This window comes from Quercus lobata, chromosome 11 (assembly GCF_001633185.2).
Source record: "Quercus lobata isolate SW786 chromosome 11, ValleyOak3.0 Primary Assembly, whole genome shotgun sequence".
NCBI classification, from domain to species: Eukaryota; Viridiplantae; Streptophyta; class Magnoliopsida; order Fagales; family Fagaceae; genus Quercus; species Quercus lobata.
In genome coordinates, this window is record NC_044914.1 from 6,425,109 (window position 1) to 6,477,777 (window position 52,669).

Genomic DNA, 52,669 nt, shown 5'->3' on the forward strand with positions numbered 1-52,669 from the left:
CATCAAATTTGAGAAATAAATAAAGGAACCACTAAATGTAACAAAAGAATTGTTAAATATGATATTGGTACTGCACAATGTGAGAATGATACCATCAAATGTGAGAAAAAAATAAGGGAACTACCGAATGTAACAAACGTACAATCACATGTGATGTTGGTACTGCACAATGTGAGGATGATACCATCAAATGTGAGAAAAAAAATAAAGGAACTACTGAATATGACAAAAGTATAATTATATGTGATGTTGGTACTACACAATGTGAGGATGGTACCATCGAATGTGAGAAAAAATAAGGGAATCACCGTATGTGACAAAAATACAGTTACATGTGATGTTAGTACTATACAATGTGAAGATGGTATCATCAAATGTGAGAAAAAATAAGGGAACCACCAAATGTGACAAAAGTACAGTCACATGTGATGTTGGTATTACACAATGTGAGAATGATACCATCAAATATAAGAAAAATATAAGAGAATCACCAAATGTGACAAAAGTACAGTCACATGTGATGTTGGTACTACATAATGTGAGGATGGTACCATCAAATGTGAGAAAAATATAAGGGAACCACCGAATGTGACAAAAGTACAGTCACATGTGATGTTGGTACTGCACAATGTGAGAATAATACCATCGAATGTGAGAAAAAAATAAGGGAACCACAGTATGTGACAAAAGTACAGTCACATGTTATATTGGTACTGCACAATGTGAGTATTGTACCATCAAATGTGAGAAAAAAAAATAAGGGACCCACCGTATGTGACAAAAGTACAGTCACATGTGATGTTAGTACTACACAATGTGAAGATGGTACTATCAAATGTGATGTTTTGATAGTTTGGTATAGCAGGTTGCCTACTAGTGGGTACCATATCCCCAAAAAAGAGGGGGTGCCGTAGAATTACCCTTGTTTTAATGTGTATTTTTTTTTTTTTTTTTTTTTTTTTTTGTTTCAACAGGAAGCATTCCACTAAACTAGTATTATCCTTATTTTAAAAATAATGTTTATTTTTCGATGAAATGTGTTACAAATTATTATGATCATAAAACCGTGTTAGCTTTGGCAAGCCAGTGTTTAGATTCAAATAGAATTTTGATTGAAGAAACCCAATGTTTATCTTCGAAACTGTCCAACAAGACTTGATGTAATTTGCTATTTCTTGCTGATATGGAATGGAAGTCTTTTCTGTTTCTCAAAAGAGAAAAGAAAAAAAAAAAAAAAAAAAAATTTAACCGTATTAGCTATTCTTTAAATCAGCCTAGTCATGAACTAAAAACCAAAAGAGAATTTTTGACATTCAAAAATACCTTCCCCACCCCAATAGCCCTACCTTTCCGCACTCCAACATTAAAATACAAAGCAGCATTCAAATTCAAGAGAAATTATATTAACCCACAACGCGACCACGATTTCAGAGGATATGCAACTGAATATTAGACAGAAAAAAAGGCACAAAAGTAGAAGAGAGAGGACAGATGAAGCATGCTCTTGAGTAGTCTTCACCGCACCAGATCAGAGTGAGTAGGCTACATCGTTGTTGCTATCGAACGGCACGGTGGGACCACAAACAGCGAGATTGGAGATGAGAGGGAGGGACGCCGCTGTTCAATTGAGAGAGACCATCTCCCTGTTTGAGCTGTCTCTCATCAAATTGTGTCCAGCTGAGAGGCGTTAGTAATTTATTTAAACTTTAGACTTTACAAAAGTATTAATTTGGCTTATGTATGAAGTTGAGGGAGAAGTGTCCATTTAGAATCCACTTATTTTGCTGAAATTGAAAATTTTGAAATTGAAAACTTTTTTTTTTAAATACTATAGATAAATGTGAAAATTAGTTGAAACAATAAAGTTAGACCTATGAATAGTACCAAAAGTATAATTGGACCTATAAATAATACTAAAAATAAACTAAATAGTAAAATTAGTTGGCAAAAATAAGTCATGCCAAATGCACACTAAATTAACTAAAATAAAAGTTCAAGTGTAATGCCTACTATACACCCTTACTATTCTAAAGTTCAAGGGACTGAGGGAGGTGGAACAACATTTTTCCCACAAATTTATAGAGGTAAACAAACTATTCTTTTTAAAGCAGATATGGCACCTGACATTGCTTTGAACTTCCCAAGAAATATTACGGATTAGGTTCTCTGCATAAACATCTTCGTCTTCTTTAAATCTCTTCTATATGTGATCCATAATCAAACTTCTCATTATACTAGGAGATTGTTTCTGGAAATCCACAATTCTATGATTGCCTTTTATTCTTCAGTTCTCCTTTTAGTTGGTAAAGGGTTTTCTTCTTCTTTCGCCGCCGTAAACTTTTAACTAATTCTGAAGTTCTTTGCCGCATGTACACCTGTCACACTTCTACTGGTAAGTTGATATCGCCAAATATTACACTATATAAGCATTAAAAAATGTATATTTTTATAAGTATGGTTAGAACTATGTGCTTAAATGATTAAATATAACATATTTCAATAGCTTAAACTTTTGAGATAATTAGTAATTTATCATGGTATATCTAACATCTCATTATTCCACAGACTAATGCACACAACCTGTTTGGTTAATATACACAGTGACAAAGTCTGAAATTTTTGCTTGGAGGTTGGATTATGTAAAAGACAAATCAGTTAAAACATACTCAAAACAGTGTGTGTATGAAAAATACTCAAGAACACACACAACCTAATTGGGGTGACAATGTGTGTACCCGTGCACGCGTCTATGAAAAGAAGTACAAATCTTAATTTTCTAATGATAGAATAAATCAGAACTTATAAATATACTATATACAAAGTGTTCATACATAAAAAGACAAAAATATTAAAGAGAACTTATCATCTTCCTAAATTTTACAAAGGGAACAAAAATTGTGTGATTTGCTATAGACATATAAATATATATATATATATATATATATAAGTTATTTAAAAAAGAATTTAGACTTAGTGATATTATTTTATAAAATAAAGTTCATCCTTATTATTATTATTTTTTAGATAGGTAGATAGTTGGGGGAGGTGGAGTCCACCCCATGGTTTTAAAAACTAGAATGATCAAAGAACTAGAAAAGGGATCGGTTCTTGATTTTTTCTAGTCCTTAACCAATTTTCACTAGCTTTTGTCAAACCGGTTTCTGGTTTGGTGCAAATGGTTGAACCAGTTGGTCCGATTTTTAAACAGTGGTTCAATCTCTTTAATATGTTTTTGCTTTGTCTCGTCGGCCCTTAAACCTTTTTCTTCTCAGCACATGAACTTGAATGTGATAATTTTGATTTTGTGGCTGGCTTATGAAATTTCTAATATTTTCATCTTCGTATGAATTTATAGATCTATAATCCACAATTTTATAATCTAGTATTTCATAATAATAATGAAGAAACCATAAATAAACCAACACTTTTTTCATTCTTTACCAAGAGCAAATTTTATTCCTACCTTGACGCTTACTTTTGATTTGAATGTTATCCCACCAACCATTTGGCTTTTCTCTATCCAATTTATTAGATACATGTTGCACTTTTTCTTCATCACAAATCTCCCAATAATTAAAGTACTCTTCCAAATCTAGAATCCAATCAATAAAATCCAAATTTTACATCTCTCCATAAAAAAAAAAATTGAACTTTCTCATATTTGGGAATGCGTCTACGAATAGATTAACTGGTGTTGCTGGAGAAGGTCTTCCTAGCAAGAAGAGTAGCGACTACTTGTTGTAATTCACGTAATTCTTGTTGGTTCTCTTCACAAAAGTGTTAAAACTCAGACCTAGTGAGGACTGCATGTTCAACTTTATTGTCATGGAATGGTAGCCATAGCATCTATAGTTATCAAACTAGAGTATGTCAAGGCTCTAATACCAACTAATGTGATGTGGAAGTCACAAGAGCACATCTACTTCAAGGAAATAACCTCAAATCCACAAGGGTTCCTCGAATCCAAGAAGGTTCCTTAAATCCACAAAATACCTGTACTTTTACTAAACTGAATTTGAATTACAAAAAAACCTTTACAAACTTTGAGAACAATTTAAAGGCTCTAACATATTCTAATTGATATAATTCATAAATAGGCCTTGTAGTTGAATTGACATCTTCCCATATACAAAGTGCTTGCGGGTTTAGGGGAGAAAGGGTTCGAGCTACGGGGTTAGCACCATGTTGTAATTATCTCTCTCAAAAAAAAAAAAAAAAAAGACTCTAATGTGAATTTAAAAGCATTAAATTCACCTAAATTCAAGGAAATAAAATCTTTAAACCTAAAATTTTGAAAATTACCCAAAAATTCCAAAATTAATAAAAATTATATTGTAAATTCTTTCCTATGTCACAACCACACATAGCACACACTCACTTTTATAAAAGGATCGCTGCCCCCGTCAACAACCCATATTACCCTGCCCCCTCCAACATTTTGCCAATCCTCCTGTGGCATATGACGCGCACCCTTTTTTAACTTAAGCATGATGGCAATTGGATTTCCTTTTTGAAACTCTTCTACAGTAGATTGAGTCAGATACTTATCTAATATTTCTCAAACTAGCAGTACTTGTTTATACCATCTATAAGTCCAAAATCCATTAATTCACAATTCATTACTCATTAGCAGAAAGTTGAAACTCTTCTGCTATAAGTGTTCACAAAACTCGGTGTAGATGACACTAGCTAGTTACAAAACCAAAGGATACATAAAAAAGGCCGTCATCCAGTGTGAGTCTAGCCAAAGTAGGATTTTGGAAGGCGAGATTTGGATATGGTCCTAACCTTCAGGATATTACCCGAACAATCTAAATTTTGCACATGGCTTGACAGCTTGAGACTTTTACATAGGAAAGCTAAAAATGTAGAGAATCATTGACTCTTTGATCATGGAGATTTAATTCCATCATTTCAACCACTTAAAAGCCATAATCACACAATCCTTTTTTTTCTAAAAAAAAGTCAATCACAATGGAGAGCATTGTAGAGATATTGTGGGGAAATGCAATTCAAAGACAATAATTTTGCAAGATGTAAAAGGTTACAAAAAGTATAGCATAAATTCTGTTTGCCTGAATTTTGTGGCATGCTTAGGCACTGATACAACTGCTTTGTAGCCTAGCAAAGTGAATTTTTTTGGCTTGCCAAGGCATGCACTTTAAGTCCGCTATCATCCCTCAAAAAAAAAAAAAAAAAAGTCCGCCATCCACATGTCTTCTAGAATATGTCTCATAATAATCAAATTGTGTGAATGTGATATAGAAAGGGGCTAGAACATCCAGCCTAAACCAACAAATCTACTACTACACTAGACAATCAATAAACTAGAATGGAGCATCTGACAAAAACCTCAATAGATCTAGAGAACTTAACGCTTCCAGATAATGAGAAAACAAAAAATAACGTTTGGGTAACCATAGGAAACCATATTTATGTCGTGCCACACTAAATGATAAGCAAGCAACCATAATAAAAATGGTAGTGATTTGTATCTTCAAATGAACAATGCTTCACACACAAAAGATTTTTGTAATTGAATAATTATAAGGTTTTTTTGAATGAACCAAGACACATCTAACTGAATAATTATTCTGAGGCACAAGAAAGTTGCAAAAAGAAAAAGTTGATAAGCTTTTTGTATCCAACCTTTACAGGAAAAATTCTCGATTTCATATTTAGATTCTCCATTTATGTTTGGATACGGAAGTTGTAATGTTAGGAATTATAGATATCCATTTCCAAGAACTAAAACCAAAATCAAAATCTCTCTGAGGTTCACATTATACATTTGCTAAATAATGTTTTATGGGCCAAATTTCACATGGGTTACAATTTGGGGAAAATTGAAGCAAATGGCTTCATTTTCAATTTGAATATGCCAAATAGGGAATTTCAGGTCAAATTTCACAACTTTCCCAATGTGCTCCAAAATTCATAGAGGAAAGAAAATCTCTCAAATTGGGCCCAACATAAATAATAGAGAAAAAATCTTTAAACCTAATTTGAATTTAAAAGCATTAAATTCACCTAAATTCAATGAAATAAAATCTTTAAACCTAAAATTTTGAAAATTACCCAAAAATTCCATAATTAATAAAAATTATATTGTAAATTCTTTCCTACGTCACAACCACACATAGCACACACTCACTTTTATAAAAGGATCGCTGCCCCCGTCAACAACCCATATTACCCTGCCCCCTCCAACATTTTGCATCTCCTAAACTCGTCAGTTATGCCAAGTCACCAAATGACTCCATTTGAATCCAAACCACGATCTCGATCCCAATCCTAAACCCAACTGACACTCAACCACCCAATCATTACTATTGAAATTCCTTCCTCCCCGTCTTGGCTTCCACTGTCGCCTCCTCCATCCTCTTATTCTTGATCATCCTTTACAGTAATATCACCTACAAGTGCACCACTCTTGACTCCTGACTCCCACATCGATCACTTGTCCTACTCTATCCTCTAACATGCCACTAATTCCTTCTCCCATTGCCTCGTCCTGGGCGACTTTGGCCCAGTTGTATTCAGTTGCAAATACCCTTACTACCATTGCCATCAAGGTCATCAACTCTTGTTCACTTCAATGCATGTGCTAGTTCCACAACAAGCTCTTCTTCTGCTTCAAGCTCCACTCCCCTCATCTCATCTTTGTAATTGTGTTTTTTGTCCCACTGCAAACGACATTTTGTGATGTTTTTGGTTGCCAAGAAAGTAAGGGAAAACTAGTAAGGAAAACAAAACAAAGTAATTTTATTTGAATTTCCTTATTTTAAGAGTAATTTTTAAGCTAATGTGCCTTCTTTTTGTTGGAAATGTGTTTTTTTATTTTATATATATATATATATATATATATATTATAGCTAATGATGAAGAATAACAATGAAACAGGCTTCAAAAGAGTTAGGACTAAAATAAAACAAAAAATTGTTTAAGGACCAAAATGAAGCCAGCCCTAAAAGTTGTGGACCAAAAAAGCATATTTAAGGCTCAATCACATTGGTAATAATAACAACTACAACAACAAATGGCAATAACAACAATAATAAACTAACAACAATATCACTGGTAAAAAAATAGAAAGTAATAATAATATCAGTATAATACTGTCACTAATAATAGGGTGATATAGATGTCCATAATTTAAATCTCTTATTCCCAATTGTCATAACTATTGAATTATAAAAGACTAAAAAAAAAAAAAAACAATTATCTAGATTAGCATATAACTTGTCGAATTAATGACCTCTCTCTTTCTCTCACTCACACACACAACTATGAGCCTTAAACAATTTTAAAAGGAAAAGAAGTGAAAGGAAAAGGATTGGGTACTCACTTGCAAGTTTCCTGTGAAATAAAGAAATAATAACAGACCAAAGATAGAAATTCCAAGTGCTAAGAAGTTTTCACAAAAAAAAGAAGTGAAAGGAAAGGATTGGGTACTCACCTACAAGTTTCCCATGAAATAAAGAAATAATAATAGACCAAAGATAGAAATTCCAAGGCAAATAAGTTTTCCCATATGTAGCTACTTGTTTGGGAGTTTGACCCAAAAGAACTGCAAAATGCCAACTATAATGTATGAGACACTAATCTTAAAAATTTGTAACTAAAATTCAAAAAATGAGAATTCACGAAATTTTAGGGGAAATGTATAAGTTAAAGAGAAATTGAAAGACCTATACTTGGGCCTTCAAAGTAAGAAAACAAGGTCAAGATCACATGTTTGCCTTTGGACGAATAGGAACTCCAACCCCATACACGAGCAGTGGTTAATTAAGGATAGGGATTGAAGCCCATTACATCCATGAGGGAAGGAAGCATGAACGTGATACAATTAGAGGAAATTAAGGAAAGAATGAAGAGCCAAAAGAAGACAATGGCTACAAACTTCCCTTATATTTTATTATCAGATGTGAATTTTGACAAGTCCATCATTAGATTGCATTTTCTTATTATGTCCTCAATGCTTGTAAAATTTCAAGAAAATTAAAAATCAATAACTATATCAACAATTAAATGTTTAAGAGGAAATTACAATTTATCCACCTGTGGTTTGTTTGAAAAACACTTTGCCTACCTGTGGTTTAAAAATTGGCACTTTACTCACCTGAGATTAGCTTCATTTGTCTTCCGTTACCCACCTCTGTTAAAAATAGGAGTAAATTTTTATTTTTGTTATCATTTTATGTCTCTCCTTTCAAAACATAAAAAACTAAAAAAATCAAAGGAAAAGAAGATCTAAAAGCTAGGTTTTGTAAAAATTAAAACCTAACTTTTACATCTTCTTTTCATGTATCAACTTTTAAATTTTCTATTTTAACATATTCCACTATTTTTATAGAACGCACACATAAACAAAGCTAGAAGAGTTACAAATTCAGTATCCCTTTTCTATTATTTGCTCAATGGAGTTGGATTACTAAAAAGCTAGGTTTTGTTTTGTTTTTTTGTTTTTTTGTTTGTCCGTGCTTTTTTGTGGTTTTGATATTCAAGTACAATAAAAAACTGACTACAAGAAAATTTATGGAAGAATCCTTGATAACTCTAATGTTGTGTCTTCCGTTCAAGGCAATTGTCAAAAGCAAACTAAAGAAATTTGGAATAGAATGTAGAAGAGCTCTCAACTTCAACATAACTCGAGCATTGTCAGAAAATATCTCTTAGATGCTTTCTGGACTGGAAAAATACAAAAAATATGATCTAGTTTCAGTTGTTAAAAGACAGAGTCCTTTCTTTTACAGGTATGATGAACTTTGTAATCCAATGCCATTGAGCAAAGAATAGAAAAGGGATACTGAATTTATAACTTCTAGCTTTGTTTATGTGTGTGTTCTATAAAAAGAGGGGAATGTGTTAAAATAGAAGACCTAAAAGTTGATACGTAAGAAGAAAATGTAAAAGTTAGGTTTTAATTTTTACAAAATCTAGCTTTTAGATCTTCTTTTCTCTTAGTTTTTTATGTTTTGAAAGGAGAGAGACATAAAAGGGTAACAAAAATACAAATTTATCCCTGTTTTTAACAGAGATGGGTAACGGGAGACAAACGGAGCTAACTTCAGGTGAGTAAAGTGTCAATTTTTAGACCACAGGTAGACAAAGTGTTTTTCGAGCAAACCACAAGTGAGCAAAGTGTAATTTCCCCAATGTTTAAATTTCAAGTTTTTATAATCTTAAATTATGCATAAAATTTTTTTATGAATTGAATAATAAATAACGTCTTATTAGAACGAAATATAACATATAAGTTAAGAACATTAATATTGGCTTTTGATATTGTAATGTAAATAGTGTTGATGAAGGTTGAAGTATCTATTCACTATACAAGACAAGCTTGACAATGCAAGAATGAAGAGGCGCAATTGAGAAGGTTGATAGCTTGACATGGTCCACAAACTTTAGCATTTTCTTTTTGTTATTTTATGGTGATGATATCATTAGTGAACTTTGGATTGTGTAAACTTAGAAATCAATGTATTATTTAAGTCTTATTTAAACTGTTTTTGTTATTGGTTCTCTCTTTTTTTTCTTTTTTTTTAGTTATTTGCTCTCTTATTTGTATTGAAAGGAACTGTTAGGTTCTAAAAATTTAGGATTAAATGTTTAGAATTTCAACTTGTATGTGTTGGCAAATCAAGAACAAAAACATGTCTATAATAGGTGTTAGACATTGCTCAAAGTTGTACAAGTCAAGACTCAAGAATGTATAAGCTGCAAGAAAAAGAATTTTTTTTCCAGTGAAGCTCGATTGATCGAATTGTGAAGCTCGATCAATTGAAAATAGCAAAAAAAGAATATTTGCAGAATTTTAAATAGGCCTAAGCCCACGAAAACGTTTAGGATTTCAGTCCAACACTCCTATGTATAAAAGGAAAACCCTAGCTACATTTTGAATACTCTTGGAAGACTTGTAAGTTACTCCTATGAAATCTGAGAGGTTCTGTACCTTATAACTCTACAAGCATCTACTGGAACAAGACTTACAACGAAGTGCTGGTGGAATCTAGTTGCTGCAAAGATCAACAAGCCGTGATTTGAAACCTTTGAATGGGATCTTAAAATCACAAGCGTGGATGCTTGTGTGGTGCAAATCCAAGAAAAAATGAGTCAATGAATTCAGAGCTTGCACATGATTGTGTCAGTAAGTTACCACTGAAGGTAGCAATAGATTTAGGGTTAAATCTTATTGTAAAAACTTTGATTCTCTATTAGTGGATTTGTTTTACCTTGAGGATAGTTAGGTCAAATCCTCAACAAGTTTTTACCTTGAAACTATTGGTTTCATTGGTTTTCCTAAGTCATCATATTGTTGTGTTCTTTCTTTTCCGTTCCTGTGCATGATATGATCTGTCCTTATTTAATCTAGATCTTATAATTAATCTAAGTAATCACTTGGGTAATTTATTATGTTAAACAATTTGCTTTAAGGGGTCTAAACAAATAAACAGGAACTAGGAAGACAAAAATAATATGATCATAATATTATTATTATTGCATGTTAAAAACTACTAGTAACTCATAATCTGATTAATCTGACCTGCTTCTAAACTGTTTAAGATCGATTTTTACCCGAACAGGACCTTATCACCTTACTCGACCCTTAAGGATACATTAGATTATAAAATACTTAATATATATCTTGAGTAGTGCTTAAAGTACTATTTTAAAGTACTACAAAGACATATATATCTATATTAGGAATATAATATAACCAAAGAAAAAAATACCCAAGCATCTCCCGGATAAAAGCAAACCATAATTCTATTAGTTGCAAACTTAAAAAATCCTGCAACTTCTAGGATGATCCAAATCTATGAAAATTCGTTAAGAACTCAATTCATGGTTCAAGTATTTCTTTCTATTGTGATCCTATTGTTCATTAGGAAATTCTATTCTACATGAAGATTTTACCATGTAAGAAATAAAGAGTAGAAATTAATGATATTTTTATTTAATGAGATCATTAATAAAACTAGGAGAAACTAATAACTAATGGAAAATATTATATGTATTACAAGTTTTATTACATATAATATAATTTACAAACTAATATGCTAATGAATGTAATTGGTAGGCTCTAACCACCTTATATATTTGAATTATCTTTTTATTATTGGCGACACATCAATTTGTATGCTTAATGTAGTAAACCTGTAGTACATATCGCATGTAGCACTACTCATAACTATTTTAGCTTCAATTGTGTGCAAACAACAAATTTAATAATAGATTAAAAAGCCATAAACTTTGTAACTTTAAACAATGTTACATCACTCAATATTTTTAATTGAATGCAAATTTTAACAAATCCACCAAACCACCTTTGGATTACATTATTTTCATATATTCTTCATGCTTACAAAAATTCAAGGTGATCAAAGATCCATAGTCATGTCATCAATCAATTATTTAAAATAAGTTTTTTTTTTTTTTGGTTTAAAATAATGCATAAAATATGAATTTATTAGTGGAATAGTAAATAACATCCGATTGACATGAAAATTAGCATGCATGTTAAGAACATATAGAACATATAATCCAAAAATGAGATACTCATAACTATTTTAGCTTCAATTGGGTGCAAACAACAATTTTAAGAATAGATTAAAAAAGCCATAAACTTTGTAACTTTAAACAATGTTACATCACTCAATATTTTTAGTTGAATGCAAATTTTAACAAATCCACCGAACCTCCTTTGGATTACATTATCTTCATATATTCTTCATGCTTACAAAAATTCAAGGTGATCAAAGATCCATAGTTATGCCATCAATCAATTATTTAAAATCAAGTTTTTTTTTTTTTTTTTTTTATCTAAAATAATGCATAAATATGAATTTATTAATGGAATAATAAATAACATCTAATTGACATGAAAATTGGCATGCATGTTAAGAACATATAGAACATATAATCTAATAATGAGATACTCATAACTATTTTAGCTTCAATTGTGTGCAAACAACAAATTTAAGAATAGATTAAAAAAACCATAAACTTTGTAACTTTAAACACTGTTACATCACTCAATATTTTTAATTGAATGCAAATTTTAACAAATCTACTAAACCACCTTTGGATTACATTATTTTCATATATTCTTCATGCTTACAAAAATTCAAGGTGATTAAAGATTCATAGTCATGTCATCAATCAATTATTTAAAATCAAGTCTTCTTTGTTTAAAATAATGAATAAAATATGAATTTATTAATGGAATTGTAAATAACATCCGAACGACATGAAAATTGGCATGTATATTAAGAATATATAGAACATATAATCCAATAATGAGATTTTTAGAATATGAATTCAATAATAAGTTATTGGGTAGTGTAATATTCTTTACATCATGTGTAACTTAAACGACATAGACATGGCAAGACTTATATATTTTGATATGGAATAGTAAAGGGTGTAATATATACAAGCCTTAGATTTCGCATGCCCCACAAGAAACAGTAAAATACTTTTTGCAGAAAATCCGTGGACTCTAAGATTCTGGATCGATAGGTTTCAAGAAATATTCCAAAATCAAAGGTACTTGAAGGTGTATCAATAGGGTAGAAATCATCTAAAAAAGAGAGCTTTCTAAAACTGCGGTCATAGTCAAAAGAAATTTCATCACTATGAATTTCACACGCTTTGTGCCAACAAGCCGTTAGTCATTGAGTAGAGAAAAGTACCAAAAGGCTCCCAATACCTAATCGATTAGATTATCATTATAAATTAGTAAATTTTGCAGATATTGTAACCAAAGGTTAATAACCATTACAACTATAACAATAAGAGAAAAAGACAATTGTATAGATATGAAACTACTACTTAAATCATTCTCAATAAGCGAATCGAGATGCTTTTCTAAACTTTACAAACGGATGGAAACATACTTTGCATACATTAGGCACGGAGGCATCCAAAGCATAGGAATAGGATGTTTGTATTTAAAGCCTTCACAATTATGGATCACACAAAACAAGCAAATTGAAGCTCATACAGACAATCTTGAAAAAAAAAATTAATTCAACAAAAGAGTATTGCCAAATGGTGCGACGCAAGGTTCCCATGAACATAGTAATGCAGGCTAAGTTCTAAAAAATGAGCATACGAGGTTGACATATAGTACTTATGGATGGCATACATAAGGCTCATGGATGACATGTTGACCAAGAAAAAGTCCATAAGGCAATGCAAAAGGGAGCTAATGGGACTTGTATGTTGCCTATAGAGAGGCAAAGATTCATAGGTGAGGGGAGAAGATTGTTGGGTATACATATATAAGTGAAATCTTACATTGAATAATAATGAAAATGGTAAGTGGTTAATATAACATAATTAGGCTCATACCCATTAGTTTAAACCTTTTGAGTTAAGTGTTGTCCCTATATATATGTTGTATTAACTACCCATTCAGAGGCTTTCCAAGGTATGATCTCCCCAACACAACTCTTACACGAGATAGCACCTTCTAAGTTTCAATGTATTAGCATTCTTGAGGTATTTGTACAAAAATTATTAATCTAGGTAACTCTAAAATTAATAAGATGAAACATTTGTAATTTTTATTTTTCTTTCTTTTTGGATATTTCTTCAATATATGATTTTAATTTAACAAGGTTGGTTGGTTTAGATTTTTTTGAGAAGAAGGTTGATTTGGAATTTAAATATTAAGAAAGACAACAATACATTGATAAAAGAATCAACATTTGCGAAGATTAAAAATAAAAGAACATGAAATTACTACGTAAGCAAACTTACATGACCAGCAAGGATGTATAGAAATAAATTCAATGAAGCTTTGATCCATAGGGAAGCCTTATTAGATTTCTCTGCGCTTATGAGTGTCTTCCAGGATCGGTAGATTTGGAAAACTCTTGGTCAATATTGCAAAAGAATTACAGAGTTCAAGATTGTTATATTTGAAGATTTTGTCCGTCTCATCTCTGAAAATATGCTTGACATTACCACCTGAATGGATTACAACAATTTTTGTTTTTAGAGTCAATGGATATAATCTAATTATGTGTAGGACAGTGATAATTTAAAGAAAATAGTAATTATGTGTGTATTAGAAATTTTTTCAAATTCACATTTTGATAATGGATAGAGTCAATGGATAGTAATTATGTTCGGTTTCCCTGTCACTGAGAAAGCTTTGACTCTGGTCAACTTCACTTAGGCTGTAGAATTTTTTGTCCCTTCTTTCTGAAGGAGTGTTTGTCCTCTTAAGGTAACAAGTTTAATTTTTGAGTTTGTGGTTTCTTTTTTCGTGGGATCTAGGGAAACACTTTTATATTATTTTTTCTTGCATGGAAGATCTAACAAAATCATGGAGCAACCTCTCCCTCAATGAGAGAGAGGGATCCAGATTCACCCTTTAGGATCAATTTCAGTCCTCTGAGTTCATTGTAGCAGCTAAGTTCCTAACAAAACGAGTTTTGAATGTGGAAGCCATAGCACAAACGTTTAGACAGCTATGGAGATCTACTGGTGGTTTCAGAATTTGAAGTCTTGATGATCATATTGTCTTGTTTATTTTTAGCAATATGGTTGATGTTAACCTTGTGCTCCAAAATGAACCATGGTGCTTCGATAAGCATCTTGTCGTTATGAAAAAAATATGAGAATGATGTTCCTCTTCGTGAGTTGCAGTTTTCTTAGGCTTCTTTTTGGGTCCAAGTTCATGATATTCGAATTTGATTATGTCGAAACAAGTGGTGGAGGACATTTGTGATACTATTGGAATAGTATGTCTTTCAATAGGTGGGGTAGATGAGGATGGTGGAAGTTTTTTTCGTGTGAAGGTGACGTTAGATGTTTCACTACCTCTATGCAGAGGTCGGGTGATTTCTTTGGAAAATGGAGAAAAGGTCTAGGTCAAGTTCAAGTATGAAAGACTTCCGAATCTTTGTTATTGGTGTGGTCGTCTTGACCATGACGATAATGATTGCGAGTTATGGATTAATAGCAAAGGTACCCTTACCAATGATCAAAGACAATATGATCAAAGCTTGAGAGCTTCACCATATAGATCCTATAACAAGCCTGTGATTTTCGTTCCTGGGTATCATGAACGTGGTGGTCTTTCCACCTCCAATAATGCTGTTAGGCATGGTGCAAGCCACAACTCGAAGGCGGAGGATTTTTTCGTTAATTGTCCGACAAGTCCAAATCCAGATTTGGAAACAAATGTTCTTGAAGGCGACATTAATGCAGAATTTACTCTCCCCCGATCAACTATTCCATTTGAATTTCCAGCTGGCCAGAATTCAATTTTGCCCAAGTCCACTCTAGCAAACATTAGTAAAGATCCCAACAAGGTTCCCAATTCTCGGGTCAATTCTATGGAGTTGATCCTTTCTTTGCTAAGCTGCAGGAAATTGACCTTGATTTGCGGAAATATGACAACAAAAATCCTAGAAACGAATCAGTGGGCTTTGATTCCTCCACGCATCAACTTTTAGCCGTTCCCCCAGATCACTTTATTGGCTTTCACGAGAATAGCAAGAATGGAGATAATTCCGAGAATTCCAAGTAAATAAGGCTGCATTTGTTTCGGGTGTAAATAAAATTGGGAAAATATTTTACACCCTTTTATGTGCGGATGTATATGTAAAATAAAGTCAAACTGAAAATAAAAAAGTTTGACTATAAAATATGCCCTTTGACCCATAAAATAGATTACACATCTATTTTACCTACAACAATTTTTGGACTCACACAAGCGAAGAGGGAGAGAGCTGCTCATGCCAAGCCCATGCCGAGAAGGAAGGGGTACCGCTGGTGAAGCCCAGAACTAGCCCCTGACCCACGGCCCCATCGTCGTGCTTGAAGCTCGTCGTCGCTGTTGCCTAAAGCTCGTCGTCGTTTGAAGCTCCAGATCGAAGCTCGTCTTCATCGCCACCGCCTCTAGATCGACCCCCCTTGATCGGATCTCTATTTCTTTCTCGATCTACTTTCTCTTTCCCACAATCTCTCACTCTTTCTTCCTCCCTCTCTCCAGTTTCACCAAGTTTGAGAGTTTAATGATTGGTTTTATTTTGATTTTTGTTTCTAAAGTTTATATATTAAAATTTTCTATTATAAAATTCGTTTGCAAGTTGAGAAAATTGCTGAAAAAATGTGAGAAAAATATCATTTTCAGAATGTTACCAAACACTTGAAAATATTTTTCAATACAATTTTCAGAATACAATCAAACACTTGAAAATATTTTCCTTTCCTATAAATATTTTTACCTGAAAATATTTTACACTTAGAAAATAATTTACATGTTACCAAACGCAGCCTAAGTGATCCAGATTTGAAGGGTGTGGCAAGCTTTTGTAATATTGAAATGGGCCACACGAAGCCAATTATTGGGCCAATACCTGAAGATAAGCCCACCCCCATATTGATTTTCTCAGCCAGCAAAGTCAAGCCTCCTCTCCAAGATATTACCAACGGTCCTGGGCCTAATATGAGTCTAAAGCCCAATCAGCTGAGTAAATGGTCCAAGGTAGATCGTATGGTCTAAGGATATATTAACGTAGAAGACTCTATGACCTTAATAAGGGAACGACCATCAGTGCAGTCCTTAGACACTCAAACTCAAAAAAAAAAAAAAAAAAAAAAAAAAAAGAACTGTGTGCTCCAATGGAGCTCTCTCCCAAATCATCTCATGAGTGGTGGTTGAAATCCAACCCCGCCGCTCATCATGAATTGTATCAGATGGAATTGTCGTGGGCTTGGAAACTACCAATGAGTTCGCGAGCTTTCCGATTTGGTGAAGGTAAAAGGTCCCTGTATGGTTTTTTTGATGGAAAAAAAATAGAAAAAATCCAAATTGGAATGATTACGGTGTCGCTTGAAGTTTGACACCTTGTTCATTGTGCTGTGAAGGAGTGGTTCATTCAGCTTGGTACATGTGCTCTGTTGATGATCCAATGGGTAAGGTTTTGGGAACGGTCAGTAATTGTCAAACTCAACTCCAATTGTGGGATAAAAATACTTTGGGTAATATCTGTATTTTGCTAGCTTGAAATAGAAAATAGCTTATTTAGGCCAAGGCTGTCTCAATGGCTGGACGAAGTCATGCATGCCTATGTTCAACAGCTAAATAAGGAGATTGAGAAGCTCATGGATTTGGAAAATTGCATGTGGAATCAGCGATCCAAGATAGTGGTTGAGAAATGGCGATCAAAATACAAAGTACTTCCATTGTAGAGCAACTGAGAGAAAAAAAAGAAATTTTATTTCGGGTCTTGAAAATGAACAGGGGGTTTGGATTGAGGATGAACACCAGGTTGGGATTTGCTGGTTAACTATTACTCTTCACTATTTTTCACGGCGTCTCCCATAGAATTTGATTCAGTGCTTGGTGGGATGGAAACAAGAGTTTCAGCAGAAATGAATGATGAGTTGCTTAGACCCTTTGAAGCAAGGGAAGTTCAGTTTTCCCTCAAGCAGATGGATGCAGAAACAACGCCAAGACAAGATGGTTTCCCTCCTCTGTTCTATAAACAATATTGCGATAAGGTTGGAATGGAGGTCTCAGAGGCAATGCTCACAGTTTAATTCTGGTACCATCCTTGCAAACCTTAACCATTCCTTTCTAACTCTCATCCCAAAAGTGCAGAGTCCAAGAAGAGTCACTAATTTTCGACCCATTAGCTTGAGTAATGTGCTGTTTAAATTGATAGATAAAGTTATAGCAAATCGCTTAAAACCTCTTCTGCCAAATCTGATATCTGAGACCCAGAGTGCTTTCATGTTAGAGAGACTCATCACTGACAATATTCTTATCACTCATGAAACTTTGTACTATTTGAAATCTAAAAGAACGAGAAAAGGCAAATCCTGTAACTGATGGTGGGACATCATATTACAATATGTTTGATGCAAACTACGACACTCTTGTGTGGGCAAAAGAATGGTTTTGGAAATTTACCAATCATAGTTGGAGAGATTGGCTGGCCAACTGATGGGGATCGAAATGCTAATATAGAGTATGCGTAGCGGTTCAACCAAGATTTTATGACCCATATATTGGGTGGGAAAGGAACCCCTATGAGACCTGGGGCAGTTGATATGTATTTATTTAGTTTGATTGACGAGGATGCTAAGAGCGTTCAACCAGGAAATTTTGAACGCCATTGGGGGATCTTTAATTATGATGGGTCAGCAAAATACCAGCTTAATCTTGGTATGACAAATTCAGGAGCCCTGGTTGCGGCACGGGGTGTAAAGTATCTGGACCAAAAGTGGTGTGTGATGAAGCCATCAGCTAAACTTGATGTCCCACAAGTGTCACCAAGTGTGAGCTATGCCTGTGGACTTGCTGATTGCACTACCCTTGGTTATAGGACATCTTGTGGAAATTTGGATGCTCGGGGTAATGTCTCTTATGCATTTAACAGTTACTATTAGAGAAATAATCAGCTTAATGGAGCCTGCAAGTTTCCCAATGTTTCAATGATCACCAAAAATGATCCATTAGTTGGAAGTTGCAAATTTCCGGTAATGATTGAGCCATATTATGGTGGCACAGAAAGGACAGTTGGGAGTCTGCAAAAGCCAATGATTTTGGCTTCTGGCCTCATTCTCTTTTTGCTAAAAATTCTGTGAATTTTGAGGCCGCTAGTTCCCAAGGTATCATTTTTCCTCAACTTTTCCTAATTGCTTTGTAGGATAGCGTAGTGGGACCTAAGAGCCATCGATATATGGCATAACTTCAGTTCAAATTTTGCAATCTAGAAGATAAGACATTCTATGTGTCAAATGTATTCATGTCTGAAATCAAACTGCATTTGGAATTCTTTATGCATGGTAAGTAATGTTTGTGAATGGGGGGTACTTATCAAGCAGGTTGAGGTGGTGCCGTTGGGGGTACTTATCAGATGCTTTTCTATATAACTATTCTCTCTCTCTCATAGTTGATTATTCATCCTACCACATCCTCATGAAATAAGCAATATCATCACATACATGAATCAAAGCCAATAGAACTCCTGGCTTGGTGGAAAAATGAGGAAGTAATTTTATCTATGAATATGCAAATACTGTTCCTTATTGGAGCCATACAAATACAATCTAGTTGTTCAAATTAATAACAACGTTGTTTATTAGTGCTTGAGATATTCTTGACATGTTTCATCGAAATCTATAGCAACTAAATTAGAAAACCATGTTTTTTTGTAAAATGGTAGTGTTGATGGCTACTACGAAATAGTTCCATCCCTTAACAAAATTCAGTATTGTTGATGTCACGATTTGATGGCCTTTAATGATTTACTGTTAGAAAGTGTCGTCATTGGGCTGGCCTGGCCCTTTTTTACTAGGCCTAGTGGGCCGGGTCAACTAATCTGTTGACCAATTAATAGGTCAGACTAGGTCAGACCAAATGGAAAACTTTAACCCATGGTTCTGCCTATTGGCAATGGCCATTTTATCTTTAGTGGGCTGAGTTATTAGGCTAAACCAAATGGACTACCCATAGATTTTGTTAATGGAATTTTTTTTTCAAAGGAAAGAATCTAATTACTTTTTTTTCTAGAATTGAAAATTTCAAAAGTTATTTAATTTATTTTAAGGCCAAAACCGAATAAATTTTTTTTATTAAGGTTTTAAATAGTTCTTTCTTTCTCTATCTTTTAATAAACAAAATGTCCAACTTTTAATTTTAAAAAAAATTCAAAGTTACCAGGCTAAATATTTTTGGTGTTTTAGGTTTTATAAAATTAAAATAAAACAAAAAATGTATAAAATAAATTAATTACAAAAAAAAAAAGGGAAAAAATATATAACACTTATTACAAAAAGGAAAAGAAAAGAAAAGAAAAGAAAAAAGTCAAAATCTGAGTTCTACCTAGAAACACGTACGCATTTGGGTTTCAACCAAATTTCCAGATTCATATTATTTCTAGAAAATAAAATAAAAACATACGTAAACAACATGTTATCATTTAAAATATCAAACATCATGCATTATATTAATAACAAAACATAAAAACAAATGAAAATGAGAACATAATACAATATACTAGGCATCATACTAATAACAAAACATATAAAAATAAAATAAAAAATAACATAAAACAATATATCACAATTCGCACATCATATAAATAACAAAGCATAAAAATGAAAAATGAAAAAAAATGACACAAAGCAGCAACAACAACAACAACAACAACAACAACAACAACAACAAAAATTGATGACGATGGGAATCTGTCACCAATGGGTCACACCGTACTCGCGACTCTGAGCGAACCTGCACAGCAAAAACGATCGAGAGAAAACCTTTAGAGAGCACCGGTGTGGGGCCGGCCTAAAACTCTCCGACGGTCAAGTCAGAATTCGTCCTTTTTTGACGTTAGAGAGGGGTCAATTTTTTATCTTACCTCGATTTGCGAGAATGTCGGCCCTTTTATAGTGGTGGAGAGAGGGCTCTTTACCTCTAGATCTTTCCAATGTGGGACTGTAGTGGTGGGGAGTAGGCTTCTCTTTTAGATTTCCAGATCTTTCCAATGTGGGACTCTGATACCAATTTTCCAAAACGTAGTGGGCCAGGATTTCCCCTTCTGGATCTTAGGGCTTTTATAGGCGATAGAGATTCCGGATCATGGGCCCCTACCGAGTCTGTCAGCGATGGGCTTTCACAGCGCGTGGGACCATCTTTACACAACTCCAACAGCCCTGATCCGTCAGGCCCATTAAGGTAGGCCCAACTGGCTATATTTTATCATCTTCAGTTGCCCCCTTCACCCCAATGATCCGTCTGTTTTTTTTTTTTTTTTTTTTTTTTTTTTTTTTTTTTGGGCCAAAGGATCAATGGGGTGACGATCCTATCGTAGGGGCATGACGGGTATTTATGTGACGGAAACATATCCGTGAGAAAAAGAAAGAATAGTTTGATCGACGGGTTCATGCAATATAAGATGACGGTCTCCTGTGGATCAACCCGTCAGAATAAAACCCATCAAGTTGACGGTTACGTGAAGAATACAATTTTGTTGATGTAACCTGACAGGTTGTCAACATTGATTGAGAATGCCACGTGCCAATCTCTGAGTGGCCGTTGTATAGGATCGAGGCGTCGCTTCGTCTTCCGTGCATCTCCTATATATATATAAGGCGCCTCACTCCCATTTTCACCATTTTAACAAGAAGTAGACTGTCAGAACGAAGCCGTCAACCTTGTCAGAGCACTCCGTCGTGGACGAGAATATACCGATTGTAACAACCGTCACCTCTAATCCGCCAAGTGTGGTAAGTATTCGTTTAAATACATAATCAAGTTACATTTCCGTCCATGCATTGTTCATAGGCTTACTATACCCGTCAATGATTTCAAACCCGTCAGTCTTAGGTTTTATCGTCAATTGTAGGAAATGTCTAGTGCGTCAAGTAACCAGTCGGTGGTTCGTGACGGGGCGGAATACGAGAATGTATACCCGTCCGGTCATAAAGACCAAGAGAGCCCCGACGAAGATAGGAGTCCGTCGTCCTCCTCTTCGTCCTCTATAGATGAGGATGTGGAGATAGTTGAAATAGAGGGTTCTGATGACGATGGGAATCAGGCACTGGAGTCCGTTGTAGGTGCTGATGGACTGAGGAAGTTCATCATGTTGCCGGAGTGGACATTCCATAAGTTCACATCCGTCATCAGGGAGAAACATTTCAGCACATTTAGAACAAACTTCCAAATACCGGACTACATTTCCATCCGTCTTCCTTATGTGTCAGAGAAGTGTTACTATGAAGGGGTAGACGGTGTTGGAATATATGAGCAGGCGTTGAAGGCAGGACTTCGGTTCCCGCTCTCAACACTTCATAGGGAACTTTTGCACTACCTAGGGTTGTCCGTCATACAGATATCTCCTAACGCCTGGAGAGTCTTCATAGCCATGGAGATTCTCTATGGTGCATGGTCGGACGGAGAGAGGAGACTGACGGTCCGTGAATTTCTTCACTGCTATCGTCCAGACGAGATTTCTGGGTCAAGGGGGATGTATAGTTTTGCTAGTCGGAGCCCCTTGTTGAAGGTGATCTTTGAGACCCCAGACTCAAATAGAGACTGGAAGAGTCGCTACTTCTTCCTGGAGGGTAACAGATGGATGAACCATCCAGGGGAGACGGAGTACCTACCCGTTGACACAACCTGGGCGGTGATAAATCAACTGCGTATGCACCCGTCCTAGCTTGCTTCTGTTTTTCATATCCGTCTATGTGTATATTCTGACCGTCTTTCTCTGTAGGTAGACGGCGCCCGCAAGTTAGCCTTGAGGAATTCAGTTTCCTTGAAGAGATTTGCAGGAAAACTAAGCCGGAGGAAAGGACTTGGGCCAAGTTAGTGAACCCAAGAACAATACATTGGTATTGTGACGGTCCAGAACCCACTCGCGAGGCCCTTGCATACGACGAAAGAATACACAAACGTAAGTCCGTCAACTCTTACTCTTGAATTTAGCATTTAACGAAGGATGATCTTAATCCGTCCTGTATTTGTAGAAATGGACGACGCTAAGAGAAGGGCAATGATAAAATCACTAGCCGTCGAGCAAAAGAAGACGGGTGAAGTTGTCATTCCTAAGGTGCCGGGGTCGTCGGCTAAGAGGAAGCAGCCGCCAAAGTCTGACCGTCCATACAAGCAACCGAAAGTTTCATTGGAGCCCGTGGTGGGCTTGATGGCTGAGGGCGTTAAGACCGTCACCCAAGCCAAACATGGAACCGGCAAGGGCCTAATGCGTGCCCCTCCCGTCAACGAGGAGAAACCTCCTTCCCTTCTCCGTGACGATTCGAAGTATGCCTTGGAGAAACTCAAGTCAATAATTTCGGCAGAGGACTACGAGGATCTGGGGAATCATTCGACGGAAGCAATGGGGGAGACGGGTTTATTCGCCGTTGGGCAGGTACCCTTTTTTTGTCAGTGTATGCCCGTCCACTTCTTTGTTTTCTATTTAACACTTTAACTTTGTCAATTTCAGTCCTTGGTCATGATGAAGGGCTTGATGGATCGCTGCCTCAACCGTGAAGCGGCTCTTGAACGTATACGGACAAAGGCTGGGCGGACGGAGGAGGAGCTTAGTCAACTGTACAAGTGGAAGTCCACAATGGAGCAGAGGTTTGAACTGTCTGAGCAGACCAGAAAAGAGTTCGAACAGAGGACGGAAGAAGCTGGGAAGGCCTTGAAGGGTAAAGACGAGGAGGTGAAAGAGTTAAAGAAGAAACTCCGTCAAGCCGGAGAGGATGCCGTCACCGAGTATCGCAACTCTTTGGATTTATTGAAGGAGCTGGGGGGTTCGTTCCTTCAAGGCTTTGACGATGCCCTCCGTCAGATAAAGAAGACCTACCCGGATCTTGACGTGTCCATGATAACCGTCAATGACCAAGATCAGACATCCGCTCTGCCCGTCGCTTCAGAAAACACGGAAGACCTGTTTGGTGAAGATGCTGTTCAGGGCGAAGGAGAGTCTGCTCCGTCGAAGGACGTTCCAGCTGAAGAGCCGAAAAAAGTAGATTAATTTGTAGTAAATGTTGAGGAGGATCCGTCCCCTTTTTTAATGTTTTCTGTATTTTGAAGACGGTTTGTTTTAATTTAGCTTTTGCACCGAACAATATTTTTCTTTCAATATATATGTTTACGCATATTTTTGTTGCTGGTAAAGTATTTGTATCCGCTAAGGGTTTTTCTCTCCGTCTATTTGTGTATTAATTTGGACAAGCCGGTCTGTTGATCCGTTCACTTTAAAGCATTTCGAACTTCTAATCGGACTCTTCCACCTTATTGATAGGAAATACTATACCGTCTATTTTAAGGACTTGTAGGATTATTGACCATTAGGGGTGATCCGTCCACTTTGTGGACTTGTGAATTTATACACCATTAGGTGTGATCCGTCCACTTTGTGGATTTGTAAATTTTCCCCGTTAGGGATGATCCGTCCACTTTGTGGACTTGTAAATTTATACACCGTTAGGTGTGATCCGTCCACTTTGTGGACTTGTAAATTTATACACCGTTAGGTGTGATCCGTCCACTTTGTGGACTTGTAAATTTGTACCCCTTAGGGATGATCCGTCCACTTTGTGGACTTGTAAATTTATACACCGTTAGGTGTGATCCGTCCACTTTGTGGACTGGTAAATTTATACACCGTTAGGTGTGATCCGTCCACTTTGTGGACTTCTAAATTTGTACCCCTTAGGGATGATCCGTCCACTTTGTGGACTTGTAAATTTTTACACCGTTTTGGGTGATCCGTCCACTTTGTGGCGGCTGTACCGTCCACTTCATGGACTTGTAGAGTTACTCACTGTTATGCTGATTCGTCCACTTTGTGGACTTTTAACTAGCATTCGTGAACTTTGAGGACAATTGTAATGACATCCAAGTAGAAGAAGATCATAATTGTATCTAATTATAGAGATGCGTAAAGGAAAAGTGCCTGCCCCCCTTGGGCTTAAAAAAGAAAGGCACGACAAGATTGTAGCAAGAGAAACACAGTTTACAGAAAAAACTTATAAAAAGTTCATAAAAGCTAAATGGAAAATTGGTTGCCGCTCGCCGTGTTACTATTACTGGTAGTATTTCCTCAAATGCTCAGCATTCCATGGATGCGGTAGCTTCTCCCCCTCCGTAGTCTCCAGGTGGTATGTTCCTTTTCTTTTCCATGCCGTGACTCTGTAAGGTCCTTCCCAGTTGGGGCCGAGTTTTCCCTGTGTAGGGTCTCTAGCTGCACCCAGGACCCTCCTGAGTACCAGGTCTCCTACTTGGAAGTCTCTGTGTCGGACCCGGGAGTTGTAATTTCTTGCCATGCGATCCTGGTATCTTGCGATCCTTTGCTCCGCCGTCGACCTTACCTCATCTATCAGGTCCAGCTGTAGCCTCATATATTCGTCGTTCCTGCATTCGTCATGGTTGTGAACCCTGTAACTTGTGAGGCCAACTTCTGCGGGGATGACCGCCTCACTCCCGTATGTCAGTCGGAATGGCGTCTCTCCTGTTGGAGTCCTCGCCGTTGTCCTGTATGCCCATAGTATGCTTGGTAATTCTTCGGGCCATATTCCCTTTGCCCCCTCGAGCCGAGTCTTGATAATCTTTAGCAGGGATCGGTTCGTGACTTCAACTTGGCCATTGGCCTGAGGATGGGCGGGTGATGAGTAGTGGTTTTTTATTCCTAGCTGTGCGCAGAAATCCCGGAAGTGGCCGTTGTCGAACTGCCTCCCGTTATCCGAGACAAGGACTCTGGGAATACCAAACCTGCATACAATGCACCGCCAAACAAAACTTCTAATGTTCTTTTCTGTAATGGTGGCCAAGGCTTCCGCTTCTACCCATTTCGTGAAGTAGTCAATACCCACCACCAAGAATTTCAGCTGCCTTACAGCCGTTGGGAAAGGTCCCATGATGTCCAGTCCCCACTGGGCGAACGGCCATGGAGCCGTCATAGGGGTCAGCTCCTCAGCTGGCTGGCCGATAAAATTGCTGAACCTCTGGCATTTGTCGCAGCTTTTAACGTAAGACTCGGCATCCTTCTGCATGGTTGGCCAGTAATACCCAGCCCGTACCAGTTTGTGCACCAACGACCGCGATCCAGAGTGGTTCCCGCATATTCCTTCATGTACTTCTCTCATTACGTAGTCGGCCTCTTCAATCCCGAGGCATCTTAGGTAAGGACGGGAGAAACCCCTCTTGTAAAGAATATCTTTTATTAAGACGAATCTCGCCGCTTGGACTTTTAATTTCCTCGCTGCCTGCTTCTCTTGGGGCAGTAACCCGTCCTTCAAGTATGAAGTTATCTGTGTAGTCCAGTTTCTTTCGGAGCGTATCTCCTGCATATTGTCGGGGTCTATTAGTGGGAAGACTTGAACAAAGGAAAGTACATTACCCGGTGTCGTCACATGTTCTGCTGAAGCGGCTTTGGCTAGGCGATCGGCGAGCTCATTCTCTCCTCTGGGGATTTGTACGACCGTTGCTTTTAGCCCGTTGATTCTCGCTTTCACTTGATCTAGATATCTCTTCAGCCTTTCCCCCTTACATTCATACTCTCCGTTTACTTGATTGGTCACGACCTGAGAGTCGCAATGAACGGCTACACTTTCCGCTCCGGCGGCTTTGGCCAGGTCGAGTCCTGCCGCCACTGCTTCGTACTCTGCTTCATTGTTGGTAATGGGAAAGTCGAGACGGACCATACATTCGATCTTGTCTCCTTCTGGTGATAGCAACACTATGCCGGCCCCTCCAATTGCCGATTGGAGGACCCGTCGGTGTAGATGCTCCATTTGGGGGGTTCTCCTGCCCCCTTGTCCTCGTCTCGCGTAAACTCTGCTATGAAGTCGGCTACAGCTTGTCCTTTGATGGCTACACGCGGACGGTACTTGATATCAAACTCACTCAATTCTATTGCCCACAACGTCAGTCGACCCGCGGCTTCGGGATTGCTCAGTGCCCTTCGCAAGGGCTTGTCGGTCATTACGTTCACGGTATGGGCTTGAAAGTAAGGTTTCAGCTTGCGAGCCGCCGTTATCAATGCGAAAGCGAGTTTTTCCATAGGTTGGTATCTTTCTTCGGCGCCGCGGAGCGCCCTGCTGGCGTAGTATACCGGTTTCTGTGTATTATCCTCTTCTCTAATTAAAGCAGCGCTGACGGCTACAGAGGAGACAGCCAAGTAGAGGAAAAGTTCTTCGCCAGGTTGCGAGGGACTCAATAGGGGTGGTGAGGATAGGTATGCCTTTAGTTCCTCGAACGCTCGCTGACATTCGTCCGTCCACTCGAATGATTTCTTTAGTGTGCGGAAAAAGGGCAGGCACTTGTCCGTGGCTCTCGACACGAATCTATTTAACGCCGCTATCTTGCCGTTAAGGCTTTGTATCTCCTTCACATTTCGCGGGGGTGCCATTTCTAGTATGGCTCGGATTTTGTCCGGGTTAGCCTCAATCCCTCTCTGGGATACCATGAAGCCTAGGAATTTGCCTGCCGTTACGCCGAATGCGCATTTTCCCGGATTGAGTTTCATGTTGTAGGATCGTAGCGTACCGAACGTCTCCTTAAGATCTTCGAGGTGGGCTTCCTCCTTCCGGCTCTTCACCAGCATGTCGTCGACATAGACTTGAACATTCCTCCCGATCTGCTGCGCGAACATCTTGTTCATCAGCCTTTGGTATGTTGCCCCCGCATTCTTCAGGCCGAATGGCATTACTTTGTAGCAGAATAGTCCTTGGCTGGTTACGAACGAAGTCTTTTCCTGATCGGCCTCGTGCATGCGGATCTGATTATAACCCGAGAAAGCGTCCATGAAGCTTAATAACTGGTGTTGAGCCGTCGAGTCTACTAGGACGTCGACTCTTGGAAGGGGATAGCTATCTTTAGGGCACGCTTTGTTAAGATCGGTGAAATCCACGCACATACGCCACTTGCCGCTCGCTTTCTTTACCATTACCACATTCGCCAGCCAATCGGGATAGTAGACTTCCCTGATGAAGCTTGCCTCTTGGAGTTTACGGACCTCCTCCGCTATGGCTTGGTCGCGTTCCGTCGCGAACACTCTCTTCTTTTGTCGGACGGGTGGAAATGAGGGTAGTACATTCAATTTGTGAACCATGACGGAGGGATCGATTCCCGGCATATCGTCATGACTCCAGGCGAACACATCTTTATTGCTCCTCAGAAAAGCTACGAGCTCTTGACGGATTTCTGGTTTGGCAAGCGTTCCGATCTTGGTAGTTCTGTCCGGATTGGAACTGTCAAGAGTTATTTCCTCCAGCTTCTCTGTTGGTTCCGCCACCGTTCGGTGCTCTTCTATGTTCAAGGCCTGGATTTGGTCTTGCATCTCCATCATAGCGACGTAGCATTCTCGTGCGGCAACTTGGCTTCCGCGTAGCTCTCCTATCCCATACTCCGTTGGGAACCTGACCATTAGGGCGTAAGTTGATGTTGACGCCTTCCACGAGTTGAGCGTAGGTCGTCCAAGAATAGCATTGTAGGCGGACGAGCAATCGACCACCAAGAATGTCACGTTCCTGGTGATTTGTTGGGGGTAATCTCCTACCGTCACCCGTAACGTTACCGAGCCCAGAGGGAACACCTTACTTCCTCCGAAACCAACGAGTGGGGCGTCTGTCGGTATTAGCAGGTCCCTGTCAATCATCATCTGCTGGAATGCCGGATAGTACAGTATGTCGGCCGAGCTGCCGTTGTCGATCAACACTCGGTGCACGTTGTAGTCTCCTGTCCGCACGCTGACGACGAGGGCATCGTCGTGTGGATGGTGTAGGCGCCGTGCATCCTCTTCCGTGAATCCAACAATAGGTTCTTCTCCGTTTGCTATCCTTGGCACTCTGCTCGTCAACTGGACATTCTGTACCGTCCGAAGGTATGTTTTGCGAGCCTTCTTTGACGATCCGGCCGCAGCAGTCCCTCCGACTATCATTCTTATGTCTCCAATTGGGGGTCTTGGTCGCTCGTTTTCTCGGCGGAGGTGTTGTTCTTTTGGGGGTTGATCCGTTCTCCCCTTGTTGACGAATTTCTGTAGCTTCCCTTGTCGGATAAGTGCTTCGATTTGCTGCTTCAAGTCGTAGCAATCGGCCGTGTCGTGGCCGTGGTCACGATGAAAGCGGCAATATTTGTCTCTAGACCTTTTGCTGGGGTCACTCTTCAGCTTTCCTGGGAACGTCAAGGACCCTTCGTCCTTAATCTGCATTAGGACTTGGTCAATCGGCGCGTTCAGAGGAGTGAAACTCGCGAACCTTCCGCCCACGGGTTTTGGACGTCTGTCCTCCCTCCGGTCTCCCATCCTTCCTTTCTTCCGTCCCTGGTCTTGTCGAGAATCCTCCTGTCGGTCTCTTTTCTTGGGCCTATCTTCTCTCGATAATAGTGCGTCTTCAGCGTTCATATATTTGGTGGCCCTGTAAAGGACCTCCGACATGGTCTTGGGGTCGTTTTTGTATAGGGAGAACAAAAACTTACCCCCCTTCAGCCCGTTTGTGAATGCTGCTACCAATATCTTGTCGTCGGCTTCGTCGATCGAAAGTGCTTCTTTGTTGAAGCGTGATATGTAGGCCCTTAACGTCTCCTCTTCCCGTTGCTTGATATTCATTAAACAAGCCGTGGATTTCTTATACCGATGTCCTCCGATGAAATGCGTAGTAAATTGAGCGCTCAGCTCCTTGAAGGTGTTGATGGAGTTGGGCGCTATCCGGCTGAACCAAATCCTCGCTGCGCCCTTCAGAGTTGTTGGAAAGGCCCTGCACATAATCGCGTCTGCCACTCCCTGAAGGTGCATCAGGGTCTTGAAGGTCTCTAGGTGGTCTAGAGGGTCCTTGACTCCGTCGTAACTATCCATACTTGGCATACGGAACTTATTTGGCAGGGGGAAGGAGTTGACGGCTGCCGTGAATGGCGAGTCAGTCCGGTTGACAAGGTCGTCAAGATCACTTGACACTCGCCCCTTGAGAGCGCTCATCATCACATCCATCTGCTCCTTCATCGCCTGCATCTCCGCGATGATGGAATGTGGACCAGTGTCCGTCGGGGAAGGGTTGCTTACGTCCCGTCTTACTGGTCTGCTCGGGGCGTTACTCCCCTGTGGTCCGTCCTGATTTCCCCTTTCGGCGCTGTTCCCCTCTTGATCCGCTCCCTGGTTATTGACCGCGGCATCATTTTGGTTCAGCTGCTCTTGTAGGTCGTGGTTTTGCTTGGTGAGGCGCTCCACGGCCGCTGCGAGCGTCCTGACCTGTTTCTCAAGTGCAGTCGTAGGGGCTTCTTCTTGAACGTCATGTGTGGTTGCCATCGAGCGCGTGAGTACCATGTAACTCTTTTGTCTAGGAAGCGATGAAGTGCCACACGTTCCTCGATTCCCACAGACGGCGCCAACTGATGACGATGGGAATCTGTCACCAATGGGTCACACCGTACTCGCGACTCTGAGCGAACCTGCACAGCAAAAACGATCGAGAGAAAACCTTTAGAGAGCACCGGTGTGGGGCCGGCCTAAAACTCTCCGACGGTCAAGTCAGAATTCGTCCTTTTTTGACGTTAGAGAGGGGTCAATTTTTTATCTTACCTCGATTTGCGAGAATGTCGGCCCTTTTATAGTGGTGGAGAGAGGGCTCTTTACCTCTAGATCTTTCCAATGTGGGACTGTAGTGGTGGGGAGTAGGCTTCTCTTTTAGATTTCCAGATCTTTCCAATGTGGGACTCTGGTACCAATTTTCCAAAACGTAGTGGGCCAGGATTTCCCCTTCTGGATCTTAGGGCTTTTATAGGCGATAGAGATTCCGGATCATGGGCCCCTACCGAGTCTGTCGGCGATGGGCTTTCACAGCGCGTGGGACCATCTTTACACAACTCCAACAGCCCTGATCCGTCAGGCCCATTAAGGTAGGCCCAACTGGCTATATTTTATCATCTTCAAAAATAATAATAAATCAAGGAGGAGAAATATGGGTCATGCAAAAGATCTATACCTCACCTGTAGCACTTTACATGACTGTAGATGATCGGTCTATTGGTTAAAATTGACTACCACGGCTATATGTGTGAATCAATATGTCGAACAAAGGATGTTTTTTAGGCATTTTGGTGGAGAAACCTGAGACTAATGAAATGGTACCTAAGGGTGAATAAAAAGAGTGAGTGTAATTGAGAAATTATGAGAAAAAAATTTAGCTTTCTAGCAACTAAATGTTATAAAACTCAATCAAGTCCTTACAAAAATTGTTTTCACATTCTTTGAAACTCAAAAGTATTTTATAGTGATTTTGGCAAAGTTTCACTATAGGTGAAAAAAGTGGGATTTTTTGAATGTGGAAAATGGTAGTATTTATAGAGTTTATTAGGCTATAGGGTTGGTGGGATATCCCGGTCAGCAAGTTGAACAGGCTGATTGACTAAAGATGCGTACACCACATCTTTGGTGTGTATGCCACAATTTTGGTTTGTATGCATCAAATAATCAATGCACGCATATTAACTAAGCTGTTTGCAAAATTGGCTAGAAATGGGATTTGGGGCAAACTTGGGTGTCTTGTTCTTTTGGGGTTATGGAGTTTCATACACAATATTAATAATTTTGATATTAATTTATTTTTTATCATTGAGATAGAGGATCTCGAGTATAGGACAAAACGAAATGGAATATAGCATGAGTTATAACTTACAAACTAAAATTATATAAAAGTGAAAGCATAAGATTTTACGCAAAATCCTTATCTATATATATATATATATATAAAACCGAAACTTTTGAAACTCCCACAATTTTCCACGTCAGCATATTTAAAAAATAAAAAACATAAAGAAAAAAAATAAAAAACTTTTCACGCAGCATAAAACTTTTAAAACCCGATAAACACAAAACCCAATCTCTGCCTTCTCCTTCCTCAGTCAAAACAGTCCCACCATACCTACAAACCAAAAAACTTTTCACGCAACATAAAACTTTTAAAACCCGATAAACACAAAACCCAATCTCTGCCTTCTCCTTCCTCAGTCAAAACAGTCCCACCACAACTGAGTGATAAAAAAATAAATAAAAAATTCAATGCACCACCACAATCTCTGCCTTCTCCTTTCCCGTTTCACCCACAACCACTACAACTCAGTAGGCAGCAGCACCTCCACCACCCACAACAACCGCAACACACAAACCACCATAATCAGACCATATCAAACCCACAACCCAAAAACAAAAAACGATTCTGAAGATCTGCGATTGCCCAAAGTTAAAGTCACTGCTGAACCTCTTTCCTATAACTTACAGAAATTCGAGATCTAGGGGAGTCCGATTCTAGATGAACGCTGCGAATCATCTGGCTGTTGGGGAGACGATATGGTAAGTTAGGTTTGATTTTTGATTTTGTTATTAATCTTGCTTTGCATTGCTTTAAATTTTTAGATCCCTCCTTTTCTCAGCCTCTTCGTTTATCAAGTTCCAAAATCAACCAAAGCCTCAACTTTGAACACACCCATTTGCAATTTTGGTAAATTTTTTTTTTTTTTTTTTAATTTATGTTTCCAGGCACAACCCACTTGAATACTAATTGTTTTCGTAGCCCCATCACGTTTTGTATTCCAATCACGCTTAAATTTAGAAATAGTATTGGCTATTCTAGGCTTTGTATTATTGAAATTTTTGTTGTTGTTATTATTATTGGCTATTGTTGTTGTGTCGTGTGAGAACTGAGTTTTCTTTTCTATGGTTATGTATATTATGGTTGCTTTGTTGAGTATTCACACACTGAATCTAGATTACAGGAACTATATTCTTATTTTAAAATTTTTGTAATTTAGGACTTTTGATTTATAGAAGTTATTATTATTTAAAAACTTTCATCAATTATTAATACTATTTGGGTTGTTGGTTTTAATTAAGGTTGAATGATGAGAAAAAGCAGAGCATGATTGAAGACATCTACAACACCAAGAAGCAGAAAAGGCGGAGAAATAATTGAAAGGGTTTTTTGGTATTGGTATTGGCGGAGGAATTTGGGTTAGGGGGTATGCTGGCAAACCTATGTGTTTTAGTTTTTTTATTTTTTTATTTAATGGTTTACTTGATCATTGTTAAAATCTGTTGTTGAAGCTTGAATGTTGTAGTGTAGTCATTTGACAAATGCAAATTAATTGTTGTTTAATTTTGTTGCTTTAAATTTAAAGGTGTTAAAATCTGTTGAATAAGTTATAATGATCATTGCAATAGAATACTTGCTTTCTAAATCTAAATCAAATGACTAGAAGATTGTGCTTTATTTTAGTTTGGGATTTTCATTTGAACATATATTATGTTGGTTGTGTGTTTTATGCAGTTTAGCTTCTTGAAAGTATGTTTTTGGAATTACAATTTCAACGGAATTATTAATTTTCTGTTCCAATTTTGTTTTAGGCCCTTCTGTTCTGTTATAGTTTTTAGTGATTTTTTTTTTTTTGGTAATGAATATGTGTTGTGCAGAGAGAGTTGGAGAGAGATTTATGGGAGACCCTTCACTACTGTCAAACCAGTCCCCTCTAATACTGATGAAGATATTACTGTATTAATTGTTAATCTGACACAATCGGATGAAGCATGGAGTCGAATATTATGTATATGAGATTGTTCTGGTATTGGACAGATTGTTTTTCTTCTCTTTTAGTTTTATACTCTTGCACAGATTGTTTGTTCTCTCTTCCGTTATTATTATTATTATTTTATCTGAATGCAACCAAATGACCAATCTTTGGAACTTTAGCATATTTTTTTATATATGTTTTATCTAATTATTAGGTGTCTATGTGTTGGGAGGAACTGGAGCATGACTATGAGAAGAAGAATGAAAAGCCACTTCAATCTGCATATTTTATAATTTTAATGAGAACCAAAACAGTCACAATGAATCAAAGAGTAGATATGCAAAACTTGAAATCTTTGACTTTCAATTCTTTTATTCATTTGTATATTATACTAACTTGAAATCTTATGATTTTGTGTTTATTTGTGTCTTACACATTACAATTAGGTGTTGGATTTTGAAAAATTTTCTTGAAGGCGACATTAATGCAGAATTTACTCTCCCCCGATCAACTATTCCATTTGAATTTCCAGCTGGCCAGAATTCAATTTTGCCAAAGTCTACTCTAGCAAACGTTAGTAAAGATCCCAACAAGGTGCCCAATTCTCGGGTCAATTCTCTGGAGTTGATCCTTTCTTTGCTAAGCTGCAGGAAATTGACCTTGATTTGCGGAAATATGACAACAAAAATCCTAGAAACGAATCAGTGGGCTTTGATTCCTCCACGCATCAACTTTTAGCCGTTCCCCCAGATCACTTTATTGGCTTTCACGAGAATAGCAAGAAGGGAGATAATTCCGAGAATTCCAAGTAAATAAGGCTGCATTTGTTTCGGGTGTAAATGAAATTGGGAAAATATTTTACACCCTTTTATGTGTGGATGCACATGTAAAATATAGTCAAACTGAAAATAAAAAAATTTGACGGTAAAATATGCCCTTTGACCCGTAAAATAGATTACACATCTATTTTACCTTCAAACAATTTCTGGACTCACACAAGGCAAGAGGGAGAGAGCTACTCATGCTGAGCCCATGCCGAGAAGGAAGGAGTACCGCTGGTGAAGCCCAGAACTAGCCCCTGACCCACGGCCCCGTCGTCATGCCTGAAGCTCGTCGTCGCTGCTGCCTAAAGCTCGTCGTCGTTCAAAGCTCTAGATCGAAGTTCGTCGTCATCGCTGCCGCCGCCTTGTAGCTTGTCTCCTCCACCTCTCAATCTTGTCGCCACCGCCTCTAGATTGACCCCCATCGATCAGATCTCTATTTCTTTCTCGATCTACTCTCTCTTTCCCTCAATCTCTCACTCTTTCTTCCTCCCTTTCTCCAGTTTCACCAAGTTTAAGAGTTTAATGATTGGTTTTATTTTGATTTTTGTTTCTAAAGTTTATATATTGAAATTTTCTATTATAAAATTTGTTTAGAAGTTGAGAAAATAGCTGAGAAAATGTGAGAAAAATGTAGAAAAATATTATTTTCAGAATGTTATCAAACACTTGAAAATATCTTTCAATACAATTTTCAAGATGCAGTCAAATACTTGAAAATATTTTCCTTTCCTAAAAATATTTTCACCTGTTACATGTTGCCAAACGCAACCTAAGTGATCCAGATTTGAAGGGTGTGGCAAGCTTTTGTAATATTGAAATGGGCCACACAAAGCCAATTATTGGGCCAATACCTGAAGATAAGCCCACCCCCATATTGATTTTCTCAGCCAGCAAAGTCAAGCCTCCTCTCCAAGATATTACCAACGGTCCTGGGCCTAATATGAGTCTAAAGCCCAATCAGCTGAGTAAATGGTCCAAGGTAGATCGTATGGTCTAAGGATATATTAACGTAGAAGACTCTATGACCTTAATAAGGGAACGAGGTTTTTTTAAAAAAATAACCATAAAACACATTCTATATTATAAGTTAGACAACGTTTGAAACATATTGCATATCTAACAATTCGAGTTCAGTAGACTCGATTTACCCAGAATGCTGAGGTGGAGAAAGTACAAAATCGAGTTTACTGAACTCGATTTCTATACATAGAAATCGAGTTTACTGAACTCGATTTCTATGTATAGAAACCGAGATTAACAAACTCGGTTTCTGTACATAGAAATCGAGTTTATTAAAATCGATTTCTATGTATATCCAACCCTCGTCTCTGCTCAAAAAATCCAGAGAACGAAGAAGAGAAGCAACGGAGAGTTCAAAATGAAGAAGAAAGAAGCAACGAATGAAACCCAGGCGCCGATTCTAACCGAACCCAGGCGCCTGAAGCTTCATCGTTTTTGCATCGTCGCGGTGGCGATTCTGTCCAAACCCAGGCGCTTGAAGCTTCAGGCGATGCAAAACGCAGAGATCGGACACGATCTCTGCGTTTTGCATCGCCTGAAGCTTCGGGCGCCTGGGTTTGGTCAGATCGGCGCTTGGGTTTGGTCAGAATCGCCGCCGCGACGATGCAAAAATGATCCGATCTCTGCGTTTTCCATCGCCTGAAGCTTCAGGCGCTTGGGTTTGGTCAGAATCGGCGCCTGGGTTTTCATTCGTTGCTTCTTTCTTCTTCATTTTGAACTCTCCGTTGCTTCTCTCTTCTTCGTTCTCTGGATTTTTTGAGCAGAAGATGAGTGTTCGATTTACATAGAAATCGATTTTAATAAACTCGATTTCTATGTACAGAAACCGAGTTTGTTAAACTCGGTTTCTATACATAGAAATCGAGTTCAGTGAACTCGATTTTTATGTATAGAAATCGAGTTCAGTAAACTCGATTTTGTACTTTCTCCACCTCAACTTTCTGGGTAAATCGAGTCTACTAAACTCGAATTGTTAGATATGCAATATGTTTCAAACGTTGTCTAACTTATAATATAGAATGTGTTTTATGGTTATTTTTTAAAAAAAACCAGGGAACGACCATCAGTGCAGTCCTTAGACACTCAAACTCAAAAAAAAAAAAAAAAAAAAAAAAAAGAACTGTGTGCTCCAATGGAGCTCTCTCCCAAATCATCTCATGAGTGGTGGTTGAAATCCAACCCCGCCGCTCATCATGAATTGTATTAGATGGAATTGTCGTGGGCTTGGAAACTACCAATGAGTTCGCGAGCTTTCCAATTTGGTGAAGGTAAAGGTCCCTGTTTGGTTTTTCTGATGGAAAAAAAAAAAATAGAAAAAATCCAAATTGGAATGATTACAGTGTCGCTTGAAGTTTGACAACTTGTTCATTGTGCTGTTAAGGAGTGGTTCATTCAACTTGGTACATGTGCTCTGTTGATGATCCAATGGGTAAGGTTTTGGGAACGGTCAGTAATTTTCAAACTCAACTCCAATTGTGGGATAAAAATACTTTGGTAATATCCGTATTTTGCTAGCTTGAAATAGAAAATAGCTTATTTAGGCCAAGGCTGTCTCAATGGCTGGACGAAGTCATGCCTATGTGCAACAGCTAAATGAGGAGATTGAGAAGCTCATGGATTTGGAAAATTGCATGTGGAATCAGTGATCCAAGATAGTGGTTGAGAAATGGCGATCAAAATACAAAGTACTTCCATTGTGTAGAGCAACTGAGAGAAATAAAAGAAATTTTATTTCGGGTCTTGAAAATGAACAGGGGGTTTGGATTGAGGATGAACACCAGGTTGGGATTTGCTGGTTAACTATTACTCTTCACTATTTTTCACGGCGTCTCCCATAGAATTTGATTCAGTGCTTGGTGGGATGGAAACAAGAGTTTCAGCAGAAATGAATGATGAGTTGCTTAGACCCTTTGAATCAAGGGAAGTTCAGTTTTCCCTCAAGCAGATGGATGCAGAAACAGCGCCAAGACAAGATGGTTTCCCTCCTCTGTGCTATAAACAATATTGCAATAAGGTTGGAATGGAGGTCTCAGAGGGCAATGCTCACAGTTCTTAATTATGGTACCATCCCTGCAAACCTTAACTAAACCTTTCTAACTCTCATCCCAAAAGTGCAGAGTCCAAGAAGAGTCATTGATTTTCGACCCATTAGCTTGAGTAATGTGTTGTTTAAATTGATAGCTAAAGTTCTAGCAAATCACTTAAAACCTCTTCTGCCAAATATGATATCTGAGACCCAGAGTGCTTTCATGTCAGAGAGACTCATCACTAACAATATTCTTATCACTCATGAAACTCTGTACTATTTGAAATCTAAAAGAACGAGAAAAGGCAACACCTATAACTGATGGTGGGACATCATATTACAATATGTTTGATGCAAACTACGACACTCTTGTGTGGGCACTACAAAAGAATGGTTTTGGAAATTTGCCAATCATAGTTGGAGAGATTGGCTGGCCAACTGATGGGGATCGGAATGCTAATATAGAGTATGCACAGCAGTTCAACCAAGATTTTATGACCCATATATTGGGTGGGAGAGGAACCCCTATGAGACCTGGGGCAGTTGATGTGTATTTATTTAGTTTGATTGACGAGGATGCTAAGAGCGTTCAACCAGGAAATTTTGAACGCCAGTGGGGGATCTTTAATTATGATGGGTCAACAAAATACCAGCTTAATCTTGGTACGACAAATTCAGGAGCCCTGGTTGCGGCACGGGGTGTGAAGTATCTGGACCAAAAGTGGTGTGTGATGAAGCCATCAGCTAAACTTGATGACCCACAAGTGTCACCAAGTGTGAGCTATGCCTGTGGACTTGCTGATTGCACTACCCTTGGTTATGGGACATCTTGTGCAAATTTGGATGCTCGGGGTAATGTCTCTTATGCATTTAACAGTTACTATTAGAGAAATAATCAGCTTGATGGATCCTGCAAGTTTCCCAATGTCTCAATGATCACCAAAAATGATCCATCAGTTGGAAGTTGCAAATTTCCAGTAATGATTGAGCCATATTATGGTGGCACAGAAAGGACAGTTGGGAGTCTGCAAAAGCCAGTGATTTTGGCTTCTGGCCTCATTCTCTTTTTGCCAAAAATTCTGTGAATTTTGACTTTTGAGGCTTCTAGTTCCCAAGGTATCATTTTTCCTCAACTTTTCCTAATTGCTTTGTAGGATAGCGTAGTGGGAGCTAAGAGCCATCGAAATATGGCATAACTTCAGTTCAAATTTTGCAATCTAGAAGACAAGACATTCTATGTGTCAAATGTATTCATGTCTGAAATCAAACTGCATTTGGAATTCTTTATGCATGGTAAGTAATGTTTGTGAATGGGGGGTACTTATCAAGCAGGTTGAGGTGGAGTGTTGGTGACGAGAAGGTATCTTTTGCAGCCGGCATATAAAACATTCTCCCTCTCATAGAATGTGAACCCCACAAATCAATTTTGCGTGACTCACATGTTGTGATCGAGAGGTTGCATATGCCAGATGCATATGATAATTATTAAGGGCTGATAACCTGGTTTCATGGATTGCTCAATGTGCCCCAGAAATATTGTATAGCACTCAAGTCGACAAGGGAGTACATTGATCACATGGCTTCTTTGTCTGGAAAATTCTTGTTGTCTCATCTTTTAGGCAATAGGGACAACTTTTGTAGGACAGAATCCATAATTTCAGGAAGGAAGAGAATAAAGTTTCTCGTCTTTTATTCCTATAGAGCCTCTTTCACATGTCTAGTTTGTTCCTATGCTTGGCTGGCTTCAAATGCTTTTCTATATAACTATTCTCTCTCTCTCTCTCTCATAGTTGATTATTCATCCTACCACATCCTCATGAAATAAGCAATATCATCACATACATGAATCAAAGCCAATAGAACTCCTGGCTTGGTGGAAAAATGAGGAAGCAATTTTATCTATGAATATGCAAATATTGTTCCTTATTGGAGCCATACAAATACAATCCAGTTGTTCAAATTAATAATAATGTTGTTTATTAGTGCTTGAGATATTCTCAACATGTTCCATCGAAATCTGTAGCAACTAAATTAGAAAACCATGTTTTTTTGTAAGATGGTAGTGCTGTTGGCTGCTACGAAATAGTTCCATCCCTCAACAAAATTTAGTATTATTGATGTCAGGATTTGATGACTTGAATGATTTACTGTTAAAAAGTGTCGTCATTGGGCTGGCCTGGCCCCTTTTTACTAGGCTTAGTGGGTCGGGTCAACTAATCCGCTAACCAATCAATAGGTCGAGCAAGGTCAGGCCGAAAAGGAAAAATTCAACTTATGGTTCTGCCTATGGGCAATGGCCATTTAACTTTAGTGGGCTGAGTTATTAGGCTAAACCAAATGGACTACCCATAGATTTTTAATGGGATTTTTTTTTTCTTTTTTTCAAAGGAAAGAATCTAATTATTTTTTTTAGAATCGAAAATTTTAAAACTTATTTAATTTATTTAAGGCCAAAACCGAATAAAATTTTTTATTAAGGTTTTAAATAGTTCTTTCTTTTTCTATCTTTTAATAAACAAAATGTCCAACGTTTAATTTGAAAAAAAAATTCGAAGTTACCAGGCTAAATATTTTTGGTGCTCTAGGTTTTATAAAACTAAAATAAAACAAAAAATGCATAAAATAAATTAATTACAAAAAGAAAATAAAAGGGAAAACTATATAACACCTATTACGTACAATAAAGAAAAAGAAAGAAAGAAAGAAAAAAGAAAGTCAGAATCTGAGTTCTACTATTACGTACAATAAAGAAAAAGAAAGAAAGAAAGTCAGAATTTGAGTTCTACCTAGAAACATGTACACATTTGGGTTTCAATGACCCAGGTGGGGGCCCAGGTCCCCCGGGTCCAAATTTTATTTTATATATCTATATATATATATATATATATAGTTATAATATATTTTATTTATGTAATTGGGTGCCATTTCAAAATCTTAGCGCTCTTTCTCCTCAATAAGCCTAACTAGTCTCACCCAATTAGCAAATATTTAACCTAAAAATTTAACAAAAACAATAAAAACATTCGCAATAGTGATTGTATTTTAGCCCAAAAAAAAAAAAAACTATTTTACTACCAAAGAACTAAGAAATTATGTGTTATTAGAGAAGTTAAAACCAAAAATTTATGTTTAATGAGTTGTTTATATTATTTTAAATGAAGTGAAAAAAAAAATAGAACATTTGATATTTAGTGTATTGTAAAGTGATGTGGTAAAAGTTAAAATTTTTAGTATCATCACTATGAATGCTCTAAATTTTTTTAAAAAAAAATCCTAGTCAGCCTAATATTTAAAAAAAAAACATTATTTTTTTTTTTTTGTTTTTGTCTTTGTTAGTAAATGATTGTATCTTAATGTATTTAAAAACAATGATTTTAAGTATTTATAATTTTTTAATACTCTATGGATGCCTACTTGGAGTTTTTTTTTTTCTTTTTACTCTAGCCCCTGCTAACTTAAAATCCTAGGTTTCAACCAAATTTTTAGATTCATATTATTTCTCTTAAATTAAAATTAAAACATAAATAAACAACATGTTATCATTTAAATTATCATACATTATGCATTATATTAATAACAAAACATAAAAACAAATGAAAAAAAGAACATAATACAATATACAAGGCATCACATTAGTCACAAAACATATAAAAAAATAAAAAACATAAAGCAATACATCCCACATCATATTAATAACAAAACATAAAATAAAAAAAAAAAAAAAAAAAAAAAAAAAAAAAAAAAAAAAGCAGCAGCAGCAGTAACAACAACAACAAAAATAATAATAAATCAAGGACAAGAAATATGGGTCATGCAAAAGATCTATACCTCACACATATAGCACTTTACATGACTGTAGAGATCGGTCCATTGGTTAAAATTGACTACTACAGCTATATGTGTGAATCAATATGTCGAACAAAGGTAAGTTTTTTAGGCATTTTGGTGGAGAAACCTAAGACTAATGAAATGGTACCGAAGGGATCATAAAAAGAGTGAGTGAAAAAAGTGAGTGTAACTGAGAAATTATGAGAAAAAAAAAATAGCTTTCTAGCAACTACATGTTATAAAACTCAATCAAGTCCTTACAAAAACTGTTTTCACATTCTTTGAAACTCAAAAGTATTTTATAGTGATTTTGGCAAAGTTTCGCTATAGGTGAAAAAAGTGGGATCTTTTGAATGTGGAAAATGGTAGTATTTATAGAGTTTATTAGGCTGTAGGGTTTGGTGGGATATCCTGGCCAGATAGTTGGCCAGGCTGATTGACTAAAGATGCGTACGCCACAACTTTGGTGTGTATCAGTGTATGCCACAACTTTGGTTTGTATGCATCAAATAATCAGTGTACGCATATTAGCTAAGCTGTTTGCAAAATTGGCTAGAAATGGGATTTGGGGCAAACTTGGGTGTTATGTTCTTTTGGGGTTATGGAGTTTCATACACGACATTAATAATTTTGATATTAATTTGATTTTTTATCATTGAGATAGAGGATCTCGAGTATAGGGCGAAACGAAATAGGATATAGCATGAGTTATAACTCACAAACTAGAATTAGGTAAAGGTGAAAGCATAAGATTTTATGCAAAATCCTTATTTGAATTGAAAAATGTTACCCTAAACAATTTATTGTTTCACACATTACTCTTTTTATAATTCTACCATTATCATTTTCAGAATCCAAACAAGTAGCAACCTTATGACTATAAAAACTAAATACTTCAAATACATCAAAACAAACTATTGCTTTGCAACAATAGTACTGTCAGGCTTTGCTGGATTCTGGAGTTTTCTTGATCAAACTACCACCAACGCTATCACTATCATACATCTTCGGGTGATTGCGGTGCCGGATTTGTTGTACAAGTGAAGCTGCCTAGAACTCTGAACTTAATTGGGACAAGTTAGAGCACTTGGATCTGTAAGTGCAAAATAATGCAAAATAGAAAAAATGTTGAGATATGCACATTTTGGCCAAAAAAACACCAACATCAGTGGGTATAAAATTGTGTATAAATGCACAAGTGTTACAATAACCGTGCATATATGCATGATTACTATAGTACATGTATATAATATTTTATTATTTTTTTGGTAGTGTTGGGTATGTAAGAGAGAGGAGTAGTGAGTGAGGAAATAATAAAAAATTGTAAAAGAATGAATATTTTATTAAATAAATATGTAGAATAAATAGACTAATGTGGGTGTTTTGTAAAAATTGGTGTGTAAAATAGAAAATGTAAGTTTTTAGTGTAAAATAAAATGAAACTTATTAACTTACTGATACGGTTAGATTGCCAAATTCGTTTCAAGTCATGGGCCATTAGAGCAAAGGCTTCCACTTTTGTGTATGTTTTCAGGGTTTTTGAAAAAACTTGGACTTTTGATAAGTTGGATATGTCACCGGAGGTAGATGTCAAAACCAATTCAAGAAGTTCTCCTCCAAAGTACTGATCTTTTAGATGCTCAGTATGTTGAGACTCAGATCCTTCACCATTATTGCTTGTATAAGTCCATACAGTGCCAGCTGTAATAAAGAATACCGCATCAATTGGGTCTCCCTCCCTAACAATGTAGCAGTACTTGTTATAGAACATTGGTTGAAGAGAGTCGCAGATTTTAAGCAACAGTGACTCATGCTTGGCCAACCCACTGTCTTTTATGATTTTCAGCTGATCAAGGAAAAAAAAAATTACTATAAGTTTGTGTATACCTCTTAATAGTTGGTAATTGAGTTTCACGTAATGCAAATTATCTTAACAATGTTACTATACTTATAATAAATTACGTACTAAAAGCATGTCAAGCTTAATGCTTATATTCAGTCATTTGACAATTCATCAAAAAAAAATATTGAGTCATTTAAACACAGTGTAAAAACCAACTTTCATTATATTAACTAAAATTTCTACAATATCTATATAATTCCCCAAATAATTATTATTATAAGTAAAGGAGCTAAGAAATATTTAATATTTTATTTTTAAAAGTATAATGGTGAGAAAAAAAAAATTTTTAGGTCAGCCTGTTTACTTCTAGTCGAATAACATTGTTTCATTATAGGTACTCTATGAATGCATTTAGTAGCTAATTTTCTAGGCATAAAGAATACGTTTTGAAAAAAAATTTTGGTTGTGTTTTTTAACTCTTCTTTGTATTAGATAAAACGCGCTTCCCAGACGCACATTTGTATTTCAGATTTTTTTTTTTTTTTTTTCTAGCCGTAACTTTTTGACTTTTCTTTTGTGAACAATGCTCTCGTGCACTGTTTATGGGTCCCACAAACTACACTTTTCAGTAACTTTTTCATTAAAAATTGGTCCCAAGGTATTATTCATACATTTAAAAATTATTTTGCTACAGTATTTTTCAGTTTCAGTTTTCAGTTTTCAATTTCATTTTCCCTAACCTCTACAATTAAGTCAGGACAGTAATTCTTATAAAAAAAAAAAAACAAAATCAGAACAGTAATCCTTAGAGCTGAGGATTCTCATTTCACCCACCCACGCCCAACTCACAAGCCATAGAAACCCACTGCTGTCTATGATGCAAGCCCATACACATTCACGACTTTTGTGGAAAATTGTTTGTGCATAAATCTCTATAAATTGTTAAGAAATTGTGTAAAATTGTACATAAATTACAAAAGCTATGAAAAAAATATGGATGTTAGCGGAATCAATTAGGCCTTTTTTTTTTCTTCTCATTTTTGTACAAATTATCCAATTAAAAATGAGTTTTTTGTTATAATGTTTTCGTAGATCTAATTATACTAGCTCTAGCGTTTAATTTTTTTTTCCTTGTGCTTGATCTATTATTTACTAAAATGATTAACATATCGTAGAAAATTTTAATAATAAATTAAAAAAATATATACTCAAAAAGCATAATCAAACGCATTTTAATGAGCATGATTATTTTCTCACTTATTTAAGCATTATTTAAAACTTTTTTTTTTTTTTGAGATCCATTATTTAAAACTTTATTTCTCCAAACAATGTATTTTGCAAATTTCGTTTGGTTAGAATTTGATATTACTAGAATTTCTATTTTCCAAAACTTACCAAACGTAGCCACGACCGTTCTTATGTACACAGTACACTAGTAAATTCTAAAATCTATATATTCAACATTTTTATTTAATTCTCAAATGATATTTTATTATTAGATTGAATCTGGTAGGATTTTACTATTAATTTTCAAAAATTAGTCTTTGTCACTATAAAATATATATTAAAGCTAGTAAATACTTATTTCTTAACTGTTATTCAAGATTATTACCTAACATACTAAATGCAAAAGGGAGCAAATATTTTTTTTATAAGCTATAAAATTACACAACGGTCATAAAAATGACAAATTTTTTTAATAAATTTTTTTTAAGTATAATTACATAAATATATTTCACCATAAAAGATTTTACCAATCAAACTAATTGAAATATACAAAACTTATAAATTTTAATTTTTATGTTAAATGATATTTCTTTATATTTTATTAACTATTCAATTAGAATATTTCCAAAGTGTGTACATTGTCACCATGCATGGGGCAAGCAGCTATTTAGCAAATTTATAAAAGTAGTGAAACTCACACTCTTGAGCAGATTTAAGCAGATATGGCAGTTGACAGCGCTTCGAAGTTCACGAGGAAGACCAGGGATAAGGGTCTCTACATGAACGTCATCGTCTGCATCATAGCTCTTAGCCATGTGGTCAATAATCTTGTCCCCTGTTGTTCTATCAAAGTCGTGTTTGTCCATCCACTTTTTAAGGCTTTTTTGTCGTTTTCTCCACTTTTGTTCTTTTGTTGTTCTCCACTCCAAGTATATCTGTCGTCCCACTTCTGCTAGTCAGTTCAACTCGCCAAATCTTACCATGTTTAGGCATTAAAACTAATACTCACTCCGTCCTACTTTATTTGTCATCTATTTTATTTTAGGATATCTTAAAATATTGTTCTATTTCTAAAAAATAAAAGTTATTAATTTACTAATGTTCCTATTATATCCTTATTTTATTAATAATTCTATCTTTTGATAAATTTATTTAAGGGTAGTTTTGGAAATTTATACATTTTTAAATGGTAGACAAGACAATAAATGATGTTTCCTTAAAAAGTTTGAATTTTCAAACAAGATAAACAAAGTGGGACGGAGGGAGTAATATTTTACAATTATACATCTCAATGTTCTACTTCCACACAACTTTTCTTTTTCCATCTTCTCAAAAAAAAAAAAAAACCCTTTTCTTTTTTCAAAAAATAAATAAATGAAAAAAGAGAGATGTAGATAGGAAATGGGGTAGAATTTATAGACTTAAACAATCTTGTGGAGGGGAAAACGAAGGGAACAAGATTCAGACAAAAAATAAAAAAAAGGGGTAAAGTACAAGAAAAACCTCATAAATTTATAATTAGGATATATTAAACTCCAGAATTTCAATTGAGATCTGAGACACTTTAATTAAACTCCTAACTTTTATAAATTTACATTTCACATGTGAGGGTGAAATTTGTTTGGAAGGATTTTTTGTGTATATTTATGAAAGTCATGGGTTTAATGAGTCTCATTTAAAAGTGTAAGGTTTAATGTGTCCTAATTATAAAACTATGGTGCCCTTTTTATACTTTCCCCAAAAAGAAAATACCAACAACTCAATCACCAACTTGTGCAATATGCGAAAAAGTTCCCAAAGGGTAACAACTAGTTGCTAGCTTGTGGAATATGCAAAAAAAAATACTAACCTATCTAGCTTCTAATTAATGCAGAGAACACAACTTTGTTGATGGAATGCCATTTGCTGGAAGAAGTTATGTTAGTAACCCCACACTTCTTGTAAGATCCTCTTATCCAAATAATCTTATCCTTACATCCCTTCAATTAGTAGTTAAGTTCCAAGTAAAATAGATAGGATTGAATCAGTTACACATGTTGGGATTATGATAGAGTTAGACCTATGTGTGTAGGGTTGTCCAACCCACTCGGTTACCCAAGCTAAGTGATAAACCCCACTGGATTCAAGCCAACCGTAACCCAACTTGACTACTCTAGTGGTCAGCAGAGGGTCTTTTCCTATAGAAATTAATGCTGCCAAGTCAGTTGCAGGTCTCCTTCCTCAAAAGCCAAAATACACAAACTATCCGAAATATATATGAGCTTTCTAGCAAGATTTGCAAGATTTGGCAAGATCTTACTGGATATGATGAGATTTCTGTCAAATTTGGAGAAATCTCACCAGATTTTCACTGATTTTTGCCGTTAACTAGCCTAATTTTCTCCGTTTTCTAGATCCATAACTCCAACCAAATTGACCACCACTTGCCGTTAACTAGCCTAATTTGGTCGGCGATGAGTTGAGATATGCTCCACCCAATCAGGTTGGGTCGAGTGTTGTTTAAGCCCAAACCTGATATGACCCAACCCATGGACAACCTTACATGTGTGGCCAATAGAAGGAGAGCTTGAGTTGTATAAAGAGTGCAAGGAACCATAATTTGATATATCTTGAAAAAAAAATGTAATTCCTTGCTTGGTGCACTTCCTTTCTTTCTTAATATTTCTTTATGGAGTGTGACTATCTTGAATTAAGGCAATTCACATACGATTCCCATATATTTCCATACGCTTTACACCTATTCCCAATAGAAATAACCAAGTTCCTAACAAGAAGTATAATAATAGCTTAATTTTGAATATTTATATCATTATTAGAAAGTATTATCATACTTATTTTTTGTTAATTCATGCATTTTATATTTGGTTTTAGAATAATATTGAATAATTGTTTTTGTGCTTAAAATGAATTTTAATGCATGAATATGTCTTGTAGACACCCTATTTCATTATGACCTATACCCAAATCCCCTAGTCCCAATGACGAGAAAATCAGTCGCTACCAATATGATTAGCATCATGTGTGGAGACAATGAGCATACAAACCCCAAAGTGGCTCAATATAGTTCAAGCCCAAGCCCAACTATGACTCAGAATCAAGCTCAAAAGCCTAAAAGGCCATTTTTAACCTAATTGGGCCAAGACTTACAAAAGGTGCATACATTAGGTATTTGATGTGTATGCACTCAATCTATGGCATACACACCATCTGGACAAAAGCCTTAAATCACTTAATTTCTATTTTGGTGAGATTCTAGGGCAACCAGCTTGATCAACTGACTGCCCAAATGTTTAACCTAATCCTAGATCTCAATTTTTCCTATATAAACCTCCATTTTCACCATCTAAATGGTCTAGATTTTCAATACCTAGAGAAACTTTGTTGAAATACCTCTAGAAGGGCAAAAAATGTGAGCATTAGATTGATTTTCAGCCATCTTTGGTTAGAAGATAATCTCTTACTCATTCATGTTCAAAACTTCTAGTTGGTTCAAAGCTTTTCTAGCACACCACTTAGTGTCATTAAGCTAAACCTAACCGAACCATTCGAATCATTCCTCCAAACATTCAACTGCGGTAGTTGATTTCAGCTGAAGGGCTGGTAATTAACATCACTGTAAGTGCCATGAGGAGGAGATATGGATCTTTGCTATGATCCACACTTTTCCTTTTGATTCTTGTTTCTTTTATGTTTTTTCATGTTGTTTTAATGTTTTAATATGTTGCTTTTGTACCATAACATGCTTTTCTTTGGTTGTTTGATCCATTTTCTTCATTTTTCTACAAATTTGTAAAAACAAACCCTAATTTGCCTTAGGATGCGTACACATGGTATAAGATGCATACGCATACCCTGTGTACACATGTTTTAGATGGCTAGGGTTCATGTTTTTGTTGTTTTTCTGGGAATCTATTTAAAGCCTAGATGTGCATGCCAATCTAGGCATAAACTAGATTTCTTTCATTTACTTTTAATGCCATATTTTACTATCTTTCCTCATTTTTTTTATTTGCTTTGACTGTATATATGCTGTCATGTTTGTTTCCTTTTGTATCACATGTGTAATAAATCCAAAATACCCAAAATATCTTATTTTCTTTCCTTTCTTGTATCAAACCCTAATGCAGTCTATCTCTTCTCTCTCATTCACTCTCTAATTTTGCTTTAATCCTCATAAGGCAAGTAAAATATTTAGAAATAATAAATGAAAACCTTACAACTCATAAAAGCTTAAATACTTTCTAAAAAAATCAAAATCAATAGTCAATTAATATTCAATTCCTTTTGGAATTAGTTGACTATTCAAAGATAAGGAAAGTATCTTGACAAGCTTTAATGTTATTAAGGTAATTGATTTGAACTTAAATAGTAACATAAAAGTTAAGTTAATTCCGTCTTAATTAATCAAATCTCATTCAAGCCTTAAAAGATGCAAGATCATTGATGACAAATCAAGACAAATCTAATTTTAATAAAGGGAAGATATCCACACATCAAAGAAGACTTCACATCAATTTTAATGATCCCCTTTTACATAAGACATAATCATCATTTGAGAGAAACTCGCAATCTTGGTTGGTATCCATTTGCATGCGTGCAAGCACATGCATAATTGGGTATACACATGCACATACTTGGATGTTGATGTTTTGACCTCTATCATGTCTGTATGCTAATGCTTTAAGCTTGATGCCATGAGTTGTATGATTCTATACATGTCTATGCTTCCATGATCGCATGTTTTATCTACTTTCCCTTGCTTGTCACACATGATACATAGGCTTATACCTAGGCTTTAGATGCAAGTGCACATCCATTTGGGCCTCTAAGATAGCTTACTTTCCACCAAGCTGAACAACAATATATAAAGGTCACTATAGCTAGGCAGGCTTGGGGTGCCTAACCTCTTCCCATTTTGTACCCTAACTCTGAACCTAGTCTGGTAGAAAGACCTTCATGGAGTCATGTTTTGGTTTAAGGACCTATAACCAAGTGGTGACTCATTCATCTCTTTTTAAGAGACTTCGTATACTCTCAAGCTTGCATGCACTAGATTCAAATCTAAAATTGTTTTCAAGGAGATTGAGTGTAGCATATCCTACTTTCACGAGAAGGAACCGACAAGCCGATGTGCCATAAAGGGGGTACAAACCACGGAATTTACATGTCTTTTGTAGAGAATGAAATTAATTCTAGCAAGGAATCCTAATGGAATTTATTTTTACAAGGGAGATAATGAAGTTAAAGAAGGTCAACCTAACTAAATTTGAGTCCAATTGGAGCATGGAATCAAAAGAGATTTACATCAAATCTAAGTCCAATTTAGATTTGGATTCTAGACTACATAGCATTTAGTATTTTGGGCATAACTTTCAACTCTGATATTAATTTTGATGATTCAAGTGCTGGAAAGCTAACTTATAGGGCTAAAACTTTATAGTTTAATAAAACCCCGATTCTGACTTTAAATGGGCCAAAAATGTTGGTTAAATGAAGTCTAAAAACTAGGGATTCTCTCTAAATGAGAATCCATCTTATAATAAGATTTCTTGGACAATTTAAAGGCTCTTTAGGGAAAACTCAAGAGTTAGCAGCCTTAGAAGGAGAATTAGGTTTTATTTAAAATTTATTTACAATTTTTGGAGTTTTATTTATGGACATTAGTTTTATTTAACAATATTATTTTATAACTCAACTAAAAGGGTGAAACCCAACTATTTATTGGTATGTTCATGACAATAATTTTAGGGTTTTAGTGCTTATGTTCTTGTGTTTTTTATTGATTTAATTATCTAGAACAGTGATTGTTTTTGTATATTCTTTGATTTAGCATAGACTCCGGCATGTTAGATGCTTAAAATTTCCTTTCAATTAATTCACTAGTTTTATTTTGCCTAAAATGAATCAAATTTTAGAAAACTAATTCTTGATTTCTAATTGCTAAATCATCAGACTAAGATCATGCTTTGTATGAATTTTAGTTGAGTTATAAAATAATATTGTTAAGACTACCAATGGATGTGCTGTGTGTGAACCCTTAAACCTTAGTGTCTTAATATATTGTTGTTTTCCCTCATTCTAAATTTTCTTTACCAAACCCTCAATCAAAATTTCTCTTACATTAAATTTTATTGTTTTTAATTTTTAATTTATCTTGTGGTTTGCTAATAAATTCTTTTTCCTTATGGATTCGACCTCGGACACACTGAAATATTATTTTGTGACTCTACACTTGGGAGATTATTTAAGTCACAACATGGTATTAGAGCAGTTGATCTTGAGATGATCGAATTCATTGCACCTCATCAAAGTTTCATGGAGTCACTGAAACTCAAATGTGGATATTCTTTTTGATGGCTTCTCAAGGTCTACAAATTCTTTGCTCTTGACAACACTCCACCACTTCTCATGGTTCCCATTGCCTCTTATTATATGGAAGGAGAGATGTTGAAGTGGTTTCAAGGGGTGGAGGCATCAGGCTTATACACAAATTGGGTAGATTTCATATGCACCCACAATATTAGTTTTGAACACCAATCCTTCCTACATCAATGGAGACTACCACCCAAGAATCCAAATGCAAGAGCCCGTGAATTAAATGACGAAGAGCCAAGAACTAATCCTTGATGCACCCACTCAAGAGTCCACAATTCAAGAATTAGAAATCCAAGTGTCTTTGATCCAAGAATCAAAGATGTAAAAGCTGATAATTCAAATGGTTAAAGAATCACATGAGGTATTGAGAATTCAAAGACAATCCAAGGTCCAAAAATCTAATGAGAATTCAAAGATAATCTAAGGCATCAGATGATGTCATGGATGACGTTATAAAAAGCTGGCGTAGTTCTTCAATGCGTGGCAAGAGTGTGGTGGCAACAACGCGTGTAGGACTTCCATGTGGCACATGAGAGCGCTTGTAGGGTCAGATGAGGGCCATATTCTTAGGTTTTTGTAGATCGGCGAACAACAAGGCCTACATAGTAGTGTGTGTGACCATAATCTGATCAAGGAGTTGAGAATCCTTGACGGCACATGTGAGGAGAGTCGGAGCCTGTGTCTATGCATGGAGGCACGTGCAACTGCTGTTTGGGACGAGTTTCTTGGGAATTGGTCATGGAAGGCCGTTGAGCACGTCTGTGTGGTTGATTTTGTCAGGCGAAGGCTATTGGGAGTCGTGCATTAAACGGAGAGATTACCGCTATATCACAAGTCCAATTGGGTATTGGGTAAGGGTTCAACTGTAGATTGGTAATAGGTACTGAAATTCCTTTTATTTGTAACTGCTTGTTTTGATTATAGTGGATTCTCGAGAGTTGTGACCTTACATTCACCCGTTAGGGTTTTGCCTCAGTGTTTTTCCCCATTTGTAAACAAATCACTTGTGTCAAATTTATTTTTCGCTACATTTAACTTAGTTGGTGATTTGTTTGTGCTACCACGCTTATTGCGTGTAATTGAAACTAATTAATTCACTTGAATAATTAATTGATTAATTTACAAAAGGGATCAATATATTTTTGGTCTATCATAAAGAAATAATAAAGTGCAAAAAATTTTCAAAAAAAAAGAAGTGAAAGGAAAGGATTGGGCACTCACCTGCAAGTTTCCAATGAAATAAAGAAATAATAACAGACCAAAGATAGAAATTCCAAGTGCAAAGATGTTTTCCCATATGTAGCTACTTGTTTGGAGGTTTGACCCAAAAGAACTGCAAAATGCCACAACTATAATGTATGAGACACTAAGCTTAAAAATTTCTAACTAAAATTCAAAAAATGAGAATTCATGAAAATTTAGGGGAAATGTATTAGTTAAAAAGAAAATGAAAGATCTATATTTGGGCCTTCAAAGTAAGAAAGCAGGGTCAAGATCACATGTTTATGGCTTTTGGACAAATAGGAACTCCAACCCCATACATAAGAGCAATTGTTAATTAAGGATGGGGTTCAAGCCCATTACATCCATGAGAGAAGGAAGCATGAATACGACACAATTAGAGGAAATTAAGGAAAGAATGAAAAGCAAAAAGAAGACAATGGCTACAAACTTCTCTTATATCTTTTTATCGGATGTAAATTTTGACAAATCTACCATTTGATTGCATTTTCTTATTATGTCCTCAATGCTTGTAAACTTTCAAGAAGATTAAAAATCAATAACTATATCAATAATTAAATGTTTAAATTTCAAATTTTTATAATCTTAAATTATGCATAAAAAAATTTTATAGATTAAATAATAAATAACATCTTATTTGAACGACATATGACATATATGTTAAGAGCATGAATATTCGCTTTTGATACTATAATGTAAATAGTGGTAATGAAGGTTGAAGTATCTATTCACTATACAAGACAATCTTGACAATGCAAGAATGAAGGCTTGGTCATGTGAGATTGACAATCAGGACAAAAAAAAAAAAAAAAAAATACTTAGAAGACTCTTAAAAGGCTCTCGGTCAACTGATAGCCTATTACAAAATTTTCGAGATTTGCCTCTGGATTGTTTGATTGCGGCACTAAATCAGTGTGAAGACTAAAGGCTAATTTAGCAATTGCAGCAAAACCAATAAGCTAGGATACATTGTCTATTACTTGTGCTGGAGGTCTAGTGACTTAGTTTCTATCTCAAAAATCTTTATGGGTAATTATTGTATGGATTACAATCGAACCCAACATGTTTTTTAAAGTGATATTTTTTTAAGTTGGTTATAAGATTTTAGGTAATTTGATTCTGTTATAGAATAGTCATAATTTTTAATTCTTTATTGAATCACTTTCTTTGTATTCTTGACCTATATTAAAAAATTTATTGTAGATAAAAATACTAACAAAATTACTTGCTAACTTATA

At 36.4% G+C, this 52,669-nt stretch overlaps 2 protein-coding genes, 1 long non-coding RNA gene and 1 pseudogene across 4 annotated transcripts; 3 read left to right on the plus strand and 1 right to left on the minus strand.

Moving 5' to 3' along the window:
- The first annotated feature begins 21,984 nt into the window (after nt 1-21,984).
- Nucleotides 21,985-23,522, plus strand: LOC115966329. The gene is made up of 2 exons (XM_031085579.1): nt 21,985-22,910; nt 22,986-23,522. Exons 1-2 carry the CDS (start codon nt 22,482-22,484, stop codon nt 23,520-23,522), a joined length of 966 nt encoding a protein of 321 aa, XP_030941439.1. The 5' UTR covers nt 21,985-22,481.
- Nucleotides 23,523-31,899: 8,377 nt separating this feature from the next.
- LOC115967968 lies at nt 31,900-33,497 on the plus strand. Of its 2 annotated transcripts, XR_004086612.1 has the most exons (4): nt 31,900-31,980; nt 32,373-32,497; nt 32,949-33,097; nt 33,261-33,497. It is a non-coding gene; the product is annotated as an uncharacterized LOC115967968 (long non-coding RNA). The 2 variants fall into 2 exon arrangements; XR_004086611.1 differs by having other exon boundaries at nt 32,949-33,497.
- Nucleotides 33,498-36,775: 3,278 nt separating this feature from the next.
- On the plus strand, nt 36,776-38,001 carry LOC115966330 (annotated as a pseudogene).
- Nucleotides 38,002-41,508: 3,507 nt separating this feature from the next.
- On the minus strand, nt 41,509-51,542 carry LOC115968967 (cyclic nucleotide-gated ion channel 1-like). The gene is made up of 4 exons (XM_031088515.1): nt 51,411-51,542; nt 44,513-44,749; nt 42,200-42,590; nt 41,509-41,837 (listed from the first exon to the last, which is right to left on the minus strand). The coding sequence occupies exons 2-4, from the start codon at nt 44,678-44,680 to the stop codon at nt 41,809-41,811; spliced, it is 588 nt and encodes a 195-aa protein (XP_030944375.1). The 5' UTR covers nt 44,681-44,749; nt 51,411-51,542; the 3' UTR covers nt 41,509-41,808.
- Between the last annotated feature and the right edge of the window lie 1,127 nt (nt 51,543-52,669).

Excerpts from the sequence above, each read along its gene's own strand:
- LOC115966329 (XM_031085579.1), top strand. The coding sequence starts at position 22,482 with ATGATCTTAATCCGTCCTGTATTTGTAGAAATGGACGACGCTAAGAGA. Across the intron at positions 22,911-22,985 it reads GTTTATTCGCCGTTGGGCAG|TCCTTGGTCATGATGAAGGG; the intron begins GTACCCTTTTTT and ends TGTCAATTTCAG.
- LOC115968967 (XM_031088515.1), bottom strand. The coding sequence starts at position 44,680 with ATGGACAAACACGACTTTGATAGAACAACAGGGGACAAGATTATTGAC. Across the intron at positions 42,591-44,512 it reads GCTTAAATCTGCTCAAGAGT|CTGAAAATCATAAAAGACAG; the intron begins GTGAGTTTCACT and ends TTCCTTGATCAG. Across the intron at positions 41,838-42,199 it reads TTGGCAATCTAACCGTATCA|ATCCAAGTGCTCTAACTTGT; the intron begins GTAAGTTAATAA and ends TTGCACTTACAG.